Below are 70671 nucleotides of genomic sequence, written 5' to 3' on the forward strand. Positions count from 1 at the left end.
TTTCTAAAAAAAGGAGTAATATATAGAGATAGTTTCAATGATTCATTTTTCAATTTTAAATGCAAAATGATTAATTCATATTTTCACAGAATTAAATGTATCAGTTTCAAATTCGTAATTGTGTATCAGTTTCAAATTCGTTATTGTTTGTGTTGTCTCTATGCTGAATTAATTGCTTAGTTTTGCTTGTGTTGTGTGCATTCATTTTGGTGATAATTAAATTTGTGATTTACTAATTAATTTGAATCTTTTACAAGAAAATAATAAATGTACACATCCATTTAGAATTCTTTTACTACAATTGATTGCATATTAATTAGAGAAAATAAGTTTTCATCATTATGGTGCAATTGTACACAAACCGGCAGCAGCAATACAAAATCCATTGATTCAAATTCTTTTTTATTACTAATAGGTTATAACGTGAAAGGTCAAACAATTTGTAACTCATTTATAATCAATTTAATTTATAACAAATAATATTGGATTAAATTCACTAAGAACACGAAAAGCTACCCGTTTTCTATAAATTTGACATGTACAAGGATGATTTACTGAAACGGAAATACGAAATTTGATTCTACTTTGTTCTACAAAATGATTGAGTTCTACCAAACAAAGAAACTTGAAGAATTGATGGAAATTCATTCTTGCTAGGGGCAACTTCAACAATACTTCAACTCATTGTTGAGAATGAATTAGCTCCAACCATTCTGCAAAAGGTATCCTATTTCATTTTTTTTGCTATTTTTGTACAATATCTATGTTTATTATGTTGAACTATAGCACTAATGTTGAGTATGTTTTTTTTTCTTCTAATGTTGATTATGTTTTTTTTCTAATGTTGAGTATGTTTTTTTTTCTAATGTTGCAAATTTCATTTACCCTATTGCTTCTTTGTTTGTTGAATAAAGAAAGGGAGAAAAGTACCTGATTGAGCTGGCCAACGAGTAAAGCTTGGGTAGGAAGATGTTTGTTGTCCAGAAAAAAAAACCATATAAAATATTTGGCGAAGAAGATGAGAATGGAAGCTTTTTTTGCTAGGTTATATCGGCTAATAAAGTTATCAAAAGTTAAACTCTAAAAAATTACATGAAAATTATTTGTGAATCAAATAATAAATCAATTGATGATATACTTTGCATTATACAAAGTAATAAAACATCTAATAATAAGTTAATTGAAGATATATCATGCAAAATACAGTCAAATGATTTAAACATTTACATGAAAAATATTTGTGCTATCAAATAATAAATCAACTGATGATATACATTTCAAAATTAATCTTATCACAATTTAAATATTAAGATTCTAAGAGGACTCGTCTCATCTCATCACATCCCATCCTTTATGTTTTGTTCTAATAGTATTAGTAAATAAGGAGTATAAAATTAATTAAAATACATATTCAGAATGTAATCAAATAAAATATATATAATTAAATAAATATATAAGAAAAATATTCCTAAAGTCTGCCAACCTTACAATTTTCTATGTAATCATTCAATTCCAAAATTTAACAGATTGAGAGTATAATTAATGTTTTTAAATTTATGACTGTTTTAATTAGTTTTGTAATGTCAGTACGTGTGTGTGTTTACATACAAAGTATATTATTCAATATTTAATAATTTTCATTATAAGTTTTTAATTGGAATTAATTATAATAAATGATATTTCATTTAATATTTGTGCTACATAATTATTTGGAATTATATAAATTTTGGATGAAAATATAATGTGCCGTGCATAGCACGGGTAAGATACTAGTGAACTTAAAATTTAAGTAGTGAACCCTAAACAAGAAATAGTGAATACACCTTTGTTGGTGGGCCTTAAAAGGTGATGCCATGTATGAACAATGGGGATGGGCCACCAATATGGACTTTGTTTGTCAATTAAATTCAGCCCAGAGATATAGGTATTCTAATTATCCACCGTGTGTTTCTATTCTTTTCACTTTTGTTTATTATTTTAATTAAACAATATCGTTTTGAACATCATCAATGACATTGTTTTATAGACTGAGAAATGTTCGTGATTTGATATTTTTTGCCAAATTTTATGAAATTAGTGATAATTTGATCAAAATTCGTGATTCAAATGACTAAAAGAGTACTAGTATGAAAAAATAATTTGAAACATACTACTCCACTTTAGTTGTTCTTTTTAAACGGAGGAGATTTTGGGTTCAAGCTCATTCTCTTCTCTACAAACTTATTATAAATGACATAAGGAAAAGAGCAAAGAAAGCGGAGAAAGCTAATAAATATGGCATAAATTTTACGTCGGAGCTTAGTCTTCACATTAATTATCATTTATGTAGAAAATTTAGTATATGGAAAATAGACCCTTGAATCAAAACAACACAACACCAAGTCTTAAAGAAATAAATGAAGTGTAATTTCCTTCACGTTCTTCAAGTATGAACAAATGTTTTGGTTTTGGAAAACTTAGTAGATGATCTCTATTTAAGCAAGCCACCAGAGCTATTCTACTACTCCAAATCCAATACATCAAAAAACCATGGCAAAACATTTTATCTCTACTCCCTTCATTATTGTATTCCCCCTCTTCATTTTCTTGACCACCACTCCTTCACATTCCGACAACCATACCGATTTCCAAGCTCTTCTAGCATTCAAGAAATCCATACAAGACGATCCATTGCATGCTTTGAGCTCATGGAACGAAACAACGCATTTCTGCAGATGGAAAGGCGTCTCGTGCAGTAGAAGGCATCCAAGCAGAGTTGTCTCTCTGTCTCTGCGGTCTCAAGGCCTAGTGGGATCGATCTCGCCTCACATAGGTAACCTCTCTTTTCTAAGATTCATCAACTTGAAAAACAACACCTTCAGCGGCCCAATCCCTCAGGAGATTGGTCGCCTCAGAAGGGTTGAAATGATCGAGTTTAGTAACAATTCTTTGGGAGGTGGGATTCCGACAAATATATCACGATGCATAAATCTTAAAGCCCTGAATTTGATTGACAATGAGCTCAGGGGAGCCATAGTCCCCGAGATAGCTTCTCTCGTCAACCTCCAAGCTTTAGGGTTGTCAGACAACACGCTTTCAGGGACTATCCCGCCATTCCTAGGAAACCTCACGAATCTATTACAACTTTCGTTAAATGAATGCCGCTTCCATGGAGAGATTCCAGAGTCACTCACGCAGCTTAGAAGATTGCAGCTGATAGCTGTGGGTTATAATGACCTAACTGGTACTATTCCATCAGGCCTTTATAATATTTCAAGTATCATGATTTTTATAGTTGCTTTCAATCGACTCCATGGAAACATACCTTCCCACATAGGCAACACACTTCCCAACTTGATGATCCTTTATTTGCAATCCAATCATTTAAGTGGAGCGCTTCCAGCTTCGCTATCAAACTCTTCCCTGATTAAACACATACAATTAACTGCGAACTATTTCACCGGAAAAATGATTGACTCATCGAAGCTATCATCTCTTGAGTGGCTTACAGCTGAATATAACCATTTCCTTGGAGATATAGGTCCTGTTTTATCATCCCTCACAAACTGCACTAAACTTGCATCTTTGGCGTTGTCTGCAAACCAATTCAGTGGTTCGTTGCCAGATTCCATTGGCAATCTTTCTAATCACTTGTGGTTCCTAAGACTTTACCAAAATCAGTTAAGTGGAAGCATTCCATCTAGTATTGGAAACCTTGTTGGTCTCACCACTTTATCAGCTTTTAGCAATGATCTACAAGGTCCAATTCCTTCCTCCATTGGATTACTTCATAAGTTGCAAGTAATTTATCTCTATGAAAATAGCCTGACAAACGAGATGCCATTTTCATTAGGCAACTTGACCTTGTTGAACAATCTGGACTTGAGACTAAACAATCTTTCTGGGAGTATACCTCATAGTCTTGGCAATTGTAGCAACTTGTTATCATTAGATCTTTCAGATAACAATCTCAGTGGTTCAATACCTCGCCAAATTGTTAACCTTTCCTCCATTGCTGTTGTACTCAACGTATCTCACAATGGCTTGACGGGTAATATTCCATCAGAAGTTGGCACATTGACAAATCTTGCGGCAATGGACTTGTCCCACAATAGATTATCCGGAACCATCCCAAGTTCATTGGGCAGTTGTGTGATGCTCAGCACGCTTCACCTAGAGGGAAATTCTCTTCAGGGTGAGATACCTGAGAGTCTCAAGTATTTGAGAGGTTTAGAAATTTTGGATATTTCGATGAATAATCTCTCAGGGATGATTCCAAGTTTTCTTGTTGAGTTTCGCTTGTTGTATCTCAACATTTCTTTCAATGAGTTGCAAGGTGAAGTCCCGACTCTCGGGGTTTTCCAAAATAAAAGTGCAATCTCACTTGAAGGAAACCAAGGCTTGTGTGGAGGCATTGCAAGCCTAAACCTTCCTTCTTGTCCATCATCACGAAACTCCAAGAAGAAAGGTTTAGGAAAAATTTTGATCCCAACTATTGTTGGGGCCATATGCCTTGCCATTGCAGCGTGCTTCTGTGTGATCATTATATACAAGCGACGTACACATCTAAATGTTGGAACCCCCACATTCAAACTGCCAGAATTTTTGAGGCTATCTTATACAGATCTCTTGAGTGCCACGGAAGGATTCTCGGAGACAAATCTACTTGGTATAGGGAGATTTGGGTCTGTATACAAAGGGACTATCAATGATGATGATGGGCAGACAGATTTAGCAGTGAAGGTGCTTGATCTTAGAGTAAGAGGAGCATGTAAGAGTTTGGTATCAGAATGCAATGCATTGAGAGGCATACGACACAGAAACTTGCTCAAGATTGTGAGTGTATGTGACAGCACTGATTTTCAAGGAAATGATTTTAAGGCATTAGTGTATGAATTTATGGCCAACGGAAATCTCGATAATTGGCTGCATTCAGAGAATGAAGGCAGGGGAGCTCTTAGTGCTATTCAGAGATTGAATATTGCTATTGATATTGCATCTGCAGTAGAGTACTTGCATTGTGGTACTGACTCCATAGTTATTCATGGAGATTTGAAGCCGAGTAACATTCTCTTGGATGAAGACATGGTCGCCAAAGTTGGTGATTTTGGTTTAGCCAAAATCGTTTCAAGCATTTCACAGGGCTTTCCATCCACGGAAGGAAGCAGTTCATCTGCAATAAAGGGTACCATAGGCTACATTGCTCCAGGTTTAGTTCAAACTTTAAACTTTTTAACTGACAATTTTTTTGTATGCATATAACTAAGTCCATCGTCTATATATGTATTTTGATTAGAGTATGGCATGAGCTACGTTGCATCAACTGAAGGGGATGTATACAGTTACGGAGTTCTTGTGCTTGAGATGTTCACAAACAGTAGGCCAACAAGTGATGCATTAGAAGGGTGTCTAAATCTCCAAGACTTCGTTAGCAAAGCCTTAGCCGACCGTGTAACAGAAGTAGTGGATCCATTTCTGAATCAACAACTTAATGTGGATGAAAAGTATTGGGATTGCATTGTTTCAATTCTAAGGATTGGAGTGAGATGCTCGAAGCAGCTTCCAAGAGATCGCATGTCGATGACAGAGGTTGTCAATGACTTGAAAAAGATTGAAAAAGTGTTTCCAGTTTATAAAAATGATAGAAATGCTGCTTCGTGCTAACATTGAGATAGATGTTCCTTTCTATCTATTAGCAACATTTTCAGTTGTAATTGCCTGGTAGATGCTCCTTGTTTGTTGTAAAGGCAGTTTCTTCAAGATTTGCAGTTTCTTTATGTCAAGTCCCAATCTTGAATTCTTCAAGATTTACAGTTTCTTGATGTTATGTCCCATTTTTATATTCTTCAAGATTTGATTACTCCTATCAAACAATAAACAATAAATTTGGTAGCGAAATCTTTCTAAGAACGAAGGAAGGGAATGCAAAACATCAAAGGTTCAACAAATCAAATACCACAAAACAGAGGAAGGGAAATTCCAAGCAAACAAAAAAAGAGTCATATCCGAAAAAGAAGATTCCAAACGGCTGTGCCGCCGCAGAGGGTGAGCTAAATAAGTTAATTATGATATGATAAACTAAATCAAGCCTATTTGGTATTAGTTGGTCTTTAGCACTTTTCCATGCACGCATTTTATTATACTTTCTTTGTAAACAATTTTTACCAAAAGGTAGTTATTAATAAAATTTTCCCTTTTTCCCTCTTTTCTCTTTGGTCGACAGTTTTTCTTATCTCATCACAATTTTCGCCATCTTCTTCAATGGCGTTTCTCCACCATTTTCGTTCACCATTTCTAACAATTTTCAAATAGAGTAGGGCCAACACTAAATTCTTTAAAAAACACGAGGACATGATTGCAGTTACAGAATATTGGCGGACCTGATTGTAAATTCAATGGAGCCTAGGAATAATCCCAAAAAGTGGAAGGACCAAATCGTATTTATCAAAATTTCTCTGCTACTCAGAGACAAACCTACTTGGTATAGGGAGATTTGGATCCGTATACAAAGGAACTATCAATGGTGATGATGAGCAGACAGATTTAGCACTGAGGGTGATAGATCTTAGAGTAAGAGGAGCTTGTAAGAGTTTGGCATCAGAATGCAATGCATTGAAAGGCATACGACACAGAAACTTGCTCAAGATTGCGAGTGTATGTGACAGCACTGATTTTCAAGAGAATGATTTCAAGGCATTGGTGTACGAATTAGTTGCCAACGGAAGCCTCGAGAACTGGCTGCATTCTGCAGTCGAGTACTTGCATTGTGGTACTGACTCCATAGTTATTCATGGAGATTTAAAGCCGACTAACATTCTCTTGGATCAGGACATGGTCGCCAAAGTTGGTGATTTTGGTTTAGCCAAAATTGTTTCACAGAGCTTGCCATCCACATAAGGAAGCAGTTCATCAGCAATAAAGGGTACCATAGGCTACATTGCTCCAGGTTTACTTCAAGCTTTAAACTTTTAAATTGTCATATTTCTTATGTGGATATAGCTAAGTCCGTTGTCTATGTATGTATTTTTATGCAGAGTATGGCATGAGCGTCGTTGCATCAACGCAAGGGGATGTATATGTTGGAGATCCAGAACATTTTGCAAATAAAGAAGATAGGCACAAAATCATGAAAAGATTGGAGGAAGATTATATAGCCGATTAAGTAGAAAGATTTGATTGAGAATGTCTTACCGTGCATAGCTCCCTTTAGCCTATATATGATGTACAATTTCACTGTGAATAATATATCAAATAATTATACTACATGGCATCCGAGCAGGTTAGGCTCAGAAAAATATCATCAAAGCCCAATATATACCTTTCTCGGCCAAAACAGCGAGAAATCAGTCCAACCAAAATGACATAAAACAAACCAGAAATTGAACATATTGCCGAGAAAATCAGATCAAGCAAGAGTGTTACCGTAGCCTTCAAATTGAATGGCTCAAATTATTCACTATGGGCACGAAGGTATCCATCGGCGGTCGAGGGGTCTACCGCCAATATATCTGGAATTCCGTCTCCACCACAGCTGGGCGAGAACGGATATACCAATTGGGAAGAGATAGACTTGATAGTCTTCTCTTGGATCATTGATAACATGAAAACCAATCTCATAGCCGACTTCGCACATCACCAAACGGCGAAGTCACTATCGGATACACTCGACGTGACTTTTACAAGTTCAGCGGACTCGTACCTCATATACGACCTGGGAGATAAAGCCAGCATAATTTTACAAGGAGAATCAACTTTGGAAGCCTACTGGAGCAGGCTTCACGGGTTATGGATCGACATCGACCGATGCCCACATAAGATGGTCGATTGTTGTGACAAAGGAGTAGTACAATACTGAGAAATCAAATCGGAACTACAATTATTCAAATTTCTCACCGGATTAAACGAGAAGTATGACTGGGTCCGACGCGAGACCCTCAAGGAGGATCCATACCCCTCAGCCGACGTGGCGTATGGATGGGTGAAACGGGAGACGGCTCGACTCAAGATCATGGCGCCGACATCCGATTCGACCTCCACTGCCGTCGGTAATGACACTTCATCGAGGTCGGATTTGGATTTGGAGCTCGAGAGTACCGCCCATTGCAGCCGCAGAACAGGAATCAGCCACCAATGCCACGCACCGCCGCCAACCGCCGGGGAAACGCTAAGCCGGACAAGTCCAAACTCTGGTGCTCCCACTGTGGAATGCACAAACACACAAAGGAAACGTGCTTCCAATTGGTCAGATACCTAGAATGGTGGGAAGAAGAGAAAGCCGAGAAGGCAAAAATCGCCATCGGAGCAGATGGCGGAGGGAAGAACCAGAGGGGAACCAAGAGGCGACGATGTTCCAGGAGAAGAGAACGAACACCGGAGGTCTACAAACCTGCAGTGGCAGGCGCGACGACAACGGCGGTGGGGGAAGATGGCAGAGGCCATGGTAGCCTCTCTCCGATTGGACGGCGGCGGCGAGGATGGAGGTAACGGGTTGGGGACTGAAAGCCCTGACCCTAATAAAAATCCATTTACTCTTAAGTCCTCATCTGTTAGATATTATGAAAAATTACCCCACTTGGATAATATTTGTGAAACTCGCTTTCAGCTTAGGAATAATTGCGAAACTGACCCCATTATATGCAAAAACTCCTTTGCACCCGTGGAAAATTTATCTTATGCGTTTGAGGCCCGGGATTACGATACATTGATGATACATGATGGATTTTTGATTATGGGGCCACCGATACTATGACGTATGATTAAAGTGATTTTGTAGAATTTCATAAAACCCCCAAGTCACATATCTAAACTGCAAATGAAGGGGTAACACCAGTTGAAGGGGCATAAACTATAGAGATTTTTCCCAAAGTGCAAATTTCTAATTGCCTCTATGTTCCTAAATTATCTCAGAAGTTGATGTGGATTAGTCATGTGACTAAGGATTTAAATTGTACTATGCTAATGCATCCAAACTTTTGTATGTTACAGGATATCCTGACGGGAAAGATTATTGGACGAGGAACTGAACGTTGTGGGCTTTATTTTTTGGACGAGATTGCTCGACAAGATGGTGCGGCGATGCATGCTCACGGATCCACTAATCAAGATACTTGGCTCTGACACCGAAGAATGGGCCATACATCTCCGAGTTATTTGAAATCTTTATTTCCTAAATTTTTTGTTCCTAGAAATTTCACATGTAAAGTTTGTGTTTTGGCCAAGAGCCACCGAAACTCTTTTAAACCAAATGATACTCATGTTGAAACTGCTTTTTCCTTAGTACATTCTGATGTGTGGGCCCACGCCTATTGGGACTAGTCTTGGTTTTAAATACTTCGTGATATTGGTTGATGACTGCAGTAGAACTACTTGGGTATATTTCATGAAACATAAATATGAAGTATGTGACAAATTCATGTTGTTTTACAAAATGATTCAAACCCAATTTCAAACATCCGTTAAGATCCTACGGTCTAATAGGTGGGGGGAATTTTTGAATAGTTCTATGACTAAGTTTTTTTTGGAGATAATGGGTTCCTTAAAGTAATCATATTTAAAAGAACTATAGAGAAATTACCCTAATATCTACTAGTTTAGTCAACTTTGGAGTTAGAAGTGGACCTAGTGGTTATAATGGAAGTTAATGGGTTAATGGCAGACTGGTAGTGCTGTTAAAATTGGTTATATTAAGAGTAGAACTTATACTCTATAGAGTCATAAAGTGGATAAAGTCAAGTAATTTACATATTGATCTTTATCACTCTAAAAATAAACATTTCCTTAAGTAAGTGCATATGAACCTAAAAAGGTGCAACAACCCAACGTAAAGGGTTGTTCATTTGATTTAGCTAGAGAAAAGTATAGTCTCATCATTGATTATGTGGAAGGGGCCAGAAAGAATAAACTAAAGATGGAATGACCAAGTCCAAAGTTGACCATACTTGAAGAAAATTAAGCTAATTTCCATTAAGTTCCTTCAAGAAAATAACTTCTGGCTTTGGAAAATTGAGCAGATCGATGATTATAATGGCGACGATAATGGGATAGTGGTAGACTGGTAGTGCTGTTAAAATTGGTGATATTAAGACTAGAACAAATATATACTTAATACTCTTGAGTCATAAAGTGGATAAAGACAAGTAAATTATATGTCGAGATCGGTTCAACCGACCTAGACTTTAAATGTAATTTTTTATAAATGTAATGGATCAATTTTAGACATTAAAACACCATTGTACAAGTACAAATATAGACCAAAACAATGGTTTAGAACCACACCAGAAGTTGACAAACATAATACTCCCTCCATTTAAAAAAAAAAGACAAAGTTGTAAACTACACATATTTTAACATACAATTGTTAAAATAAAAGAGATAGAGAAAAAGTGATAAAAATAGTGTTAGTGGATTGTGAGGTCCATATTACTTATTGGTTATTAGTAATTTTAAATATTTCACTTTTTATAATTGATCTAATTTCGGTTGACTTTCAAAAATGATAAAATTAATATATTTTTTATTAAAGGAGGGAGTATTAAGGCCAAAAGTTTTTTTTTTTTGGGCAAATGTAAAAGATTCATTTTGACTGTAATCTTATGTCTATGTTTGGTATCGTTAACTTTTTTATTGTAAAAGCATTTTTAATAAAAAAGAGAAAGAGTCCATGTGGTTATGAGGAAAGTCTAGTAGTAACTTCTTTAAGTTGAAAATATTGTAAAAGCCAACAAATACGATCCTTATATTAATCCAAGCTAGCAAAAGTGTTGTACCAATTGAAACACCAAGAAAAACATGGCAAAACCTTTCATCTCTACTCCCTTCATTACTGTCACTCTATTTCTCTTTACCCTCCTCCTCACCACCTCTACTTCATATTCCAATAACCATACTGATCTTGAAGCTCTTCTTGCATTCAAGAAATCCATACATGATGATCCACTGCATGCTTTGAGCTCATGGAATGAAACAGCACATTTCTGCAGATGGAATGGCGTCACATGTAGCAAAAGGCACCCCAACAGAGTTGTCTCGGTTATCCTGTCGTCTCAAGGCCTTGTGGGATCGCTCTCGCCTCACATAGGTAACCTCTCTTTCCTCAGAAACATCAACTTGCAAAACAACACCTTCAACGGCCCAATCCCTCAGGAGATGGGTCGCCTCAGAAAGCTTGAAATGATCGAGTTTAGTAATAATTCTTTCGGAGGTGGGATTCCAACAAACCTTTCACAATGCAAAAATCTTAATTACCTGAATTTGATTGACAATGAGCTCACCGGAGGCATAATCCCCGAGATAGATTCTCTTGCCAACCTCCGAGCTTTAGGCTTGTCAAATAACATGCTTTTGGGGACTATCTCACCGTTCCTAGGAAACCTTACAGATCTAACCCTACTGTCATTAATGGAATGCGGCTTCAAAGGAGAGATTCCGGAGTCACTAACTAAGCTTAGTAGATTACGGATGCTAGGTATGAGTTCCAATGATCTAACTGGTTCTATTCCATTAGGCCTCTACAATTTTTCAAGTGTCGAGGTTTTCGCATTTGATTTCAATCGACTCCATGGAAACATACCTGTCGACATAGGCTCCACACTTCCCAAGTTGAGGCGCCTTTATTTGAATTCTAATAATTTCAGCGGACCGCTCCCTTATTCGCTATCTAACTCTTCCCTGATTGAACGCATACAATTAACTGGTAACAGTTTCACCGGAAATATGATAAATTTAACTAGGTTTTCAGCTCTTCAATATCTTTCAGTTGGAAATAACCGTTTAAATGGAGATATAGGTAATATTTTATCATCTCTGACAAACTGCACCAACCTTAAAAGTTTGTCGTTGAATCAAAACCATTTCACTGGTTCGTTGCCAGATTCCATTGGCAATCTTTCTAATCACTTGTCGTACTTAACCCTCCAAACAAATCAGTTAAGTGGAAGCATTCCCTCTAGCATAGGAAACCTTGTTGGTCTCACTGCTTTATATGCTTATACCAATAATCTACAAGGTCCAATTCCTTCCTCCATTGGAAAACTTCATAAGTTGCAAGAAATCTATCTCGCTGAAAATAGACTGACAAATGAGATACCATTTTCAATAGGCAACTTGACTTTGTTGAACAATCTCTACTTGGAACAAAACAATCTTTCTGGGAGTATACCTCATAGTCTTGGCAACTGTACCAACTTGTTAGCGTTAGAACTTTCAGAAAACAATCTCAGTGGCTCAATACCTCCCAAACTCATTAAGCTTTCATCCATTGCCATTGCACTTGACCTATCTAGCAACGTCTTGACGGGTACTATTCCATCAGAAGTTGGGGCTTTGAGAAATCTTGGGATCATGGACTTTTCCAACAATAGATTATCTGGAACCATTCCAACTACAATGGGCAGTTGTGTGACACTTAGCAGCCTTTATTTGATGAGAAATTCTCTTCAGGGTGAGATACCTGACAGTCTTAATGCTCTGAGAGGTTTACAATATTTGGATATTTCCCAGAACAATCTCTCAGGGATGATTCCAAGATTTCTTGTTGAGTTTCGCCTGTTGTATCTCAACATTTCTTACAATGAGTTGCAAGGTGAAGTCCCAACTCTTGGAGTTTTCCAGAATGAAAGTGCAATTTCACTTGAAGGAAACCAAGGCTTGTGTGGAGGTATTGCGACTCTATACCTTCCTACTTGTCCATCCTCACAAAAATCCAACAAGAAAGGTTTAGGGAAAATCTTGATCCCAACTATTGTCGGGACCATATGCCTAGCGCTTGCATTCTGCTTACGTGTCATCATTATGTACAAGCAACGTACATTGCAAAATGTTGGAACTCCAATATTCCAAGGGCCAGACTTTTTGAGGCTATCTTACGCAGATCTCGTTAGTGCCACGGAAGGATTCTCGGAGACACACCTACTTGGTATAGGGAGATTTGGATCAGTATACAAAGGAACTATCAATGCTGATGATGGGCGGACAGATTTAGCAGTGAAGGTGCTTGATCTTAGTGTAAGAGGAGCTTGTAAGAGCTTGGCAACAGAATGCAATTCATTGAGAGGCATACGACACAGAAACTTGCTCAAGATTGTGAGTGTATGTGACAGCACTGATTTTCAAGGGAATGATTTTAAGGCATTGGTGTATGAATTTGTGGCCAACGGAAGCCTCGAGAACTGGCTGCATTCTGAGAATGAAGGTAGAGGAAATCTCAGTGCTATTCAGAGACTGAATATTGCCATTGATATTGCATCTGCAGTAGAGTACTTGCATTGTGGTACTGAGTCCATAGTTATTCATGGAGATTTGAAGCCGAGTAACATTCTCTTGGATAAAGACATGGTCGCCAAAGTTGGTGATTTTGGTTTAGCCAAAATTGTGTCAAGCATTTCACAGAACTTGTCATCCACAGAAGGTAGCAGTTCATCTGCAATCAAGGGTACCATAGGCTACATTGCTCCAGGTTTACTTCTAGCTTTAAACTTTTTTGACAGACAAGTTTTTTTTATATGCATATAGCTAAGCCCGTTGTCAGTGTATGTATTCTGTTCAGAGTATGGCATGAGCTACGTTGCATCAACACAAGGGGATGTGTACAGTTACGGAGTTCTTGTGCTTGAGATGTTCACAAACAAAAGACCAACAAGTGATGCATTCGAAGGGTATCTAAATCTCCAAGACTTCGTTTGCACAGCCTTAACCGACCGTGTAATGGAAGTAGTGGATCCATTTCTGCATCAAGAAGTTAATGTGGATGAAAAGTATTGGGATTGTATTGTTTCAATTCTGAGGATTGGAGTGAGATGCTCGAAGCAGCTTCCAAGAGATCGCATGTCGATGGCAGATGTTGTTAATGACTTGAAAAAGATAAGAAATGTGTTTCCAGTTTATAGAAATGGGATAAATGTTGCTTCCTACCAACATTGAAATAGATGTTCGTTTCAATCAATGGCAATATTTTCAGTTGTAATTGTTGGTAAGACAGTTTCTTTATGTTTTTTCTCAATATGTATAGTTTCTGTTATTTCTCTCTCTTTTTTTTTCATCTCTGCTATGTCTCATTTCTATATTCTTCAAGATTTGCTTATTATACAAGTGTGGATTCATTGAGATTTATCGGATGCCATTATTACTTGCGAGTAAAGGCTATGATTAATTTTATCTATTCGATTGTGTTTTTTCAAAAGCTAATTCTGTAATAATGTATTTTGGTCTCTATTATGATTAGATTGTATCTTATGATTAACCACCTTACATTCATAGTTATGAATAGAATAGGCATGTATGTGAAGAAATGTGATGAAATATTATTAAAAAATAGTGAAATATGAGTCTTACTTTTATAAATTAGTTTTATGATAGACTGATAGTAATAAAACATGAGATAAAGTTAGAAAAATGTTTGATCTATTACTAAAAATAATAAAAAGGAAAATAAAACAGGTAACAGTGGATGAAAATAGCAAAGAGACGATTATTAGTGGATGAGGGACTAACTATTTTATTCAGTTGTTCTTTCTAGAATGCTTGAGATTTTGGGTTCAATTTTCACTAATCTATTATCTATCGTCTCCCAACTTATTGGAAAGACTAGAAAAGAAGAAAGAAATAATAATATGATATTGAGTTCGGAGGTTCATGAAATGTACGATGGCTTGTAATTTTATTTAACTACAAAAAGTCTATTCTTCTTATTAATTATGTTGAAAATTTTGTGTAAGGATAATTAATCGCAATATTAGTCAACGAAATATGCCATAGTTAGTCAATTTAAATAAACAAAAGTCTGGCTTTCCTCATTAATTATGAAGAAAATATTGTAAAAGGATAATAGACATATAACCAAATCCACTTGACTAATTCCACAGTAGATTTCCCTTGTAAAAGCTAATTCCTCAAGAATAAAGTCTAAGTTTTGGTTTTGAAAATTGAGAAAACGATCTTTCTATTAAAGGAAGCTACCAAAACTAATCTCCTACTTGAACACCAAAAAAAACATGGCAAAACATGTCATCTCTACTCCCTCCCTTATTCTCTTCATCTTCTTGACCACCATTCTATCTTTACATTCAAACAACCATACTGATCTCGAAGCTCTTCTGACCTTCAAGAATTCCATACACGACGATCCAATGCATGCTTTGAGATCATGGAACAAAACGACACATTTTTGCTGGTGGAATGGAGCAAAAGGCATCCAAACAGAGTTGTCTTTATTTCTTTGCAGTCTCAAGGCCTTGTGGGATCGTTCTCGCCTCACATTGGTAACCTCTCTTTTCTCTGAACCATCAACTTGCAAAACAACACCTTCAACGGCCCAATCCCTCAGGAGATTGGTCGCCTCGAAAGGCTTCAAATGATCGAGTTTAGAGGCGGGATTCCAACAAACCTATCACAATGCACAAATCTTTATTATCTAATTTTGATTGACAATGAGCTCACCGGAGGCATAGTCCTCGAGATAGCTCCTCTTGTCAACCTCCAACATGTAGGCTTGTCGATAAACCTGCTTTCGGGGACTATCCCACCATTCCTAGGAAACCTCACAGATCTATCCCAACTTTCGTTAAGCGAATGCGGCTTGCAAGGAGAGATTCCCGAGTCCCTAGCTCAGCTTAGAAGATTGCAGCTGCTAAATGTGGGTGACAATAATTTAACTGGTACTATTCCATTAGGCCTTTATAATGTTTCAAGTATGGAATATTTCATAGTTTCTAACGATCACCTCCAAGGAAACATACATTCCGACATAGGCTCTACACTTCCTAGGTTGAAGTTCCTTTGTTTGCATCACAATCATTTCAGTGGCACACTTCCACCTTCTCTGTCGAATTGTTCCGTGATTGAAAGCATAGAAGTATCTTCGAACAATTTCACTGGAAATATGATTGTAGATTTTACGAGGCTCTCAGTTCTCCAAAGGCTTTTGGCTGCATCTAACCCTTTCAATGGAGATATAGGTAGTACTTTGTTACGAACACACCATCACCGCCACCCACGGAAGACAAGGCAGCTGCCGAGGCAGAGGACGGAGTAGAAGCCGCCGAGGCAGAGGACGGAGTAGAAGAAACAGGGGTGGCCGATCAAACAGTTCAATCAGCAACTGGGATTGATGAAGAGGCGGAGGACGATCACGAAACGCCAACTGAGGATGATGAAGAAGCGGAGAGAGAACCGTCGCCAGCTCCGGCGACGGCTGGTTAGGGGGACGGCCGGCAGCTTCGCCCTCGGGATCGCTTGAAGCCCCCCAACCGATTCCTTAATGGGATTTGAGTCTTTTAGTTAGTTAGTTAGTTAGATATTTTTGGTAATAATTTAGTCATTATGGGAATTATTTATTTTTTATTATTTCCGTCGGGTTTTCTTTGTTGGTTCTTTCCCGATATTATTAGGATAGGTCGAACCAACCCTAGGGTCCATAGATTATAAATAGGGCTATTCGTGTTCCATCTTCATTATCAATACAGAATTATTTGCCCAACTATCTTGCGTAATACTCGCGAAATCTTAATCTCTCTGCCGACGAAGAGCGTTCTTCGCGCCAGAACGGGAATCATCCGCCGACCTTCTCGTTGAAGGCGCCGGAAGGCTTGTGTTACTTGGAGAATTGGACGGAATATTCACGTTAGGAGTAGGTGACTCTTAACATACTTTATCATCCCTCACAAACTGCACCAACCTTCAAATGTTGAAGTTGTCTAAAAATAATTTCAGTGGTTCGTTGCCAGATTCCATTGGGAATCTTTCTAATCACTTGTTGCACATGATCATTCGTGATAATCAGTTAAGTGGAAGAATTCCATCTAGTATTGGAAATCTTGTTGGTCTCACTGCTTTTATAGCGCATACCAATAATCTAATAGGTCCAATTCCTTCCTCCATTGGAAAACTTCATAAGTTGCAACTAATCAGGACTGACAAACGAGATGCCATTTTCATTAGGCAACTTGACTTTGTTGAACTCTCTCTACTTGGGATCAAACAATCTTTCTGGGAGTATACCTCAAAGTCTAGGCAACTGTACCAACTATTATTGTTAAATCTTTCAAATAACAATCTCAGTGGCTCAAATACCTCCCGAAATATTTAAGCTTTCCTCCATTTCCATTGAACTTGACCTATCCCACAACATCTTGACGGGTATCATTCCATCAGAAGTAGGGGCTTTGAGAAATATTGGATTATCCGGAACAATTCACACTTCTTTGGGGAGTTGCGTGATGCTCAGCTCGCTTTACCTAGGGGAAAATTCTCTTCAGGGTGAGATACCTGACAGTCTTAATTCTCTGAGAGGTTTACAATATTTGGATATTTTGCAGAATAATCTCTCAGGGATGATTCCAAGATTTATGGTAGAGTTTCCGTCTCTTGTATCTCAACATTTCTTACAATGAGTTGCAAGGTGAAGTCCCAACTCTCGGAGTTTTCCAAAATGAAAGTGCAATTTCACTTGAAGGAAACCAAGGCTTGTGTGGAGGTATTGCAATCCTAAACCTTCCATCTTGTCCAACATCACCAAAATCCAACAAGAAAGGTACAGGTAAAATCTTGATCCCAACTATTGTCGGGACCATATGCCTAGCACTTGCATTCTGCTTACGTGTCATCATTATGTACAAGCAACGTACATTGCAAAATGTTGGAACTCCAATATTCCAAGGGTCAGACTTTTTGAGGCTATCTTACGCAGATCTCGTTAGTGCCACGGAAGGATTCTCGGAGACACACCTACTTGGTATAGGGAGATTTGGATCAGTATACAAAGGAACTATCAATGATGATGATGAGCAGATAGAATTAGCAGTGAAGGTGCTAGATCTTAGAGTAAGAGGAGCTTGCAAGAGTTTGGCATCAGAATGCAACGCATTGAGAGGCATACGACACAGAAACTTGCTCAAGATTGTGAGTGTGTGTGACAGCACTTCGTTAGCACAGCCTTAACCGACCATGTAACAGAAGTAGTGGATCCATTTATGCATCAACAACTTAATGTGGATGAAAAGTATTGGGATTGCATTGTTTCAATTCTGAGGATTGGAATGAGATGCTCGAAGCTACTTCCAAGAGATCGCATGTCAATGGCAGAAGTTGCTAATGACTTGAAAAAGATTAGAAATATGTTTCCAGTTTATAAAAATGCCACAAATGTTGCTGTGATCTTTACTGTAAATGGGTTTCAATAAGGGCCAGGCTCACGGTCTATCATGATGTAGCCCAAATCAATGCTAAATATAAAAATAATTAATTTAAAATTTACGAAAATATTCTAGATACTCTTAAAAGTTAAAATTTTTTTGTTTGTTCCTAGAGTTGTCAACTGGGCCGGGCTGGCCCAGCCCAGCTCGGCCCATGCCCGGTATGGGCCGGCCCAGGCCCGGCTCGTTAGAGAAATGGAACGGGCTCGGGCTGGGCTTGTTGAGTGTAACGGGCTCTATTTGGGCCTATTTGTAAACCCAGAACCGGTCCGGGACCAGGCCCGCTAGAAGCCCAAGCCCAGCCCAAGCCCAGTTCAGGCCCAACCCAGGCCCAGCTCAGCCCAGCACAGCTTCAACCCACTCACTTAACTTAATTAAATATGGTTAGGTTTAGTGATATGGAAGCTAAACCTTATTCTTCAATAATAATACGCTAAACCTTATTCTTCAATAATAAAAACGAGGTGGTCTTCAACTTATAGAATGTTAATGGAAGCTAAACCTTATTTTGCATGCTTTTGAAGAATTGGATGGATGAAGAATTTCGATTGAACAAGTTGAAGAGACTCGAAAGATATAGAATGTCAGAAATGAAAGAAGAAGATCAAGAAGATGAAGACGGCGAACCGGATTTGGTAATTAATGCACAAGAAGATCAAGAGCCGGATATCGAGAGATTTTATTTTCCAATAACGGATTATTACTATTCAAGTACTAATGATCCAAACTTTACTTTTGATTGGCAAAATTACCCGGATTAACTCTTCGAACATGTAATATTTTTTGTAATTTTACAATTGAAGTCTTTACATTTAAGAAATTTTTGTTTATGTTGATTATTATTAAATTGTCAAAGCCCGGCCCAGTTCAGCCCGGCCCGGCCCAGCTCTGCCCACTGACCAAGTGGGTCTGGGCTGGGCTGGGCTGGGTTGAGATATATGAAAATAAGCCCGGCCCGGCACAGCTCATTTCAAACCCTGGTACTGGGCCGAGCTGGGCCTTAACACCCTCGGGCCTCACATAGGTAACCTTTCTTTTCTCCGAACCATCAACATGCGAAACAACACCTTCACCGGCCCAATCCCTCAAGAGATTGGTCGCCTCATAAGGCTTCAACTGATCGAGTTTAGTAATAATTCTTTTGGAGGTGGGATTCCAACAAACCTATCACAATGCCCAAATCTTTATTACCTGAATTTGATTGACAATGATCTCACCGGGGGCATAGTCCCCGAGATAGCTTCTCTTGTCAACCTCCAAGCTTTAGGCTTGTCGATAAACATGCTTGCAGGGACTATCCCGCCATTCATAGGAAACCTCACAGATCTATCCCGACTGTCGTTAGGTTCTTGCCACTTCAAGGGAAAGATTCCAGAGTCGCTCGCTAAACTTGGAAGATTGCAGCTGCTAGTTTTGAGTGAGAATGATCTAACTGGTTCTATTCCATCAGGCCTCTACAATCTTTCAAGTGTTGAGATTTTCGAATTAAATTCCAATCGGCTCCATGGAGACATACCTTCCAATATAGGCTATACACTTCCCAAGTTGAGGCACCTTTATTTGAGTTTTAATAATTTCAGTGGAGCGCTTCCAGCTTCGCTATCTAACTCTTCCCTCATTGAACACATAGAAATAGATGCTAACAGTTTCACCGGAAATATGATAGATTTAACTAGGTGTTCAGCTCTTAAAATGCTTATGGTTGAAGATAACCGTTTCAATGGAGATATAGGTACTATTATGTCATCCCTCACAAACTGCACCAACCTTGCAGCTTTGATGTTGAATGAAAACCATTTCACTGGTTCGTTACCAGATTCCATGGGCAATCTTTCTAATCACTTGTGGTACTTACGCCTCGATAATAATCAGTTAAGTGGAAGCATTCCATCCAGTATAGGAAACCTTGTTGGTCTCACTACTTTAGTAGCTGATACCAATAATCTAAAAGGCCAAATTCCTTCCTCCATTGGAAAACTCCATTTCATTGGGCAACTTGACTTTGTTGAACATTCTTTCCTTAGCATTAAATAATCTTTCTGGGAGTATACCTCAAAGTCTTTCCAACTGTACCAACTTGTTAGAATTAGATCTTTCATACAATAACCTCAGTGGCTTAATACCTCCTGAAATCATGAAGCTTTCCTCCATTTCCATTGCGCTTGACCTATCTGGCAACATCTTGACTGGTACTATTCCATCAGAAGTTGGGGCTTTGAGAAATCTTGGATACATGGACTTGTCACGCAATAGATTATCCGGAACCATTCCTCCTTCTTTGGAGAGTTGTGTGATGCTCAGCTTGCTTCACCTAGAGAGAAATTCATTTCAAGGTGAAATACCTGATAGTTTGAGGGCTTTAAGAGGTTTAGAATATTTGGATCTTTCACAGAATAACCTTTCAGGAGTGATTCCAAGATTTCTGGTTGGGTTTCACCTTTTATATCTCAACATTTCTTTCAATAATCTGCAAGGTGAAGTCCCAACTCTTGGAGTATTCCAAAATGAGAGTGCAATCTCACTTGAAGGAAACCAAGATTTGTGCGGAGGCATTGCAACTCTGAACCTTCCTTCTTGTCCATTCTCACAAAAATCCAACAGGAAAGGTTTAGGGAAAATCTTGATCCCAACTATTGTCGGAGCCATATGCCTAGCGCTTGGAGTCTGCTTATGTATGATCATTATCTACAAGCAACGTACATTACAAAATATCAGAACCCCAATATTCCAACTGCCAGACATTTTGAGGCTATCTTACGGAGATCTCTTGAATGCCACAAATGGATTCTCGGAGATGAATCAAGTTGGTGCAGGTAGATTTGGATCTGTGTATAAAGGAACTATCAATGATGATGATGAGCAGACAGATGTGGCGGTGAAGGTTCTTAATCTTAAAGTAAGAGGAGCTTGCAAGAGTTTGGCATCAGAATGCAATACATTGAGAGGCATACGACACAGAAACTTGCTCAAGATTGTGAGTGTTTGTGACAGCATTGATTTTCAAGGGAATGATTTTAAGGCTTTGGTGTATGAATTTGTGGCCAACGGAAGCCTCGAGAACTGGTTGCATTCTGAGATTGAAGGCAGGGGAGCTCTCACTGCTATTCAGAGACTCGATATTGCAATTGATATTGCATCTGCAGTTGAGTACTTGCATTGTGGCACTGAGTCCATAGTTATTCATGGAGATTTGAAGCCGAGTAACATTCTCTTGGATCAAGACATGGTCGCCAAAGTTGGTGATTTTGGTTTAGCCAAAATTGTTTCAAGCATTTCACAGAACTTGTCATCCACGGAAAGAAGCAGTTCATCAGCAATCAAGGGTACCATAGGCTACATTGCTCCAGGTTTACTTCAAACTTTAAACTTTTTAATTGACTAGTTTTTTTATATGCATATAGCTAAGTCCGCCGTCTACGTATCTATTTTGATCAGAGTATGGAATGAGCTACGTTGCATCAACTGAAGGGGATGTATACAGTTACGGAATTCTTGTCCTAGAGATGTTCACGAACAAAAGACCAACAAGTGATGCATTCGAAGGGTGTCTAAATCTCCAAGACTTCGTTAGCACTGCCTTGACGGACCGTGTAACAGAAGTAGTGGATCCAGTTCTGCATCAAGAACATAATGTGGATGAAAAGTATTGGGAGTGCATTGTTTCAATTCTGAGGATTGGAGTGAGATGCTCGAAGCAGCTTCCAAGAGATCGCATGTCGATGGCAGATGTTGTTAACGACTTGAAGAAGGTTAGAAATGTGTTTCCAGTTTATAGGAATGGCAGAAATTTTGCTTCGTACCAACATTGAAATGGATGTTAGTTTATATCTATTGGCAACATTTTCAGTTGTGATTGATGGACAGCTGCTCCTTGTTTGTTGGAAAGGCAGTTTCTGTTAACTCTCAATTTTATTCTTATGTTATGTCTCATTTCTATATTCTTCAAGATTTGTTGTTTTTTTTATATGTTAAGTCTCAATCTATTGATGTTTTGTCTCATTTCTATATTCTTCAAGATTTGATTAGTATACAAGTGTGAATTCATTTAGGTAAATGAGATAAGTAGCACATGAAATGCAGATAATAAAAACAAAACGGAAATTCAACATGGTATTCACTGTTATACAAATCATGAAAAATAACCAAAACAGAGGCAGGGAATTACCAAGCAAACAAAAAAATCAGTCAAACCAGGAAAAGAAGATTCCAAAACAGATACCACCACAATCGGTGGCGCCGCCGCAGATCCACCGAGAGGCCTCACGGTTGTTGTTCGGTAAACACAAGAATTCGTAAATCCACGCAGCAGAGAAGAAAAAGAAACTCAATAGTGAGGGTGTCCACTATAAGGTGGACACGCCCAATAGCCCCGCCCCAGTTTTTTGTCCATACCCCCAAAATTCTATTTCCGCCACTATAGTGGACAACTCCAATAGCCCCCAAATTTTATAATCAACTTTCATTTTATAATATATCAAGTAATTATTAACAAATTTATCGGGCTCTTAGTGGATTAGAAAAGGCCGACTATACGAATTAAAAATAAAAATAAAAATAAAAATAAAAATACAAATACAAATAAAATACAAATTAAAATTAGAATTACACACTAAATTTAAATTAAAATTAAAATCACACACTACATTGAATTTAATACAAATCACTACCAAGTTTACACAACGCCACCACCTCCCCTACGTGCCCACACTTCTTCAATCAAATCGGCCTGCAGTGTGTTATGTGATGTGGTCCTGCGCATATCAGCGAAGCGTTGGATCAAATATTCATTGCTTCGTGGTACGCCCATCTGGATCGGCGCGGAGGCGACACCGTGACTTGTACTTGCACCCTCTTCCGGCGCCCATCGCTCTGCCGCAAATCCTTCATCTTCTATTATCATATTATGCAATATGATACAGGCTAACATAATATTCGCGACATCATCTTCGTGCCAAACTCGTGTCGGACACCGTATAATAGCCCACCGCGATTGGAGGACACCAAAAGCCCGCTCAACGTCCTTCCTAGCACTCTCTTGTTTGCGCGCAAAATATTGTTTCTTCGGTCCTACCGGTTGGCGGACAGTCTTCACGAATACGGGCCACCGCGGATATATTCCATCTGCCAAATAGTAGCCCCTACTGTACTGCGTACCGTTGGCTACGAAGCTGATTTCTGGCCCCTCCCCCCGGCACTCCTCGTTGAAGAGAGGCGACGACTGAATAACATTGATGTCGTTGTTCGAATCTGCCACGCCGAAATACGCATGCCAGATCTTCAGACGGTAGTCCGCCACGGCTTCCAGTATCATCGTTGGATGTTTGCTTTTGAATCCAGTAGTGAACTGGCCTTTCCATGCCACGGGGCAGTTCCTCCACTCCCAATGCATGCAATCGATGCTTCCTAACATTCCGGGGAAGCCGTGCACCGACCCGTGCATATCAAGTAGGCGCTGACACTCATCCGGGTTGGGCTTCCGTAGAAACTGCCCACCGAAAATTTCCCGGATCCCCTTACAGAACTGCCTAAGCACCGTGAGGCTAGTCGTCTCACCCATCTGTAGGTATTCATCGAACATGTCCGCTGGTCCAGCGTAGGCAAGCTGTCGGATTGCAGCGGTGCACTTCTGTTGTGTGGACAGCCCGATCCGGCCTGACGCATCACGCCGGAGGGTGAAGCACCGGTAACGCTCCGCCAAATTCGTCGCTATATAGTTGAACAGCCGCTGCGACATCCTGAATCTCCGGCGGAATATCTCGGGTGGATAATGGGGTTATCCACTAAGTAATCATCCATTAAACGTTGGTGAGCACCGACGTGGTCTCGTGGGATTGTCCGCCGATGAGTAATGGTGCGAGGGATCGGAGCCTCCGCATCCTCCGCCTCCTCCGCCAAACGGGCCGCTACCTCCTGGGCGGCCTGGTGTTGCACCTGTTGAATCAGAGCATTCCAGTTGTCTCTCCACAAATTGTTCATTTCCGACCCCAAATTGTTGTGAGAGAAATTTGTATGGATGTTGTGTTTGAATGGTGTGAAAATAATGAATGGAGTGGGGTGTATTTATAGGTGAATTGAAATGTAAAAAAAAAAAAAAAAATTCGCATGCAATAACCGCGGCTTCATCTTCGTGCCACTATAGGCGCCGCGCCTATAGGCGCGGCTATAGCCCCCTCGCCGCGTCCTCGCCCCGCACGCGGCGATTCCGCGTCCGCCGTCCCTCCCCTCACCTGTCGCGTCCACCCTCGCGGCGGACACCCCATCCACTATAATCGCCGCGCCTTCCGCCCCGCCATCGCCCCGCTCGCGGCGACCGCCGCGTCCACCTTATAGTGGACGCTCTGAGGGTAACTTCAAACATATGCCAAAAGATCCTTCAAATATGGAGTAGCAAACATTTTGAAAAAGGGGAAATCACCATTTGATTCCCTTCAAAAGATTCTTCAAAAGATCCTCCGTCCCAACTAAGTTGAGACATAACTTTTAGGTATGAAGATTAAGAAATTATGTTAAAAAGTAGGAGAGATGAATAAAGTAGGTGATAGAATAAAGTAAGAGTGATAGAATATTTTGTTTTTAGTTAAAAACAGAAATGACTCAACTTAGTTGGGACTGTTAGAATATGAAATAGAATATGAGAATAGAATAACTGTAATTAGGGATTAAATCATGGGATTAGTATGTAATTGATACAATCATAATTAAGGAGATCTCCTTCCATATGTAAATTAGGGCAACTCTCTATATTAAGAGAGTTGCTCCATTCGATCAATAAGACACACAGAAATTCCTCCAACCATGTCTTCTAGCGTTTCTTCCCTCTTTCGGTTATCATAATTCAATATGGTACCAGAGCAGGTTGAACAATAGGGACTCAGATTTATATATCATCATCGTCCAAACATACCAATCTCAAACCTTCTGACCAAGAGGCAGAAAACCTGCATCAAAACAAACACCATGATTATGTCAGATCCAGAGGAACCAAAGGAGACCCCAAAATCAATCATGAACTTCTCAGACGATTTTGCAACAAAATTTGCAGAATTCATCCGGCAGAGCATACAAAGCTCCCCAACTCCACCTCCAAAACCGGCAGCCAACTCGGACAACCTAGGGGAAATTGTTATCTCAACCAAATTATCGGGAGATAACTATCCTCTCTGGGCGAACCTCATCAAACGAGCGATTGGTGGGAAGGGATTATCCTCCCATATATCACGGGATTTAGAGCCACCTCCGACCACCGATCCCAACCACACAACAAGCCAAAAGTTGGATCATTGTGTGTTCGGGTGGATAATCAACAATATGGAACCCGAACTCGTAAACGAGGTGTCGCAATATCCAACGGCAAAGGAGCTATGGGAGGGATTGGCGGTGACATATGGTAGCGTAAGAGACTCGTTACAGGTCTACGACCTGCAACGAAAGGCGAGCAATATGAAACAGGGGGAGATGACGCTTGAACAACTGTGGAACAAACTCCAAAACATCTGGATGTCAATCGACCGGAAAAAGCCCAACCCGATGAAGTGCGCGGAGGACATCGCAACACACAACAAAGAGACACAAGAAATCCGGCTATTCCAATTCTTGATGGCACTCAATGACAGCCATGAATCCACCAGAAGGGAGATCCTCAAAAGGGACCCTCTACCCACTGTAAGGGACGCCTACGCCACCGTCCGCCGCGAAGCCACCAATGACGGAGTACTCAAGCCCGCAACCGCCGATGTACGAGAAACCCAAGTGAACAGAGGCATCGGAGTGGGGCTGGCAGCACGTAGCGGCGGACGGCCCGGGCAGAACCCGAGTCATGGGGAGGACTGCCGAATTGAAGATGACCGGAACAAATTGGTGTGCAGTCACTGCGGAGGAAGAAAACGCACCCGAGATGGGTGTTTCCACCTAGTTGGGTATCCCGATTGGTGGGGATGAAATGAAGAAGAAGAGGGTTGCTCGCAACAGACAGAACCAAGGGAATCGAGGGACCCCAGCCACCGGCGACCGGACTACCGGCGCTGCAAACGCAGTGGGCAGACCCGGCGCGTCGACGACTGGAATAGAGGATAGAGAAGAACCGAGCACAGTGGCGGCAGAAGGTTTTGTGGCCGCGGCTAGGATTTGCAAAGGTATAGAGGGGTTTAATTTTGAATTAAACCCCTCAACTTCGACACCCTTACATTTTTCACCCCTGAATTTCAATAAAATACACTCAGAACCCCACCCTTTGCCAAACCAGTCACCCAAGTCTCTAAATTGTGAAAACATACCCCATCATTCGCATATTATAGGAAAAGGCCCTCTAGTAGCGAGAAATTTGAAATACAGCCCCAAATACATTGCACAAATCAATTTGTTGCCCTTGAAACTTTATCTATTGCATGTAGTGTCTCCGAAAAACCATACAGGGACAAAGACTGGATTTTTTTATTGTGGAGCAACAGATACTATGTCATTTGACGTTTCTGATTTTACTGGGATTGCTGGATCTAAGAAAAGATATGTCCAGACTGCCAATGGAGAGCTACTCTCAGTTCGAGGAGCAGGCACAATTAAAATTTCGCCTACTCTGAAAATCTCGAACTGCTTATATGTCCCAACACTGTCTCATAAACTGTTATCAATCAGTCATGTCACGAAAGAACTAAATTGCACCTTACAAATGCAACCATCTTTTTGCATGCTGCAGGATATCAGGACGGAGACGATTGTTGGGCGTGACACTGAGCGAGATGGACTCTACTATGTGGATGAGATAGCTCAACAGAGTAGTGCGATGCTGACTCATGGATCCACGGATCAACAGGCCTGGCTATGGCACCGCCGATTAGGGCATCCGTCATTAGGGTATCTTAAAACATTATTTCCTAGATTTGATAACATTGCTAGTATGGATTGTGATACCTGTTTTTTGTCCAAGAGCCACAGACACTCCTTTAAGATTAATAACACTCGTATGGATCATGTTTTTTCTCTTATACACTTTGATGTCTGGGGGCCTGCACCAGTTACGGGTAGCCAGGGATTTAAGTATTTTCTGTTTTTTATTGATGATTGCTCTCGTATGACATGGGTGTATTTCCTAAATTCTAAATCTGAAGTCTTTGAGAAATTCGAATTGTTTTACACCTATGTTCAAACCCAATATAAGAAGAAAATTCAAATCCTTAGGTCCGATAATGGAGGGGGAATATGTCAATACCCAGATGCAACAATTTTTTGCAAAACACGGCCTTGTACACCAAACCACTTGTCCTCACACACCCGAACAAAATGGGGTAGCAGAAAGGAAAAATAGGAAGTTACTTGAAATGACACGAGCCCTCCTTATAGACTCTAAAGTCCCAAAATCTTTTGGCCTGAAGCCTTAGCCACATCTGTCTATACACTAAAATGACTCCCTACAAAAGGCCTTGACCGAAAATCACCCATCCAAGTCCTATCAAGTCACACAAAACTACCATTACCCCTAACCCTTGACCCTCGAGTATTTGGGTGCTCTGTCTTCATTCATATACCAAAACATGAAAGAACCAAGCTTTCTCCGTGTGCTGTGAAAGGGGTTTTTGTGGGATATGGGAAAAACCAAAAGGGGTACCGTTGCTATGACCCAAAATCAAAACGCATGTTTATTACAATGAACTGTGACTTTGTCGAAAATGAGTACTTCTACAACCAACTTAGCAGTCAGGGGGAGAAAAACCAACATATACCTTGAATGACCCGCTAAGTTTGTTGCCTAACCCCATTCCTACTCCTAGTCCTACTTCTAGTCCTGTGCTAAGTCCTGTTCTTGAAGTGGATCCAACAGAGGAGGTTAGCTCTACCACCGAGCAAGTTTCAAACACACCACTTGGGTGCATCGAGCCTGGTAACATATCACCAATCGTCTCATCTGATAATCCTGAGGTAAGGGAATCTTTTCAGCCTAGTGAATTTTTATCAATTGAGGCTAATCATGATCATAGAGAAGGATCAACTGGTGAGGAAGACGAAGGATCTAGCACAAAACAACCAAAATTGCCTCCAAGGACTAACAGAGGAGTTCCACCGAAGAGGTACTCCCCGGATTGGACGGGACGAAAGACACAATACTCCATTGTGAATTCCGTGAAAGCTCATATGACCGAAATGGCAAAGGTTTTTGAAGCAACGCTGTATGAGGAGGAGATTCCACATTCTGTGGAAGAAGCAATGAAGCATAAGCATTGGATGGATGCCATGAAACGAGAGATGGATGCACTGCTAAAGAACAACACTTGGGAGAAGTGTGCATTGCCAGAAGGGAAGAGACCCGTTGGATGTAGGTGGATCTTCACGATCGAAAGGCGAACTGATGGATCCATTGAGAGGTACAAGGCTGACTAGTCGCAAAGGGATACACCCAGACCTATGGGGTAGACTATGCTGAGACTTTCTCACCTGTGGCGAAAATGAGTACAGTTCGAGTTCTACTAACTGTTGCCGCAAATCAGAATTGGCCACTTCACCAGTTTGACGTAACTAATGCTTTCCTCCACGGAGAATTGAAGAAGGAAGAAGAAGTGTACATGGAGGTTTCTCCTGGATACTCAGACGAGTTTGCACCAGGGCAAGTCTGTCGCCTGAAGAAGACCTTATATGGAATAAAGCAGTCCCCAAGGGTATGGTTCGGAAGGTTGTGTCAAGCAATGGAGAAGTATGGCTACCAACAGAGTAACTCAGACCACACTCTATTCCTTAAAAGGGAACGTAACAAAATGACGTGTCTCCTTATATATGTGGATGACATGATTATTACAGGAAATGATACATAAGAAATCAAGGAGCTAAGAACAAACTTGTTTAAAGAATTTGAGATGAAGGATCTGGGAGCGCTGAAATACTTCCTCGGAATTGAAGTACTAAGATCTAAAAGTGGCATATTCTTACGACAAAAGAAAAATGTGCTTGATCTTCTGACAGAAACCGGCTTAGTTGACTGCAAGCCCGCCTAGGCGCCTATGGTACAGAATCACGGCCTGAAGATAGAAGAAGGAGCACGGGCCACAGACAAAGAACGTTATCAACGCTTAGTCGGAAAGCTAATCTACCTAGCCCATACCAGACCAGATATAGCCTATGCGGTTGGGGTGATAAGCCAGTTTATGCACAATCCACAAGAGGAACACATGAATGCATCAATGAGGGTGGTAAGATACCTGAAGGGCACAGTAGGGTATGGAATTTTACTGAAGAATGAAGGGCACCTATAAGTCTCAGGATACACTTATGCTGACTGGGCGAGTAATCCGATCGACCGAAAGTCAACTGCCGGATACTTCACATTCATAGGCGATAACCTCGTCACTTGGCGAAGCAAAAAACAGAAAGTAGTGGCACTTTCTAGCGCTGAAAAAGAATTCCGAGGGGTAAAGAGCGGGATCACTGAAATCCTATGGATACAGAGACTGTTGACCGAGATTGGCTTTCCGCCCACCCAGAAGAGCAAACTATTATGTGACAACAAAGCAGCAATCAGTATAGCCGAGAACCCAATCCAACATGATCGAACAAAACATGTGGAGATCGACCGCCACTTCATCAAGGAGAAGATAGAAAAAGGAATCATTGAGCTACCCTTCGTTCGCTCAGAAGACCAACTGTCAGACATTCTAACCAAAGCAGTCAACTCAAGGATGTTTGAAGAAGTACTAGACAAGCTAAGTATCGAAGATGCCGTTACTTAGTTTGAGGGGGAGTGTTAGAATATGGAATAGAATATGAGAATAGAATAACTGTAATTAGGGAATAAATCATGGGATTAGTATGTAATTGATACAATCATAATTAAGGAGATCTCCTTCCATATGTAAATTAGGGCAACTCTCTATATTAAGAGAGTTGCTCCATTCGATCAATAAGACACACATAAATTCCTCCAACCATGTCTTCTAGCGTTTCTTCCCTCTCTCGGTTATCACAATTCAATAGGGACATCCGAAAAAGGAATACGACTCAACTTAGATGAGACGGCTAAAACGGAGGGAGTAAGTATAAGCTTTGGAAGATGTATTCTGAAACTTTGCAAGTCACAAACAAGTCATGTTATTACTGCAAGTAGAGAGCTAGCTCCATCAAAGGAGTGGATACTGTTGAAAATTACACACTTTGAGAATCTATAATTGCTTTTATGTTCCCTCGTTGCCATATAAACTGATGTGTATTAATCACTTGACAAAGGAGTTCAATTGTACTATACTATGCATACGACTGAAAAAATATCACATTTTCATTTTAAAAAAAAATAATTTCATATTAATATAAAAATTACTCCCTCCGTCGCACTTTAAAAGTCTTAGTTGAGTTCGGCACGGGTTTTAAGAAATGTAAAGGAAAATTGGGAAAAAAAAGTAGTTGAATGTGAGGCCTAATACTATTTATGGAATATTCCAACCGAGACTCCTAAAGTGGGACACCAAAAAATGGTAAACCGTGACTCCTAAAGTGGGACGGAGGAAGTATATTTTCTCTCTTTGAGTCATAGATTAGATTATTTTATTATTTTATCCTTGGATTTTCTTGTTGGTCCTTTTCGAGATGAACTAGGAAAGTCAAATCATATAGAGTTGTGAATTCTATAAATGCTAGAATTCCATAGACAAAAATCATTGAGAAATATGATGAATAATCTTATCTCATTTTCATGGAACCCTAGCACCTAAACTAGAGTTGAGCTCTTCAATTTACGTCCAGCTAATCTCTTCAATCGTTGGTACTTTAATCCGCTTATCAGTTTGTATTTCTATAGTTCCAGTTATTTTTATCTACATTGTGATGGTTTTTTGGAGGAATAAATACTATGGGAAAACCTAATTTATGATATATATGGGGTGTTCGGTTTGCAAGATTGTATCTCGGGATTTAATATGTAGTGTGCTTGATTCATGAGATTCAATCTCACAACACAATCCTAGATGGATAATCATGAGATAATTAGTCATAGCTAGCCCCTATGATTAAAAATAATCTCGCAACTCAATCATAGATTATATCTTGAAATTATTTTATTTAGAAAACCGAACACCATCATTATGTATTATGTATGTGTCCAGTTGTATAAATAACATATGTAACGTTTTGCACGTTCTCAACCTTGTTGGAGTCCGGAGAAGTGGTCGAAACGATAATGAAGAAGATAATAGAATAATTAACGGGGTGGAGTTGGAAGGTATCGTTTCTTCCATTAGGCCATTAGCAATGGGGCGCGCCACGTCATCAGTTTTATCCTCCTACCCCCACCTGCAATGTGGCGCCCTAAGGAGCGCCCTATGAATTTTTATTTTATTTAAATATTTAAATAACAACAAAAATTGGGAAAATTTTCATTTAATTTATAGAAATTAATACATTACAATACGAATTAAAAAAATACGCAAACTCAGCAACGGCGGTTACGGGCCCACATTTCTTCAATCATGTCGTTTATGAGCTAAGCATGGTCTTGTTGGTTGCGCATTGAGGTCTGTCTAGCTAGAACCTCATTGATGCCCGGCGGTAATCCCGCAATGAGAAACGAGGTTTAAATAGCCATCGAAAACGCATGCCATCGTTCGCCGATCCGGCAATGGGGCGCCGATGGCGCGGACGATGACCTATCGTCCGCGCCATCGTCCGCCGATCCCACAATGGCGCGGACGATAGGCCATCGTCTGCGACGTAGGGCGCGCCCTATGCATCAGCTGCGGACGATGGCGGCCACCCACAATGTGGGCATCGTCCGCGCCCGAGGACGATGGACGCCATCGGGTGTGCCATCGGGCGCCCCATTGCGGGTGGCCTTAGTAATCCACTTTGTCCCTTAAAAGTATTCATATTTGAAAGTACTATAGTGAAATTACACTAATTTCTACTCCCTCCGTTCAAAATTGTCATATTTCCTTTTTTGTTTGTCCCAATAAGATGTTCACTTTCCAATTTTGGAAATAACCTCTTCTCTCCTCTTTCCTAGCTAAAATATTCAACTACCTTTTTCTTTTTTACTTTATTCCACCTAACAATACTTTCTAAAATCCCGTGTCATTCAAGAAAGTGGTCATCTTGAGTGGGACGGAGGGAGTACAAGTCTAGTCAACTTTGGAGTTAGTGGTGGACATATATAGTGGTTATAATGGCGAAGATAATGGGATAGTGGCCTACTTTAAAATTGGTTGTATTAAGAGTAAAATCTAGAGTCATAATAAAGTGGATTACCACTCAAAAAATATACTCCATCCGTCCCATAAAAATTGTCTCACTTTCCTTTTTAGTTTGTCACATTTCCATTTTTAGAAAATATTCTCCCTCACAAAAGTATAAATATTATATTTTCTCTTTCAACCTAATACACAAAACAAAACCTCCTAAAATCCTGTGTCGTTCTACAAGTGTGACATTTTTTATGGGACGGAGGGAGTACATTTCTTTAACTTTGGTGCATATGAGCCTATAAAGTTGCAACAACCAACTTAATGGCTTATCCATCTGATTTACAAGAGGAAAGTATATCTTGTCAATGATTATTTTGATGGGGCTAGAAAGAATATGTTTGGTAAGATAGAATGGAACACAAGTACTATTTTGGATTCTCTTTACATTTTTCATTCAATTTACCCCCCTCATTCCATCATAACAAGCAAATTAATAGAATAGAAATAGGAATCACATTCTTTTCTATCATTTCATAGTATCATATCAAGCATGCCCTAAACCAAAGATAGAATAATTAACCTAGTTCAAAGTAGACCATACTTAGACAATTAAGCTAATTTTCATCAAGTTGCTTCAAGTATGAACACAACTTTTGGCTTTGGAAAATTGAGCAGATTATCTTCTATTAAACATGCAAAACGATTCTACTACCAAAATACCATGGCAATACCTTTCATCTCTACTCCCTTCGTTATTCTATCCACCCTTTTTCATTCTTTTCACCACCACTCTTTCTTCACATCTCAACAACCAGAAAGATATTGAAGCTCTTTTAGCATTCAAGAAATACATACACGACGATCCGTTGCATGCTTTGAGCTCATGGAACGAAACAACGCATTTTTGCGGGTGGAATGGTGTTTCTTGCAGCAAAAGGCATCCAAACCGAGTCGTCTCTATTTCTCTGGAGTCTCAAAGCCTTGTGGGATCGTTCTCGCCTCACATTGGTAACCTTTCTTTCCTAAGAATAATCAACTTGCAAAACAACAGCTTCAGCGGCCCTATCCCTCAGGAGATTGGTCGCCTTTATTTGAATGATAATAATTTCAGTGGAGCGCTTCCAGCTTCGCTTTCTAACTCTTCCCTAATTGAATACATAGAAGTGAGTACTAACAGTGTCAGAGGAAATATGATCGATTTAACGAAGCTTTCATATCTTGAAAAACTTTAGGTTGGCTAAAACCATTTGAATGGAGATATAGGTAGTATTATATCATCCCTCACAAACTGCACCAACCTTGCAGCTTTGACGTTGAATGAATTCCATTGGCAATCTTTCTGATCACTTGTGGTTCTTAGGCCTCGATAACAATCAGTCAAGTGGAAGCATTCCATCCAGTATAGGAAACCTTGTTGGTCTCACTACTTTAGTAGCTGATACCAATAATCTAAAAGGCCCAATTCCTTCCTCCATTGGAAAACTCCATAAGCTACAATATATCAATATCCTAAAAAATAGACTGACACATGAGATGCCATTTTCATTGGCCAACTTGACTTTGTTGAACATTCTTTCCTTAGCCTTAAATAATCTTTCTGAGAGTATACCTCAGAGTCTTTCCAACTGTACCTACTTGTTAGAATTAGATCTTTCATACAATAACCTCAGTGGCTTAATACCTCCAGAAATCATGAAGCTATCCTCCATTTCCATTGCGCTTGACCTATCTGGCAACGTCTTGACACAAATGGATTCTCGGAGATGAATCAAGTTGGTGCAGGTAGATTTGGATCTGTGTATAAAGGAACTATCAATGATGATGATGAGCAGACAGATGTGGCGGTGAAGGTTCTTAATCTTAACGGTAAGAGGAGCTTGCAAGAGTTTGGCATCAGAATGCAATACATTGAGAGGCATACGACACAGAAACTTGCTCAAGATTGTGAGTGTTTGTGACAGCATTGATTTTCAAGGGAATGATTTTAAGGCTTTGGTGTATGAATTTGTGGCCAACGGAAGCCTCGAGAACTGGTTGCATTCTGAGATTGAAGGCAGGGGAGCTCTCACTGCTATTCAGAGACTCGATATTGCAATTGATATTGCATCTGCAGTTGAGTACTTGCATTGTGGTACTGAGTCCATAGTTATTCATGGAGATTTGAAGCCGAGTAACATTCTCTTGGATGAAGACATGGTCGCCAAAGTTGGTGATTTTGGTTTAGCCAAAATTGTTTCAAGCATTTCACAGAACTTGTCATCCACGGATAGAAGCAGTTCATCAGCAATCAAGGGTACCGTAGGCTACATTGCTCCAGGTTTAGTTCCAAGTTTCTAACCTTTTTAACTAACAAGTTTTTCTTTATATGTATATAGCTAATTTGTTTGTATTTGGCTTGGAGTATGGCATGAACTACATTTCATCAACGCAAGGAGATGTACACAGTTACGGAGTGCTTTTGCCTGAGATGTTCACAAACAGAAAACCAACAAGTGATACATTCGAAGGGTGCCTAAATCTCCAAGACTTCATTAGCACAGCCTTGACAGGCCGTGTAATGGACGTAGTGGATCCATTTCTGCATCAAGAACTTAATGTGGATGAACAGTATTGGGATTGTATTGTTTCAATTCTGAAGATTGGAGTGAGATGCTCGAAGGAGCTTCCAAGAGATCGCATGTCGATGGCAGATGTTAATAACTTGAAGAAGATTAGAAATGTGTTTTCAGTTTATAGAAATGGCAGAAATGTTGCTTTGTACCAACATTGAAATAGATGTTCGTTTCTATCTATGGCAATATTTCAGTTGTAACTGTTGGGTAGTTTTTCCTTGTTTGTAGTTAAGCTGTGTCGAATGTTTATATTGTGATGTTCTGTCTCATTTATGTATTCTTCAAGATTTGGTTATGATACAAATGGGTATTCATTGAGGTAAATGAGATAAGTAGCAGACATGAACACAATAATCTATGAGATTTAGTATAACCCCTGAATAATGATGTATGGATCAAACACAAGAATAACTATTCTATAAGCTGACATTAGAAATCTGAGTTGAATAAATATATATACATACAGAAACATCATGTGTTGCTTCATGTCCCAATGTAAAATCTCACAATTTCTGCTGTGTTATCTTCAAACAAAAAATGAATAGCCTTCAATACTCACCCGGATGAAGGAATCCTTTTGTTCCCAGGACTCCTCTGAGACGGGAGGAAATACACGACCCGATCCATTCATACACTCGCTTTTCTCTTCCGGAGGGTTGGAAATAATAAAACAGACCCTATGAGGAAAAGTACTGCCAAGGTTTTGTAATCGTATAGATCTTTCACTGACTTCAGATCTCCAAGCGCAAGTCCAGCCTAAACAATGAAAATGAAGCATGCTTCTCCAATAAATGCCAATAGCCATAATATACTCAGAAAGAGATATGTATGATTGAGGAAAGTGAAAAGGCTTACACTGACAGTAATATAGGAGGCTGGTATGAGACCGATGACAGTTGCAAGAAAGAAGATATAAAATGGGATATCTACAATTGGTGAAGCCAAATTGATGAAAAGATTGGGCAATGTTGGGGTAACTCTCAGGAAGAGCATGTAGTTGAGCAACTTGTCTCTATGCCTCCCTATCTGATATCAATAAAAGACGAATATCAGCAGCATGTCAAAGTCAAAAGTTCTGGATAACGGGACTAGCTAACAAATCCAGAATCATTGATGCATATAACATAGTTAAAAAGTAAGCAAAATCCAAGGTGTCCGCATTTAACCTATACATAAGCCATTTTTATCTCACACACACACACATAGTAGACTAACTAGTTTTCTCTGCCGTTCATCCATTTTAACACGATAGCCAAACAACACAGCACCACACCACATTGATCAAATGAATCGTGGGGATATTACATAGGATACTTGCTACTTGAGATTAAAAGGGGAGAGAGAAGCACACCTCTGTCTGAAAGTATCGCAGCTTTTCAGGCCACAACCAGAGAACAATGGGTTTGCCAATTAGTTTAGACAGAAAATAGCAAGACGATGCACCAGCTGTGGCATTAAAGACAACCAAAAAGAGGCCTCGACCAACTCCAAATAGAGCTCCAGCTAGCAAGGACATGAAAATTGTCCCTGGTATCATAAATGTCTGCATGAATATGTATGTCGAACAGTAACCAAGAATGAACTTTGCTGGGTAGTGTCGGGCATAACTTCCAAGATGATCTCTGGAACACGATATAAATGTCACAATGCTATCATTACAAAAATCCAAACAGAATTGAGTAGACCTAATGATATCTACACAATATAGCTTATGCAAGTCGAGTTTCTTACATTTCTCATAAATGTTAATCTGTTTTTGGCAGGAGATGAACTTGAAATATCATTCTTTAACATGTTCTGATGTGAAACTCCGAAAATATCAACAATAAACAAAATATAAAGTATGCAACATGCAATTCTTCAAAACAAAATTAGGAAACGCGTTCCAATGCAAATTGAGCTAAAGCTATCAATCATCGATCTAATTTCTAATGCTAAAACAGATAGATAAACCCTATATACTAGACATTGTAATCTTAATTTCTCCTTTACTATTCTTGTCACCTCATTGCAAATTATGTTGTAGAACTCCGGAAAATGGTTTAAAACAGCACAATCAAGGTGCATTGCCATGATCAATCTCGGATTCTCAGCCACTGCTCCTACATTCTGCTAACTCTATCTCATCAATAAACCAAATTCCAATTCTGCAAAACAAAATTCTCAAAAATACAAATTGGCAACACATTTAAAAGCAAATTGAGCAGAGTCTCAGATTTTCGATCACATATAGTTGTTTCTTTCTCTTTTAGCTAACTCTCTAACTCTATCTCATGAATAGAAACACCCAATACTGCATAATACCATCCTCAGAATCCAAATCGAAACACATTCAAAAGCAAATTGAGCTAAAGCTACGGACCATCGATCAATATTCAGCCTAAAAATATCAATCGAGCAACAAAATTCATGAAATATAACTAATTTAAAACTAAAAACTAAAATAAGAAAAGCTCTTACTTGAGCAAGCGAAGATCTGCAAGAGTGCGAGGCAGCTTGAGGATATCGTAATCCGCTGCGGGCATCGTAAGGTAAATAAACAACAAAGCCGACGAAAATGACAGAAATACCCCCAACGCCGCCACGAATTCCCACCTCGAGGGCGGCGATTTCTCCGCCCTGTATTTCTTGTCCGTCGGCGAATCCGCATTCCTCTCCCTGTCCTCATCCAACGCCCTCACCCCGCCGCCGCTCTCCGCGTACACGCCCCGCGGCGCCGCCATGGAAATCGATGGCGCAGACGACGTTGAAAACGACTCAAACAGAGCGTTGGGAGCCGACGAACTGCGCAGGATTTCAGTAGCCCTCATTATGATCAAAACACGAATTCGAAAAATTGCTTTGGGAATCGATCATTCCTGCTGATCCTGCGATTAGCAGATCGAAACCGCCCCCGCACAGAAACGCGCTCAGAAATTGGGGGAGATTCGCTAATGCAATTGGAATTGGGGGAATTTCATCAAATTGAGCTGGAATTGAGGGGCGGATAACTGAATTGCGTGAATGTGTTTATATATCATCAAAATTGAAGCAACAAAAATGAGGGGTCGATATCGTGCATGCAAAAAACAAACCCTATGATCAAAATTGAGAGAGAGAAAGTGGAAGAGGAGTGAACGATTGTTCAATAATTGTTTGAATTTGAAAAAAACAAACGCAAATTTAGGGTGTTGGAGTTGGAGTTGGAGTTGCTGGATCATATCTCCAGCTATTTCAGCTAATCTAACACATGTAGCATATTCCTTTTGGATTCTATTATTCTTATTTATACATGCATTTATAAACATAAAATTTAATATTAATATGGTATTTTATTTGCTTTATTAAAATGTGCTTTTATATGACTCTTGACACAAAATTATGTAGTGTAGGTAAACCATGATAATCTGTTCAAATCATATCTAGGGTTGGGGAAAAATATCAAAATGCCGAAATACCGGTCTTATCGTACCGAAAAAATACCGAAAATATCGAATTTTCGGTATACCGTGATTTTCGGTACGCTATGATACCTTACTGAAATATTTCGGTAAGGTAAAGGTATGAATTTTTATATACCGCGGCATACCGAAATTCGGTATATACCGCGGCATACCGAAATTCGGTATATACTGTAATTTAAGGTATATACCGTAAAATATAAATATAATAATATATAAAGTATTTTATATATTTTTAAATTATAAAATTTATTGTGAAATATAATATAATATGAATAAAATATACTAGTATTTAATACCCGTATATTATTTAAATTACTATAAAATATATATAGTATTCTAAAAACTCAAATATTCAATTTTCATTGATATTGAAAGTAAGGTATACCGCAAAAGTATGGTATACCGAACTTTGGTACGGCATACCAAAAATGGGGTACGATATCGGTATGAAAATTCTCCATACCGAAAACAAGGTATACCGAAGTTCGGTATACCGAAAATTTTGGTAAGATAAAGGTATGATTTTTTCGCATACCGAATTTACGGTAAGGTATACGGTATGGTGGTTTCGGTAAGGTATACCGTACCTACCCACCCCTATTCATATCCACGTTTTGTATCTAGACTCATGCAATTTTATTACCTAAATTCGTAAAAATAGTTTAGTTTTCACTAATTATTGAAAAAAATAATAATATTTTCTATTTCATAATTAATAATTTTATTTTACTATTTTTGATATTCTACAAATTTAGTCCTTTTCTACTCCATTATTGATGAATTCGGTTAGTTCTTTATATTTTATCAATTTTGTATTACTAGACAATTTAAAATTTAGTAAAGGACTGTAAAATTAATACAGAAAAAATTTAATTTGACACATATGGTTTTTACCCTTGGACTAGATGGCCCAGCCCGAGTTGGCCCGACCCAGCCCAATTCATTTTCTACCTACTCGACCCTGTAAATGAAAGAAAAACTCTACAGATTTTTTTAGGTAAGATTGTGAAGTTCATAATTTCTTTTGAATGCATATAATCACTTGTTTGGTTGATGTACTTCATCAATTTTGATAGCCAAAGAGAAATATATCTCCATATATTGCTACTATAAAATAAAGTGCACACTTCTCTTTCATTTTTTTCAGTAGTAGAGCCGTGTTAGGAATGTGAAGGTCAAAAATAAAATATTTATTCAAATACAATCAAGCCAAATTAAATTTGGATGAAATAAAAATATTGGATAATATGAGCTTAAGTTGGATTAAAAACGATACAAAATTTAATTTATAAAAATAGTTCATAATACTATAGCACGTATTTATTTATGTTGATCTTTGTTTCCTTTCAAATATACTTTTAGAAGATTTTATTTAAATTTAATTTAATTTAATTTACTAAATAAGATTAGGAGTCTCGTTATTTCTCTATAATAAAACAAGTGAGGTCATTCCTTTCTAGGTTAGGGATTTTTTCCTTTCATTTTTTTTATTTCAATTTTTGGTCTTCCTTTTATTTTTCCTCCATAGCTATCTCATTTATATTTCTCTCTAGCAATTCACCAAATAAACTCAGCAAGATATATAGATCATCACGACCGTCACTGCAGAGCTGGTCGTCTCAAAGCTAGCCACCAGCAAACCTATAATGTTGTTAGAAATATCCATTTCACTAAGTATTCCCCATCTTCATCTCTAACAAGCAACATCTATGACAGCAGTCGTCGCCCTTGCCCCGTTGTAGGCCATCCCTGGCAAGTCTACAGGCACGGAGATAATCCCATTTGTGATCACCAGTCTCATGAGACTACTCAACTATTTATCAATTGGTTTAAAATAAAATCCATGGATTTCAATCATGATATACGAGCAAATCCCCGATTATAGGCTGAAACTTTAATTGTAACATTATGTCCCAAGATATGGTAGGAATTAAGGCTTTAAAGAATGATCAATTTGTTGAAACAATATTTTTTAAGGATATAGTGATTTTTAAAGATATTATGGGGTATGATATTATCTACTTATTAATAAGACCATTTTTTAAGGATGTAGTTTTTTTTATGCTTGTGATCTCTCTATATTATAGTAGAATGATACTGAAAAATAACCTGATGATCATCAAACAACAACCTTAAAAAGTGTTATTCCTCTAAATTATCATCAATTTTTGTAATACTCTTAAACACAGATTCTTGATCAAATAAAAAATAGAGATATGATCATAGTTTTCAATATTACATACTTCAAAAAAGGTACGAAAAGAAGACCAACAAAAACCATGAAAAAAAAAGATGCACTAATTTTTCACTATGAGGCAATCAATAACAACACATATATAATATTTATATTATAATAAAAATTCACAATTGCTTACAAACAAAAAAGCAGTCAAGAATCATCAAAATCAATAATAATCAGCCTACGTCGCAAGATCAAGGGCAGAGCTACCTTCGATCAAATTTCCCAACGAAAGTCTTGTTATTTTTTACAACTTCCTCCCTTTCCCTTTCCCTTTCCTCTAAATAAAAACCTAAATAAAATTGCAACCATCTATAAGTCAGGAAAGCATTCAAGTACATGGCTCAAATGGCTTTGATCATCCAGCTCATCACCATGTGGGACCAACGGCGCCATGTTCGCGTAGTCAAACGACGTCGTTCCCATCATTTGATGCTTATAGTCGAAGCTGCTAAAATGGCTTCCGAAGCTGCTCTTGACGTCTTCGTGAGCCTCCTCGTTGGCGAAGCTCGTGGACATGGAGGGGCTGTCGAGCTTCGGTATCTCCACGATCTGGCCGAGAGATTCGGCCGAGAAAGGTGGCTGGTGGTGGAGGTTTGGGTTCGGGTCGAAATTAGGCATGTTGGGATATGATGGAGGTATGTAGAAATAGTTGTTGTTGTTGTTGTTACTGCTGCTGGCGTTGCTCATGTTTGACCTCATGTAGCTCCAAGCGTCGTAGCCTTGCTTGTGGCTCGGGTTTGGCTTCTTGAACGCGCGGCAGACGACCCATCCTTCTTCCTGTAAAACGAGATACGAGATTTAACATGAAAATGTTGCAAGAATTGAATTCTCTATTTTAGGGTTTAGATGTTCGCTAGAAAATGAAGACAAAAAGATACTCCGTGTGTACCAGTAAAAATGAAACATTTTTCTTTTTTTTGGGTTGTCCCATTAAAAATGAAATGTTTACTAAAATGGAAATAATATCATTTCTCTTACTTTATTTTCTCCTTATAAACTTACAAAACAATCCTACATAAAATCTCGTGCCAAAAAGTAAATGTTTCATTTCTAATGGGACGGAGGGAGTAATAAATAGATTTTTTTTTATTAGCGTTGCAAAGACGCGAGGTGTAACATGAAAATGTAGCAAAAGTAGAGAATGTGAAATAATAAAGAGAAATTGAGTTTTTTTTTTGGCATTAGTTTTTGAACCTTGGAAAGTGCTCTAAGAAAGAAAGAATGGGAGACTTGAAATCATTACACACCAAAAGAAAGTGGCTCTTCACATGAAATTCAAGTAACATAGCATGCCACTATATTCAAAAGGAGCATTTTCAAACTAAAGAAATTTACAAAAACTACCAAATTTTGAAATTGATCCTATTATATAGGATTAAGTACATGATTACGAACCCAAATTTAGATCATTTCAAAAAATGATTTGATTTTTTTTTGTTAATTTTTAACCATCAAGAAGTTTTAATTACCTGAGGAGGTCCGTGCTCGGAGGTTTGAAGGCGATACTCGTGCATTATCCAATCCGTTTTCCGGCCATTTGGCGCGCGCCCTTTGTAGAACACAAGCGTCTTCCTCATGCCGATGATCTTGTCCTTAGACAGCACCGCCTTATCCCTTCCGGTCGCCTTCCAGAATCCAGCTGTCGTCGCCCTATTGGTCCGCGTCCCGGTTGGATACTTCCTATCCTTATGGCTGAAGAAGTACCACTCATTTTGCTCTTCATATCCAAATCTGCACCTATCTATTAATCACACACAATAACATCATGTAATGAGGCAATGAACAATATATGTATATATAATTTGGAAATCTATTTTTTTTTCTTAGGTATAAAACTGCGCCACAGTGAACTCGAACCTGAAATTAAATTGTTGCTTACCATGAATGTCCCATGGCTCAATATTATAGAGATCGACCTCGATGATAACATCAAGGTCGATTTTGAGGTCATCGATCTTCCTCTTGAGGTAGTAGCCAACGAGTTCTTCCTCGGTGGGGTGGAATCGGAAGCCGGGAGGGACGCAAGACTCCATGTCCATCTTCTTCTTCGATCTAGAGAGAGAGAGAGAAATGTTTTTAGATAAATGTTTGAAGGGTTTCCATTGATTTAGAGATCATGAAAAGCACTAGAATGGTGTGGGGGCGATATATTTGTCAATGTGTGCAAAGGCACTTTAGTGAAATTCACACAACTCTTTGATCCAAGAAATGAAATGATTCATTGCATATCCATTCGTGAGCCAGATGGAATGATGGTCCCAGCAATGTTTGATAACATGTGTTGACACAGTGGTTTATAAGGGAATTTTAGAGGTGAGGGGTGGGTGGTGGGGTGGGGTAACCCACCCCCACCTATCTAGTAACATAGGCCAATCACTTAGTTGCATGTATAGTGATTAAGAGAAAGTATATTGAACACAAAAGTATAGATGGCATTGGCCGAAAACATTGACTTTTAGAGAGAGAGAGAGACATAAGCATGTTGTTTTCTTTGAGTACATTCCACTCCATGCTTCCTGGTGTAGAAGGTGTTTTCAGTACCCACCCCCCTCCCCCTATACTCTTTGTTAAATAATTTATGACAATATACATATAATTAGTAAGCTAACATATTTATTTTTATAATATGTATTTCCTCTGTTTCATTGCAGTTGAGGGGTTTCTTTTGGACACCAAAATTAAAAAAATGTGTATTTAATGAGTTAAATGAAAGGATGATAAAATAGATTAGAGAATAAGTAGTAAAAAATATTTAATGTGTTGATTTTTTCCATGAAGTGAAATGATTCAGATACAGTGAGACTGTTGAAAAATGAGTGTGACTCAACTATTGTAAAACAAAAGTAGGAGTATTTTCTATGTTTTCTTCAAACACATATAGTGAAGATAAGTATGTGCAGAATTTAATCTGAAGAACCCTAGTCAAGATGAAATTTCCACATTGATCATATAGTGTGTTTTTGCCCTTTTTTCTCGAAACGAGCAAATTGGTTGCTCGTTTCGAGCAAATACGAGCATGAGAAAGAAAATTGTACTAACCAGGATGCTCGGGTCTTGAGATCGTTCCGTTCTTGAGAGAGAGAGGGAGGGAAACTAAGAGAGAGAATGGTATGTCGATATATATATTGGCGTATATATAGAGAGAGAAGGTGATGAGTATGCAATGCTAATGAATGATAACAAGTTGTCAAATGTTGGTTAATTTGGTGGGGAGAGTGATATGTATGCATATTTATATGATCAGAAATTGAAGAGGAGAAGCAAAACCGCACTAACACATTAATATTTAAATTTAATTAACACATTCCCTCAAAAACAAAATAGTTATAGTATTGTGTAAAAATAGTTATAGTATTGTGTAAAAATAGTTATTGATTGCGCGTGGGGTGGCTGATATTGGCTCAAAGGTTTGTTTGGACGGCGTGACAACAAGCATTCACGCCCACGCCGCCACCACCACCCCACCATCCGCCGGACCCCACCACCCCACGGTTTATTTTCTTCATTAACCGATGCTGTCAATATCCTATCACAATCCCAAGACAATTATATTATTTAACCACTAATTAAATATTTGCTATAAATTATTATGGTATAATTGTCACTGAAATTTTAAATTTTGGATTAAATTTCGTTTGTCATATTATAGTTTACTAAATTTGAATGAGAATTCATTAAAGTTTCAAATTTTCTAATTTTTTCAATGACAAACAACTTGTTAGTATGACTTGAATTTATCTCCTAATTGGGATAGAATTATGTTTCCTAATTTAGAAAACATATAGAAAACATACAGTGAAATCGAAGCCTAAAATGCTAAAATGGACGAAATGTTCGACGCCCGCAGGGGCGTAGCGCAGTTGGCAACGGAGGGGCAGATCTTGTTGCAATGAGCCTAGGTTCGAATCCCACTGCTGTCGTGTAGTTGCTTCCATCTCTCAGACACAAGTGTGAGGCCTTGGGAGATTGGCTTCTGGCAGCCAGTGGGTTAAGACCTCCCCCTTAACGGGCTACTGCGTACCCTGATTGAACCCCCTGACATGATGTCGGGCCGGAGTGTAGGGGCCGCTAAGGCAATGGAATCGCCTTTTCTGCTGTATCGCCTTTTCTGCTGCAATGGACGAAATGTTCGAGAAACTAAATTAAACGACATCGTGGCGTGTGCATTTGGCACCAGAGTTTGTACCTCCAGGGCACTTAATTACACGTTGGAACCGCCCATCCGATTTTTACACGTCGACAACTCATTCATTATGTCATCAATATTAACACATGTAAGAGTTACCTCAACTTCGATTTAACTAACCGAATCTACGTATCTGTGGTGGAACTGGAACTCGAATTTGGGCACCTACACACATCAAACTGATACTTGGATATGTGCATTTGATTTTAACACAATTTTTAACATGCTAGCAACTCTTTCATACTCCCTCCATCCTATTCTACATGTTTCATTTTATCTCAAGCTACTTGCATCATTTCTTTTTTTTTTGCAAAAACGTTATCCTCCTCTCACATTATATTCTTTTTTTTACTTCTCTCACCTCCTACTTTATTTAAATATCAATTTTCTTAAACCACTACATGCCTAAAATACATGCATCAACTAAAATGGGGCAAAAGGAGTATTAATTATCCACATCGTTAATATTGATACTTGTAAAAGTAACTTGATCTTTGATTTACCTGGAAATCTTTAATATAGAAAAATCAACATAATAAAACAAATCATATGCCAAATTATTCACTAACATTTTTTTTGGTCCAGCAATGTTATGTCTGTTTGGTGCGCCGCCCTTGGACATTTGGCACCAATGGATGCCTGACACGTGGATAGGGCAGAGCTGTCTACTTTGGGAAGGTCATCATTTCTATGGGGTTTAAGCATATGTTCTTATAGGGGATGAGTCTGAGGAAAGATAACTGCGTATATAGAAACCTTTTTTATCTACATTTTTCTTCTATTATTTCTTTTGTATTTACTCCATTTTCGTATGTTATTTCACAATACTTGTGTAGGATTACATTCACAATATATGTTATGACTATGTAGAAAAATAGACTGCAAAACCAAATGTTATTGTTTTTGCAATGAAGGTTTTAACTATGGAAGTTGATAATTTGTTGTCTAATAAGCAGTGGAGAGAAATAATTCGGTTGCAAATAAGTTCGGTGGAAGAACACTGTCGAAAATCTAGTGTCGAGGCCTTTGGGGAACAATGTATTGAAAAAAAATCATCATCCATCGATTAAAGATTGGATCGTAGATTTAGATGCTACTTCTCCTTTGTATTTTGTGATGCTTGTTGTGTTTGTTCTTTTGACAGACTTCCAGCTCGCTAGCGATCTGATTTGAGCATTTTCTTATTATAAAAAAAAGGATTGGATCGATATTTTTACTTTTTATTTGTTTAGAGACATTTGAATTCTTCCCTTACCCTTGCAATTCAAGAATGTGTAAGATCAAAACTTGGTTATACCACGATTATATCAATTTTATTATGTAAAATGTCAAGTAATTTATGGTTTGGTATAAATAGAGTTCCATCTGTTCTAGATAGGGCAGACAAAATATACCGAAATACCGCACTTACCGTACCGAAAAAATACCGAAAATACCGCATTTTCGGTATACCGTATTTTTCGGTACGGTATGATACCTTACCGTTAGATTAAGGTACGACAAATGTATGAATTTTGCATATACCGCGGTATACCGCATTATACCGCAATTACGGTATATACCGCAAAATTGCGGTATATACAGTTAATAATTATATATATTTAATATATTTATTATTTATAATATTATAATATTTAATATATTTATTATTTATAAATCAAACAATTATGATTTGCGGTATACCGCAATGTTGGTAAGGTAAAGGTTTTCAAATATTGACATACCGCAATGCGGTATACCGAAAAATTCGGTAAGGTATAGGTATGACATTTTCTCATACCGCAATTTGCGGTACGGTATGCGGTATGACATTTTCGGTGCGGTATACCGTACCGTGCCACCCCTAGTTCTAGATGAGTTCTTTTCATCTTTTGTGATTAGAAATAGAAAGATCCCAAATCATTCTTAAATTCTTTTAAGAAAAAAACAAAATAGAAAAGTAAGTTTTGTACATATATTCTAAGTCCAACCAGACAATATAAAGCCAAAAATACATTTTGGGTTTCAACATTTATACATAATTTTCATCAGGTTGGGCTTTTGGTCACAAACTTCAAGAACTTTCATATCATCATAAGATAGAAAGAAATATATAAAATTTGCACTTTTTTGCGTAAGGGAGTACTTTTCGATTATAAAAATGAATTATCCGATTTTTTTAATTGAACTTTGAGTATTTTGCAAGAGTAGAGCTAAAAAGGAATAATATTTAAATCCATCCTGTCAGTAGAAATTAATTGAAAATTTTGGACCATACACGAAAGACTAAAGACAAAAAGAACATCAATTTAAATATTATCTAAGCTAAACCCCATCCACAACTTTTTTCTCAGGGAAGTAATATCTTAGAAGCCTTACGTTTCTTGTACATCTTTTGATTTGTCACAACACCTAATCAATCGAATATAGTAATGTGCTTGCTTATTAGATATTTTTGGGGTTGAATCCCTTGTTCTAATTCTAGTATTTTTTGTGTCATATATTATGCCACGTTAATATTTACATTATTTTAATAAAATTGAATACAACCAATTCTAACTATTAACGACAAAATTAAACTCAAAACCAAGGCCTCGACTCTCGAGGGTATCTAGATTAAAAATAAAATTATTGAAATTTATTTATAAATTAACTCAATAAACTATTTTTCATGTATTACAAAAAAAAATCTGTTAAGGACATCTTTTAATGCAGCATTAAGAACGCTTATTTGTGTTTTAGAATATATCACCAATGCTTCAAAAAGCGTCTTTATTGTTGGTGTGCCAACTAAAATTAGAGGATACAAAAGGAAGCGTCCTAAAAAACAAAAAATTAAGTTAATTTGTCCTTAATTTAGGAACACTTTCTTTTGCATCCTAAATCGTTGTTATTTTAAAAAATTTTCTAACACAAGTTATTGCATATTGATTTTTATGTTTTTAAAAATTAAGTTTTGTGGTGATAACAAGAATTTACAGTCGTGCTACCTTCAGTATGCACCGGGTAAATCGTCGCTCTTATTCAATAATTTGCAAACCACATAAAAGATGTAAATAAAATATGCAAAAAACTAAAAATTAAAAAAAAATGTGACCAACCCATAGATTAGACAAAGACTATTTCTTTGATAATGAATATCTCTAGTATGACATTAATACAATATTATTCCAACATATATTTAATTAAATCGAAACCTTTAATGAAGAGTACTAGTTTTTAAGGGATTTAATGGAATAGTAAGAGATTGTATTAGTAGATATGACTACACAAATTCTACTTTGATAATGAATATCTATTAGGAAATTGGTAAAAATTTTCAACAAGTTGGTAATAGTTGAGTGTATAACTACACAAATTCTACTTGAAGTTTGGACCTTCTCATATATGAACTTAAGCTATACTTAATGTTCGTCAGAACACTATTAAGATTATGTCATAGTATTTCTAAAGTGATCTAATTAATATGCTTAAAATTGCATAAATTTACACCCCTAATATATAAAGGAAAAACGTAACGCGCGTGGAGAAGCACTTTGCGGCTCCTTATATGACAAGGTTGAAGGATTGGAGACATAAAATCCAATGAGGGCTCTGATTATTGATTAGGGCTACATTTGTAATTCTTAACACAAAATATTGTACACAATTGGTGTAATATATTATGATAAAATGGACTATGATAAAATGGACTATGATAATGGTCAATGATTCAATATTGTTGAACGTCTAAATTAGGAAGAGACCAATTAAGTACTACTCTATTCATCTCAAGTTATTTTAGATGTTTTTTTACACTGAATTTAAAGAATACTCTCTCCATTCCTCGGCAGTGGAGGTGTTTCTTTTCGACATACAATTTAAGAAAAATTGTGTTAAGTGAGTTATGTAAAGGAAAAATAAAGTAGGAAATGAAAAAAATATAGAGATGAAGAGAAAATAATTAAAGTAAGCGAGAAGAAGTGTGTTGACTTTTACTAAAAAGAGAAATGACTCCACTGCTACGGAACATACCAACATACCAAAATGGAAAAATGACCATACAGCTATGGAACGGAGGGAGTAGTATTTAGTGGATTGGAGTTTAAAGGGTTGATTTTTGCTAAAAAGATTAAATTATTCATTTAATTTAGACAATTTAAAAGAAATATGAATCAATTATTTTGGAACGGAATATTTTTCTATAGAATAGAGATCAGTTGATCTTTGTATATATCTATGATTATTATAAAAAATATTTATATATAAATCAACAGTATTATAAAAGTTAATTTGTTGTACATATAAACGAGTAATACAATGTTCACATTTTATAATTAAGGTTATTTTATTTACTACATCGCACCAAGTATATAAAAAATCATATACTCCATAACCATGTGTTGTGAAAAATATACTAAAAAATTACAAAAGGATTTCATGATTGAAATGATTCATGCTACATATTGATATAGAAAGAGTATTTTTCATAATTATCACTAGTAATTGGGGCCGATTCCTCAAGGTTAATTATGTCACACTAATTGTCAAAATGACAATGTGGATATTTTCTTCCTATTTGTTTTATTTTATTATTTGGCCAATGTTTGTTGATGTGGAGTTTTGAGATGGTCGGAAAGTTGCTTTTACTTTAATAATATCTATACCTATGTGGGAAAATTTTAGCTATCACTAACAACATCGATAAATCTAAGAATCTGTACGGATCTTTCCATTCTATTACAAATAAATATTGTTCGAAATATTGGTGGAAATTGTTTGTTTTATAAAGTTGGATATTATGTATAGTTTGGATCTGTAATCAAATTTTACAAAGCTCCATAGGTCCTAAGTGGATTAATTTGCGTATGCTGTTTTGGAATGCTTCAAGTCCCAAGTGAATGAGATGTTGTAATATAAGATTTATTACCAAAAATAGTTTTAAAAAAATGAATGTGATATGTAATGTGGAACGTCTAAAAATGAAAAGATAAGATATATAAGAAAAAAATTAAGTAAATTAAAAAAAAATGAGAATAAAAAATTAGTCCAATGTCAGTTACATATTTATATTAAAATATGAGTATTCTAATTTAGTGGAGTCAGTGTATTTTTTAAAATGAAAAAAAAGTAAATAAGTTTTTTAATTGTGGATGTATGGCAAATTGAGAAATTTTATCGTGTACAGATGGGGTAAAAATTGACATGCTAACGGTTGTTTCATTTTATTCTTGAACTTAATGAACTCATAATTCACTTAATCCATACAAAAAAATCATCATTTGTACTTAAAATTACAATTTGATAATTCACTAATATTCACTAAAAAATATTTTGTTGTGGACCTATACCATGACTCCAACAGATGAATGCTTTCCCAATCTGAGAAAATGATAACAAATCTTGAGTGAGCTACCGACCTCTCCTTTTCAAATCACTAGATTTGATTAGTTAAATTAATTAATTGAGATGGATTAGATATATTAATCATTCCATCTGGAATACGACATTTTAACAATAAAGGAAGCCAATTCTGAATACCTGTAATTATTGCTTTGCAAGACAAAGAATTAAAAAATACATAAATTACACTCACAAACACCAACATAATTTCATGCGTGTCGATGGAAGATTCATCGGATCTAGGGCAATTAAATTATAAAAGCATGAGCGAAATAGAGTCTCAAACCTAGCTTAAAATAATAGTAAAAAAATAATAAAAAAAGAGTTCCTAACTAAAATGTTGGAATAATTTCCTAGAAATAAACATTGGATAATTTTTATTTTTATTTTTATTTTTCCATAAAACTTTAAAATATGATGAAATAACTAGAAACTGATTCTAAAATTTTTCATACTCCCTCCATCTACAAAAAATTGGTTCATTGTTAACGATACAAGTTTCAATGAGAAATTGGTAAAATAGGAGAAAAAAGAAGAAAAATTGGATAAAGTATAAATAGAAAGAGATATTAATAAATGTAAAGAGATTTTAATATGAAAAAATGATTGTATTTTTATTAAAATATAGTAGAAAATATTCTTTTATGGTCTGTATAGTTTTATTCTTTAGTTTTCTATAAAGTGTAGTAATTTTTCCACTCTTGAATTATAATTTGAATCTGCTTTAGTTCAAAAGCATTTAAACTTTTTAGAACAACTTTCAAAAGGTTTGGAATTTAAATTTCACCTCGGCATTCGAGATTCAAAAGGTTAAAGAGTTGCATAACTAAAAGATGATATTTTTGGGGTGACATTTCACCAATTGCGCATGGCGTCCATGTTCTCTTAGTTACAATTTCTAATGTCAAAGACACCAAAAATAGTTTATAAAAGTATAATTTATATTATTATTTTCACACTTTCTTTGCAATTGTAAAAATATTAGAGCATGTGAAACTAGCCAAACTAGCTACATATTAATATACATAGTAATAGTGTTGATAATTGTACAATATTATTCGATTCCCATCGCCTGATGTTCCCAACAGGAAACTCAGTGCGTCGCAAATGGAATGGTATGATAGATTCTTTTTACCAAAGTCATGTATTAGTATTGATAAAATGCAAACTCATATATTGCATACAAATTCCAAATTATGATCTGGACCGTTAAAAAATATTAACAGATGATAAAATAGTAGCAACAGAAAATGTCAACACAGTGCCAACACAATATCAACACAGTATCAACTGTTGACACTGTGTTGACATTTTCTATTGCTACTATTTTGTCATCTGTTGACATTTTCTAACGGTTCAGATCATAGTTTGGAGTTTGTACAATATTTAGAGTTTGCATTTGATTGCATTCCAATATTGATAATAATAATGATAATATATGTTTTAAATTTATAATTTTAAATATGTCAACTACATGCATTCATTGCTAAAAAGAATGAGTTATTGTTATATAAAATGAATGCTGCCTAATGAAAAATATTTTGGACACATAAATTAAGGATCTCCAACCTTTGTCAAGAATTCACCCCCACCATGAATAACCTTAAAACCTGCTACCTATAATAATCTGACTCACAAAAATAAATTAAATAAGACATTAAGAAAAACAAATTAAATCTGTGGGCCTGTTAGTTAATTTATTGTTCAGCAATCTCCATATTGTGTAAGTTTGTTTAGCATCTTTTGGCCTTCTCATTTCCAAAGGCTCTCTTAAACAACACTTCCCTTGCTTCACTAACATTAAAATTTCAAATCTTTCGCAGAAAATATGGATCTTGCACCTTAAGATTTTCAACATTATACCTTTTCTTTCTATCTTTTAAAATTATTTAAAAAAAATTATAAAATTATTGATATTCCATTTGAAATATTGAGCAAAAACCCCCATCCCCAAATTTGAATTATACTACAAAATTTTGCTTGATAAAGTCTCTAACTCGAAATTTAGTAAATCAAGCCCTAATCACCATATTTTTTGCCTTGAGCTATTAAGTAATCAACAAAGATAAATATGAGATCTTGTAAAAGATTAGTTTGTTATCCCTAAAGTAAGTTTTATCCGTTCAGTGGTTTCCCTTCCATGGTACCATTGGATCACTAAGGCCGACTTTACTCAAAATATAAATATGGATCTTGCAATCAAGCTCCCTCATGTTTTCGCACTTGAGCACATGCTATATATAGCATTTGTAATATTTTTAGATTCAAACTAAAATATTCTATTAATTAATATCAAATTCGAATTAAAATTTAGGAATAATTAATTACAACATTAGACATAAAAATTCTTGGAAGCTCGTGATGTCTGAATTAGTGCATGAAGCATGCAAAGTTTTGTATGTTTTGGCCAAATGTGTTTAACATGTCAAAAAATTCAATCATTTTTCTTGGGAATTGAAATAGATAGAGATCTTTCATGCGACACTGTAGCCCCAACAACTTAACACAGCGTGACGAAATTCGAGTATGACCAAAGACAACATTCATACCTGTAATGTGAACACAGCCGCCAAAACAAAACAAAACAAAACAAAATCTATGACATGAGTGCAAGTATCATATTTGGTGTAACAATGTTTACCACACTTCACAAGCCTAGGATAGCTACTACTCGAGTCCGTCTCGACTCGAGCTAGTTGAATCATTAAAAGATGTTGAATCGAATCAAGTCGAATCGGGCTGAATTGATTTGAGTCGAGTCGAGTCTAGTCTCTAATAAATCAACATTTGAGTATAATCCATGTGAGATTCTAAGCATTTGGCCAAATTTCACTTTTGCAAAGTTCAAAATTTAAAATATTTACAAATCTTGAATCATAAACTATTAAACTTAACTCATATAGTGATAAATTTACAACCCCATTAGCATTTAAGTAAGAGTAACACTTGATATATATATATATATACATTGTAAACCAAGCAAAAGTGGCTGGTTGTATTTTGGGCGGTTTGTGGGACAAAAGGAATGTTGTGCTAAGACAACATTTTCAAATATGTCATCCACATATCAACATTAAAATAAGTCATGCTGTTGTTGGATAGGAGGGTGTTTTTAACTAAACTTGAAAATGACTTAACAAAGCTTCTAGAGAAGGGGTGGAGACTATAGGGGCCCTTAACTAAGGATGATAATGACACGTCTCCACACAAAAACAAAAATATCTCTCCCTTTTCCATTTTTCCTTGGATATCAGACAGAGGGTGGCTTTATTGATTACTTCATCACAATCTTAATTTATTCTACTTGTGTTTCTTAATGTTCTGTTTTAAACATTATCTTCATTAATTTTTTTTTTCTTGTTAGTGTAGCTTTAATCCTTCAAATACATTCATTGCTATTATTTTTTTTTCTAATTATTATTGTTTTTAGTAGGAGTATTATTTTTGCAACCCATGTTAGCAACTTGAAGTCCAGTCCAATTTTGTGGTTCCCCAGTTACTTTGTCAGTGCAAACATACAACATAATATCAGAATTTCAATGTGTATGACATGATTTTAATTTTTTTTCAAGATTTTGAAAATCAATGGTCTCTCTCTCGTCCTTTACTATTACAGATGTAGGACGAACCGAGGCGATGAGATAAAAATTCACCCGGGGCGACGGGGCACGCAGCCCGGGAATTGGGGCACTCTAACGTTAGTGCATAGCTATAAATGAGAGAGACGAGGAATAAAAGAAACTAAATTGGTAAATAAGCCTAAGTGCAAGGATATAAATGAGCAAAGAGTGTCCCTATGACATATTAATGGCAAAAATGAAACAATATACTCCATTCATCCATGAAAAATAATCTCATTTTTTTCATTTTGCAGTTGATAGAAATCCATGGGTTCTATCCTAAAATCAATTGGTGATAAGAGGAGAGACCCATGAGACTTATATAGTGGATTAAGCTCTTGATGTACGCCGATGTGGAATATTATTATATTCATTTTTATGTTTCAATTGCCAACATCAGTGTTTACGAAAAATAGTCTCATTTTAAAAAATACTATAGTAGAAAGTTTCTTTCTCATACTTCACTCACTTTTTCTCCTTTTCAGTCTTATTTTACCAATTTCTCATTAAACCTCATATCGTCCCCAAATGAGTCTATTTTTCGTAGACGGAGAGAGTAACATCTTTAATGAACCTAAATGTGCCCTCTAAGCCCTCCCCCTGCTCGACCTAAACACCTCGGCCGATGGCAATCGTGCTAAGGTGCAACTTTAACAACAAAATGGGACATGTAACTTAATTAAACAAAATGTTAAATGTTTTCAAGACAATTTTTTTAGCCGATTCGTAACACATACTCCCTCCGTTCCATTAAAGTTTGAGCATTTCTTTTGGGCAAAAAAAAATTAAGGAATACATATTTAAAAAGTTAAGTGGAGTGGGATTGAAAATAACTTTATAAGAGAGTAAAGTAAGAGAGATAATAAGTGCGTTGACTTTTATCAACAGAGCAAATGTGCCAACTCTAATGGAACACCCAAAAAAAAAATATGCTCAAACACTAATGAAACAAAGGGAGTAACAATTTCGCTTATTTTCGTTTTATTTTGTTACTTTTGTCTTCTTTTGCTTTATCTTTCTTTTAGAAAATATTATACTCCATTTAAATAATTATTAGCGTATGAATTTGAAAATACTATCTGTATACTTTGGAAAGTAATGCTCTCTTATAATACACACACACACACACACAGAGTATTGGCCATTGCTTGGATTGCAAGTGGGACAATGAAGGCCACTATAATAATATAGCCGAAAAGTTAAATCAATGGATGATTGCTTCACTTCAAGCCCTAATCAATTTGGTTTTGTTTCGGCAATCATTTCTCGAATCTGCAATGGATTAGCTCATAGATTCCCACTCTTTCCACTGGACTGCTTCTCTTACATCACTTCACAAATTTCCTCAAAAATCAACTACATTTACCAGTTCAACACCCATTTAACTTCACTGAATCTTTCTTTTTTATCGTTTCTAATCTTTACCTTGTGTTCTCTTTTATTAGTGCATGTCGGTTTTCATCATCACTTTTTTTGCTAAACATGTACTGGTGGGAGACATGATAAGGATCCTGTGTTTGGGCAGGCCAACCAGCGTTGTCTCGGCAGAAAGGAGTAATAGAATAAATTTGTCCCATCATTTTTGCGTATATCGATTTTAGGATAGTTTGAAAAAATGGCCAATATTTCAATTTACGAAAAAAAAAATTCTGCGAAAAATTGGAGATAACGGAAGAGCATGGATCCAATGAGACAATGATCATGCGATGTAAAATTAGAGAGTATAATTATAATTATAACAATATCATGATAGAGAAAGCAACAGATGACAAATCCAGATTCACACGAAACACAGCATAACGATGCAAGCAAGTGGTTTAAAGAAAGTTTCTTTGGAAGGATCCAGAAGAAAACCTGGAAGTTAGACCCTTAGCCATGTTATCCGCATCCAAGTTTACGCTCTGCCTTCCAGCAGTCAGATCTTTCTCCCGGTCCCAAGGTTTCCATGGGTGATTCCCTTCCCATTCTTCATTTCTTGGCTCCTGCTTGCCCTGCTTGGTCTTTTTCTTTGAACGACTCTTGGCCGACTCCATGTGCTTTTCTACCAAGGATTTGGATCGTTTGGCTTTGTTGTACTGATCTACCAGTTCTGCATCAGCACTATTTCTTGCGTTTTCTTGTTCATTTGAAGCAAGTGCTGCAGCTTCATTGTAAGCTTCCAGATAACTGATCATCGGAATCTCATGTCAGAAGGCCAAACATTAAAACTTTTTGGGTGTCTTAAACCTATTAAAAATAAGAGTGACTTACTTCATTTTTGCCTTTTGAGCTCGTTCTGAAGGTGTATCTGTCCAAACACTTGTATCGCCACGTCCTTCTTTGCCGGTCTTGCTGAACCTTGTTGAATGCATGCTCGCTCCGGTGGCAGGCTGAATAAGAGAACCAAGTTAAAAACTAATGAATTGAACATCGAACATCATGAGGACACTCTGTCATCGAACAATGTGCATTTTAGTTCGCTTTGATTTTAGTAATATAAGACCTAAAAGGAATTACAAATGTAATCATTATTGACAGTTATTGGTTTTAACTGAGTTACCATAATTACGTTCTGCATATTGTGTTTACTTAGATAACCAAAAACTTCGTGTATGTTAATAGGCCTTAAACTACTACTGCAGATGCTTGTGTAATGATGCCATTTTTAATTTACAGCTCACGATTCATGAAGATAAGCATTCAGACAATCAGGTTCTTTTGCATAGAAAGAAGGCAAGCTAGAAACAAGAAGATTATTTACCTTTCTTTCTGGAGGTAATGTAGTCATCCATTCATCTCTCTTTGGGGGAGCTTTTGCATCCATCTCTGCCAGAAGTAGGTCATCACCCTCCATCGCTATACCTGCCAGCACATACATACATTCAACTTTTTCATATCAAGTATGAAGTAAAATGGATGTGCCGCCTAAGAAGCTTTTGATGCAGACCCTGACCCTCCTTCCCTACTCCTGCTCTTTGTTCCCTTCTAATGGAGTTCTGATATTATAAATGACTTCGAGTTCTTAAGGGAGTGGCAATGACCATGTACAAAAGAGGACAGAGGGAGCTGATGCATTTATAAACTATTGGGCTAAAACGATGAGAACACAGACCAATGGAACAAATTGCTAAGGAAAAAGAAGTTATCAAAGTCGCATTAAGTCTGCAGTAGTAAAATACCTGCCTATAGGTGGTTGCAGTTATTAATTGTTATCTAGAAGCCCGCATTACATAGATTAGGCAATTATGTTGACTTTAAGAATGACGAAAAAAGTTTGACTGAGAGAGAATGAAACACATTGAATGCTTTCTAGCCTTTTGGTTCAAATCTAATACTACTACTACCCATTGATGCAATTTTAAGTTTCAATTTCCCGCATGAGAATTGCAAAGAATTTAGCAGAACATGTCATACCTTGAAGACGTCTCCATTGAGCAGCTTCACGCATCGCTTTCAGCTCTATCTGCAAATATAGAGCATTTTCTGTACGTAAATCTACTACATGGTGTCTAACAGACTATATTATCATGGAGATAATGGTACCTGAAATGCTTCTCGTTCCTCCTTTTCCTTTAACTTGTCATCTAGTACTTTTCGCTACAAGAAATGTTAATACATTATTAAATAAATAATAGTAATATACTTCAAAATATCAAGAAACATGCAAAGATACATAAACTTCCACTTTCTACAGAGGTTTAGGCATGTAATAAAGAATAAGAAGCATTTCATTTCCGAATCAATTTCAACAAATTTCCAGCAGATCAATACATGTTCCAAACTATTGATAAGCACAGAAAAGGAGCGTGATAAAATATTTCAAATTTTACAAAGCTATAACGTTTAACAATCCTCACCTTTGCAGGATCCTGTAAATCCTTAAATGCCTTATTCAACTTAACAAACGCTTGGTGAGCTTGGGGATGAGAAGATTTGTCAGGATGAACCATCAGTGACAACTTCCAATACCTAAACAATAAAATATCAGCAAACAGCTTCATCCAGGAAAAAAATAATGTATACAAGTCAATAGAATGAGAAAAAGATGCAAGAATGGCCAAAGTGAAGAGAAAGCTGTAATTAAGCAGTTCCGCCTTTAGTACCCAGCATAAGAGTTTAAGCCATTCCCAAAACATAAATGCATGCATACCTTTTCTTTATGTTTTCAGCTGCCATATCTTTGTTGACCCCAACAATATCATATGGACTATCTGCATCGGCAGCAATTATTCTTGTGATCTAAGCATATAACAAAGCTGTCAGACTATGCAATAATTTACAATAACTTATAACTACATAAAAGACAGCTTAAAGGATAATAGAAAGTAACCTCCTCAAAACGCTCAGCTTCATTTGCAGACTCAGCCTCTTTAACAACAGCAGGAGGTGGAGGTCCTATAAATAGGTCATCGCCTCCATCCAACTCAGCCTCCCTGTTGATCATTCCCATATATTAATACAACATTACAATGGTGGGGGACTGATGATTAACCTCTTTTATATATAAACTAGTACGACAAAGAATCTATACATTGACATTCAACTATATAGCTATGAGCTAGACCTTAGTTCTGCTTCAGCTTCTGTTAGTTTGGCTGCTGCAGCAAGCAAGTCAGCGGATGGCATTTCAGGCCCAATGACCCTGCAGGAACCAGCAGCAAGGTCATTGATCAATACAGGTACCAGCAAGCTCGATGTAGAAGGTATAACAAATACACAAATGATCTTGTTCTGAGCACTTCTCCATTTGATTATTGAAGAAGCAAAAATATGATAACTAAACAGTTTCTACTAAATTTACATGGCTTTAATGTTTGTCTTTAAGACTCGAATCACATTCATAAGAAATTATACATACGAGGAAAATTAAATTTAAATGGAAAGCTGCATAATAGAGATCAGCTCAAATAACTTAACCAAATTAGATACCTCCTTCTTGGCCCAACATGATCTTCCTTCTTATCATCCACATTATTAGTCACAGGCTCCATTTCTGGTACTGGTGGCACTGATTTTGCCTCTTTATGTGACTCTAGATGTTCATCCACTTTACGAGGTTGATTATAAGATAGGATAAATGGACCAACAATATCTAGCGTAGGGCTCGCCTTATCTGGCAGTAGAAAAACTTTATCACCATTTTCTTTGAGGTTTAAGGAGATGAACAGCCTCCGAAGATGCTTGACCAATGACTTTTCTGATAATCCCCTTATATCAACGGCTTGTCCTTCGTCAATCATACGCAAAAGCTAGAAAAAATCACCATGTATAATAAGGAAACTTCACAGAATGCTTATTTAAACATTGTTAAAGAAAATATGATTGTGGATACAAAATGAAGTCAAAAGCAGCGAGAAAAGAAATCATAAAGCAAAAATTCAATCTAAGTGACTTTGGCACGAAATAGAATCATAAATTAAGGGTTTTTTCTTTAATTTTCAACTTCCCACAACAAGTTCATATAAGAGATTCCTGGAGTCATTTTAGTGGTACAGTATCGATAGAACCACCACCCACAATCATCTTGTAGCTTAATATTATCTCTAAGACTCGAACCAAAAGGAAAAAAAAAACTCATTCTAAAACCTCCTCAAACTAAAACTTCTAAAATCCAACAGTGTCGATATCAAAGAAAGTATCTTGATTAAGTTACAAGACTCAAGCTGGCAAAGATCATAAGGATGTAAACATCTAATACTTAACACAATTACAATCAAAGAGCACAACTGCCACATGCATACAGTCTAATACTAGTTCATAGAGAATTCAGCAAGCTAATGATCATTTTACCTCTGTCAATCCCAGTTTCTAGACAATTCACACTACTCTAAGAATGAAAGAAAACAGTCAAACTATTAATCATCACAAAATTAAACCTAAAATATCATGAAATCTACTTTGATCTAAATTCCTAACACTTGCTCACAACGAATTCAATCGATGCTGAAAACATTATTCAAAAAAACCGAATATATCAATCAACAAATCAAAAAACCTAATTAACAACACCGAAATGGTAAGTTCCTCGCATCAATTTCCAAAATTCGCTCAGAAATACCTGCTCCAAATCCCCAGCAACGCCAGGAAATTCCTTTAGTATAAACCTAACAACGCTCTCTGCACTTTCCACCTCGGAATCCGACTCGGAGCCGCTCTCATCCTCCGAATCATATCTCCGCTTTCTCCTATCCCTTCGTTTATGCCTCTCTCTATCTCTCCTGCTCTGTTTTGTCTTCTTCTTACTCCTCTCCTCATCTCTCCGCGATTTCTTACTCTTCCGCTTTTCCTCTCGGTGACGGTCCTTGTCACGACGTCGTTTGCGTGATTTCGACGAAGAATCAAGCTCCTCCGCGGAAGAAGATGCGGCAGATGAGGATGAAGTGTCGGCGGTGGACGTGGACAGCTCAGGGGACGAATTCCGGTGCCGTGATTTTCTCGAACGGCTTCCCATGGAAGGTTTTTTGTTGCGGAGATTTATGTTCTTCCCAATTTCGATTGATAACAGAATTTAGGGGTGGCAAATCGTGCGTGTCGGGTCGTTATCGTGTCGACACGATAACGACACGAACACGATAACAACAAACACGAACACGACCCGTTAAGAAAACCTCAAACACGAACACGAACACGACACGAAACCCTCAGACACGAACACGACACGAACACGACACGAACCCATTAACGACACGAACCAATTCGGGTCAACACGACACGATAACAACACGTACACGAGATGACACGATAACGACTCGATAACAACACGACCTGATAACGGTTAAACCTATTAAAAATGAAAATAATAAGAATTAATAATATTAAAATTATATTTGTTAACGGATAACACGGACACGACACGAACACGATACGGACACGTATTGTTAACGGATAACACGAACCTGACACGAACACGACACGAACACGACACGAAATTTTCGTGTCCTTAACGGGTCGACCCGATAAGGACACGAACCCAATAAGCTCTGACCCAAACCCATTATTTTCGTGCCGGTTCGTGTCGTGTTATCGTGTCGTGTCAAAAATTGCCAGCCCTATAACAGATTAACAGTAGCTGCATAATTTGTCGGGTTCGGGGTAGACCCGATACCAGCGGGTTTGCCCATGAAAGGATCCGGATTATTTTATGCTTTATTGCGTATTGGGCGGATCTGCAAAGTACTGGGCCGACCTATTTATTGCAGCTCAATTTGTTTTGGTATAATTTTAGTTTTCGGTTATTCTTCTTCCCGTCCTTTAAAAATAGATCAATTTACCATTTTGGAATGTCTTTTAAAAATAAACCAATTTATAATTTTGTAATGTCCCTTAAAAATAGAAAATTTCGATTCAATTTGTTTTCGGATGAGACCCTGAACACTATAATTTGATTTTCCGATTCTAAATATGACAGAATTGGAAGAGATTGAAGCATATCAAGTTATACTAGTGAACCGATGTTTAGGTATATTAATATATTATTAAATTTAGAAATTTGTCATATTTATCTCTAGCCTTTAATAAATATATTAAACTTTATCTCATTTTAAACCATATTACTTCCATCGTCCCTAAAAATTTTTCACATATTTTTATTTTCGTCCGTTTCAAAAAAATTTATCGCATTTTAACTTTTATAAATATCAAATTGATACTTGGTAAAACTATTAAATGAAGGTCGAATAGATTCCACCATTAACCTTAAAAATAAATAATACTCCACATATTGATTTAGTGAAACCTAATTAACCCTCTCCGCACTTTCCCTCCCATCTCAATTGCTCTCACCACTTATAACCATTAACCCAATTTCATCAAAAATCAACAATGAAAAAACTCACAAGAATCGATTCCATCTCAACAACGACGTCGTAACAGAAATCCTCTTTCGCATCCCTCTCGCGACTGAGAAGTGTATGCAAATCATGGCGCGATCTGATCGACTCTCAACCCTTCAGAAAATCACACATCCACCACCATGCCAGGCGTTTCCAAACTCTCCATGTTTTCCCAATAATACGGCATTGTGTACAACAACTTCGCCCCATCTTCCCAGGAAAAGTTAGACAACCACCTCAAGCTCGGCCGGGTAGAGAAGTCCCGCGTCGCCCTTACATCGCGGGGCCCACCAACGGCCTCGTCTGCATCAGACGCTGTGTCGCGACGTCGAGATTTGGTTTGACAGGGCCGCACAGGACTACGTGGTGGTGCAGTTTTTGTCGTGCTCCTATGAAAGAAGCCCTGATAACGTGCATCACTTGCTTGCGTCGGTATACTCCAACGCGACGAGTTCGTGGAGGGCGCTTGCCTGCGGTGGTCAGGAAAGGCGGTGATCTTGTCGTTCGACTTCAGGAACGAGGGTCCGTGTCTTGGAGATGGCGGATTCGGGGATTTTGAGGGGTCGTAGATTAGATATGGAGATTTTTGAAGAGGGAGATGACTCTTTTCTTGTGTTTTTTCGGGATGCTAAGGGGAAAGGGTCTAGGCGGTTCGACTTATGTTGGATGAGAGTTGAAGAGAATAGGTTGGAATGGGGTTTTTTGGTGAGTTTTGGACCATTTGATTGTTTCACACCCATGGCTTTGTGTGGGAGGGGTTGTGTTGTTTTGAAGTCTAGAAATGGGTATTTGATTGTTTATGATTATCGTTGTAATGAAGATTATATGGAATATTTCGAGATGGGGAGGAATGTGGTCGAGATTGTTGAGTATAGAGGAAGCTTTGTTTTGCCTTAAGAATAGAGTTCTATAGTGTTTGATTTTATTTCTTTACTTATGTCAACATTGGATTAGTGCATGTCATGTTAATTACTTATACTCCCTCCATCCCACAAGAATATGCACTCTTTCTTTTATGGTCCGTCCCACAAGAATATGCACTTTCTAATTTTGGAAACTATTTTCTCTCTAATAATGTGAGACTCATTCTCCACTAACAATACTTTATTTACTTTTTCTCTCTGCATCTCTTTTACTTTACTAATTTTACATTAAAATCCATGCCGAACCCAAAGTGCATATTCTTTGGGGACGGACCTCTCTCGTACTTTACTAATTTTACATTAAAACCCGTATCAAATCCAAAGTGCATATTCTTTGGAAACGGAGGGAGTATATCTTTTGGTTTATGTAATGACCGATGAGATTTTGCCAACTTATGTCATAAGCTGATTTCACGTTCAAAAAAAGAGTATAGAATTACTACACATGTTCCACATTAGGAGTCACATTTGACGTGGATACGAGTTTTAAGAAATGTAAAGAATAGTGGGTTGAAAAAGTTAGTTGAATACATGATTCACTTTTTATATTAATTTGATAATAAAATGTGAATGAAGTGAGTTTAATGGAATGTGAGACCTACTTATGTAAAAGTGAAATGTGACTCTTATTGTGGAACGAATCGAATTGACAAAATATGACTCTTATTATGGGACGGAGGTTAGTATTTCTCAAGTGGTTCAAAAGTTTAAATTCCGGAATAATTATATTTCCAATCTATCGAGATGCATCAATATGAAAGAAACACAAGTTGGTACTAAAAAACACGATTGGCATGTGTTTACGCAGCAATTGTTGCCGATTGCACTCTCAAGCACTTGGTGTCGGTGGTAGACTTCAACTGCGGCGTGCTATCATAGGAGGAATCTCTCACACATAAACAACTATATTTTCTATTAAATGAGTATTCAATTATATGAATCCCAACTGGCTGGCTTGTAATATGCATCATAGTTATAAAAATTTACCATGATAGCTGTACTTTCTTGAAAACAAACATGGAGATTTGGGAAATTGTAGCATATTTTCTCCCTCTTTTCCTTCTTCTCTCTATCATCTGGAGAAACGCCTCCGATGATAGAAAAAAACTCCCTCCCGGCTCCCAGGGCTGGCCGGTTCTGGGGGAGAACCTCAGGTTCGCCCCCAACCCGGAGAAATTCGTCGCAGAAAGAATGTTGAAACACTCTCCCGAGATCTTCCAAACCTCGTTGCTCGGAGAGAAAATGGCAACTTTCTGCGGCGCAAAAGGCAACAAGTTCCTCTTCTCGAACGAGAACAAACTCGTAACCTCGTGGCTGCCTCAATCCTTGATGAAAGTGCTGACGTTCGCCGAGACGACCAAGAGCCATACAGACGGGCATTCCGCCTTCACGCGCATCCTCCACCGCGACGTCTTCTCGCCGGAAACCCTCAAGAAATACGTGCCCGTGATGCACGCGCTGGCGCGTGAGCACATGGCGCGTGACTGGAAGCCTAACTCGGTGGTGAAGGTTCTCCCGGCGTCGAAGAAGTACACCTTCGAGCTCGCGAGCCGGATATTCCTGGGCGAGGCCGACGCCGAGCGCGTGAGGAAGCTCTCGGAGCCGTTTGCTGTGGCCATGAAGGGGCTTTTCTCCGTGCCCGTGGATCTTCCCGGGACGGCCTACAGACGCGCTATCCGAGCGGGCGAGGCGTTGAGGGAGGAGCTGATGAGGATGGTCGGGGAGCGGAAGAAGGAGAGGGACGAGGGCAAGGGCGAGGGCGAGGCACGGGACATTCTGTCGAAGATGTTGATGGAGAGGAATGGAGATGGGGAGTTTTTGAGTGAGAAGGAGATTTGTAATAGGGTGGTTGGTCTGTTGGTGGCTAGCTATGACACAACAAGCTATGCGGTTACTAGTGTCATGGATCATCTTGCTCAATTTCCCCATATTTACAATGAGGTCTTTAAAGGTAATGTTCACTTTAATTTGTAGAGTAGTTGATAGACTGGTTTTTGTGGACGGACCAAAATGGTAATATCTGTTTCATTTGAAACAGAGCAAATGTCGATAGCAGAGTCGAAAGGCCCTGGTGAGCTGCTGATGTGGGACGATATTGAGAAGATGAAGTACTCATGGAACGTCGTCCGTGAATCCCTTAGGGTTACGCCTCCTGCAGCCGGAGCGTTCAGGGAAGCCGCAACTGAATTCACCTATGCAGGTTTCACCATTCCTAAAGGATGGAAGGTATTTACTCTCTCCCCTCGCCCCTTAAGTTTTGTTACATTTTTCCATTTTCGTCAGTCATACAAAATTTGTCACATTTCACTTTTTACCATTTTAAGTAGTGGACCCATATTCCACTAACTCATTCCAACTCACATTTTACAATAAAACTAATAGTATATAAAAGTGGGACCCACTCTCTACTAATTTTTTCAACTCACTTTCTATTACTCCCTCCGTCCCTTAAGATGACACGTTTTCATTTTTAGTTTGTCCCAACTAAGATGTCACATTTCCTTTTTTGGAAATTTTCTCTCTCCAATTAATAAACTCAACCACTTTTTTCCACTCCTATTAAAATATTCATCTCTCTCTATTTTAATACTTACACTCACCTTTTTTTCTCTCCGATTAAACATTTTAACCAATTACTCCTAAAATCCAATGCCGGCTAAGAAATGTGTCATCTTAGCAGGGACGGAGGGAGTACATTTTTTAAAACACTTGCTCGGTCAAAGTGTGACAAAATTTAAGGGACGGAAGGAGTACATATTTTATATTTTTCGTCATTAGTTTGTTTGTGTACTCAAAATTCAGTATGAGAAAAAATCATAAATTTGCAGACGTTCTGGACGGTATACTCGACCCACAAGAATCCCGACTTCTTCCCAGAGCCAGAGAGGTTTGATCCATCACGGTTTGAGGGGAGTGGACCGGCGCCTTACACGTTCGTTCCATTTGGAGGAGGGCCAAAGATGTGTCCCGGGAAAGAGTATGCAAGGCTTGAATTGTTGGTTATGATTCATAATGTGGTGACAAGGTTCAAACTTGAGAAGACCATCCCTGATGAGAAGATAGTTTACTATGCTACGCCTACACCGGTTCACGGCCTTCCACTTCGTCTTCATCCGCATCAATAATAGGTCTTTGTTGGAATGTAAAACACAAACCTAATGTTTAGACTTGTGCAAATAACTTACAAGACTAGTTATAAACTAATTAGAACTTATGTAATGAATTTCGATGGTAACCGGTGCTGTAATATATGCAGCAAATGTGTTGTGTGCGTGTATTATATATGTATGTCCGAGTTTACAATTATTTTGAATTACACATATTACTTTGGCAATACAATTTCAATTCTAAATCTAAATATTTTTTGGAGTACTAAATATAGTTGATTTAAAATTAAAGGCTCCAAATCTCCAATATCTAATCCGCGTTTCGAACCCCTTAGTTACATTTCGAAAATAGAAAGAGTGATTAATTTATGTGTCCTTTGTCTCTATCTGAAATTGTTTACTTTTACAGTTTTAATTAGCTTAATGCATCGAGTTCAGAAAAAAAAAATCTAGCAATCAATAATGCGATATATGTTAATACCACAAACCGAATATGATATTCTTATGTCAACTTCTTGTGAATATCAAGAGACACATAATGTAGTTTGATACATTGCATTATTTGTTATATTAAAGTTATTATATACTCCATATAAAAAATATATATTAAAGTTATAATATTACTATAGTTTGGCCGATGATCCGGATATACTTAGTATGTACCATCCGGCTAGAAATATGCAGCATTAAAAAAATACACCATGTTAAACAAATTAGTTATACGAATTACCTATTAAATGTCTTATATTATATTTGATCGATCCGAATTTTAAAAATTTGTTGAATTTTGTGATGAAAGTAAGTAGAAAATGTTAGTGTAGTATGTGTCATATTTTTATATATTAATTTTATAATAACTGTGAGTAATACTTTTAAATTATTAAATGGTACAGGCACTATATTCAGATAGGAAAGTAACAGAAGACAAGAGGTTATATTGAATTGAATGATTTGTGATACAATGTATATTCCTATTTATAGGAATAGAAAAGTAAATGCTCCTAGGAACTTAAACAATTGGAATTATAACACTATTGATGTTATATTCCTTGAAACTCTACATTGTCTATTCCAATATCTTGTCACTCTAATATTTCTAGGAACTCAAAGTTCTCTTCTCAACACTTCCCCTCAAATTGAGTGGTGGGGTCTCCAATACTCAATTTGGAAAGCACGTCTTCAAAGCTCTTTGAATTAACTGCCTTAGTCAGTATGTCGACAAGCTGATCCACTGAGCGAACAAAAGGAAGCTCAACAATCCCTTTCTCAATGTTTTCTTTGATGAACTGTCTGTCTACCTCCACATGTTTAGTTCGATCATGTTGAACTGAATTTTGTGAGATGCTTATAGCGGCTTTGTTAGCACAGTACAACTTGCACTTGCTAGGAGAGAAATTAATCTCTTTCATCAACCTCCTTAGCCACAATATCTCGGTCAACCCACTTTTGATCCCACGAAATTCTACTTCAGCACTCGAAAGAGCTACCACCTTCTGCTTCTTGCTTCTCCACGTTACCAAGTTACCTCCAACAAAGGTAAAGTAGCCTGCTGTAGACTTCCTATCATTCGAGTTTCCTGCCCAGTCAGCATTTGTATAACCGTGAATCTCAAGATGTCCGTTTTTGGCGAACAACACTCCATGTCCTGGAGTTCCCTTCAAATACCGACAAATCCTAAGTTCTGCCTCCATGTGATCCGTCTGCGGCTTATGCATGAACTGACTTACGACCCCAGCTGCATAAGCAATATCTGGCCTAGTGTGCGAGAGATATATGAGTTTTCCAACTAGTCGCTGATACCGACTACGATCAGTCAACTTGGCCCATTCTCTGATTTGTAATCCAAGATTAACTGCCATAAGAGTGTCTGCTGGTTTACTTTCCAGTAGGCCAGTCTCTGCTAGGATGTCCAAGATATACTTCATTTGTCGCAGAAAAATTCCTTTGTCTGACCTTATCACTTCAATCCCAAAAAAATACTTGAGATTCCCCAAGTCCTTCATCTCAAATTCCCGAAATAGATTCTTCTTTAAATCCTCAATCTCTTCTAGGTCGTTACCTGTAATAATCATATCATCAACATATATGATTAAACATGTGATCTTATCACCTCGCTTCTTCATAAATAGAGTATAGTCTGAATTGCTCTATGTATATCCATAGCTAATCATTGCCCTAGCAAACTTTCCAAACCATACTCTTGGAGATTGATTTAATCCATATAAGGTCTTCCTCAATCGGCACCCTTCACCTGCTTTAAAATCTGTTGCAAAACCCTGGAGGTGCCTCCATGTAAACTTCTTCTTCCTTCGTCAACTCACCATGCAAGAAGGCATTCGTCACATCAAACTGATGCAATGGCCAGTCCCTATTAGCAGCAACAGATGGCAATACTCGAACAGTATTCATCTTGGCTACTGGATAGAAGGTCTCAGAACAGTCTACTCCATATGTCTGAGTATAGCCCTTCGCGACAAGTCGTGCCTTGTACATTTCTATCGAGCCATCGGGTCTTCTTTTGATAGTGAAGACCCATCGACAACCAACTGGTAGTTTCCCTCCTGGTAGAGCACATTTCTCCCATATGTTGTTTCGAATTAGTGCATCAATCTCTTTCTTCATTGCTTCCCTCCAATGTTTGTGTTGCATGGCTTCTTCCCATGTCTGTGGTATTTCTTCTTCCTCATATAGTGCATTCTCAAAAGCCCGAGCCATCTCTAACAAATGGCCTTTGGCTAGGTTCACAATAGAGTAGCGCTTTTTCCTTTCAATCCTTTCTGGTGTATACCTTTTGGGTGGAACTCCCCTGTTTGGCCTTGGTGGAAGTATGTATCTCCTAGTGTAGGGTCGACTCCTTCGACCTCGACTTCCTCGATTTCCCTTTCTTCGGCCTCAATTGAATTTTCTTCTGCACTTACAGTGTTACCCAAACAATTATCTGTATCCACAAGAGTACTTACATTGGATAACCTTAACGGAGAAATATTTGAGGTGATGTCACCTTCCACAATAGACTCTACCACATCAGAGACTTGCTCAGTGAAATTGCTTATTGTTTTCTCTGTTAGGTCGCCGACAACCTCTCTTCGTCGGCTCGGAAATAGCGCAAAACGGGTTATTTTATCTATGAATTCTGTTGAAGAGTGACGAATTGTGAAGAATGGAAGGTTCTTGTTTATAATAATGAGATTGATTTTAGTTTTAAAGTTAATGTAGTGTATAAAAGAAGTTTTAAAAATGATGAGTAATTATCTATTGTGTTTAATTCTTTATTGTAATAGATTTTTATCTTCCTACTCCATGATTTAATGTTTAAACATTATATTATGTGATTTGTTTCAAATTTATTATGCTTCAATGTTGATTTATATAGATTTTTTACTCTCATATAACTAAAATTGTTACTCATATTGTTCATTGTTAATATTAATTCTATTTTGTTTAATTAATTAAAAATTAAAAATTAATGTATTAAAAATATATTAATATGTGCATATCACATGCATGATACTATTTAGAATTAAAACTTAAGTTTGATATATAATTCTATGTAAATTTCCAAACTCACTTTTAAGTCCAATTGAAAATAACTTTAAAAATTCAATCCCTTATGATTAAATTTAACTAAAAAAATAAAATATATCAAAATTAGAGATAATCGAAAGACACATCTCACCTTAACGTCTGCATCAGTTTGTAGTTAATTTGTATTGCCTTTCTATGATGTTGGTGGGGTTATATTCCTTCATATCCTATTATTTAGTTAAATAATGATTTATCATATCTTTCTGTAGGGCTGGCAAATCGTGCGGATTGGGTCGTTATCGGGTCAACCTGATAATGACCCAACCCAATAAGGCCTAACCTGAACCCGACCTGTTAAGGAAACTGTAAATCCGAACACGAACCCGACCTGCTACCTTCAAATCCGAACACGACCCGCAACCGACACGAACCCGTTATCGACACGATATAATATGGGTTGACACGACACGATAACAACCCGAACATGATATTACACGATTAAAACCTAATATTACACGATTAAACCTTAATTTTTAACCTAATTTACACAATTAAAATTCGTTTTATACTATTTAAACCTAATTTATAAGAAATTAAAACATTAAAGTAATATATATTTTTTTAAATAATAATAAAAATAATAATATTATTTCTTAATGGGTTACCTGTATCCGACCCGCATCCGACCCGAACCCAACCCGAAATTATCGGGTTCTTAATGGGTCAACCCGATAAGGACACGGATCCAATAAGACTTGACCCCAACCCAATAATTTCGTGCGGATTCATGTCGGATTATCGTGTCGTGTCGAAAATTGCCAGCCCTATCTTTCTGGTTAGGATAATTTTTTTATCCATTAAGTTAGATTATTAGTATTATAAATAAAAACCTTTATAATTTTTAAAATTATTCAATAAAGAAATATCAAAACTCTATTTTATCTTTTACGCTTTTCCTTTTCTTGTATTGCAATTTATTGGTTTATCGACGAGCAAGCTCCAGTGACTACTTTTATCCCTTCGCCGATCGCAATCGCAACGCCAGAATCTTGTTAAGGAAATTATCCCTCAACATACACCTTGTAGCAGTCTGCAGGAAATATGGTACATGTAGTGATGTCAATCAGGCCAGTCCACTAGTTTCGGGCCAACCCTATTCGGGTTGCGGGTCAATCGGTTGCAGGCTAATCGGGTTGTGATTTTTTCGGGTTATAAACGTTCAACCCTAACCCTAAAAGCTCGGGTTTCGGGCAAGCCCATCGGGTTAATCGGGCTAGCCCATCGGGTTAATCGGGTTGCTACCGATAAAATTAACATGCAATCAATCCAATAAATAATGGTGAAAATGAGTTATATTTATAAAATGTAAAATATTTAATTATGATAAATTTAAGATATATGCTTAAACTCAAACATAAACATGATCAATACTAATATTTGAGATTTATGCAAAATAAAACATAAACATCAAGAAATTTTAAAGCATGTTTAGAAATTTAAATATATTTTTTAGTGAATTTGAAGTTT

The 70671-nt window shown here is 37.5% G+C and overlaps 9 protein-coding genes and 1 pseudogene across 10 annotated transcripts; 7 read left to right on the top strand and 3 right to left on the bottom strand.

Annotated features, from left to right (window-relative positions):
• The first annotated feature begins 2526 nt into the window (after nt 1–2526).
• On the top strand, nt 2527–5757 carry LOC121780082 (receptor kinase-like protein Xa21). Its single transcript, XM_042177605.1, has 2 exons — nt 2527–5188; nt 5276–5757. Exons 1-2 carry the CDS (start codon nt 2530–2532, stop codon nt 5641–5643), a joined length of 3027 nt encoding a protein of 1008 aa, XP_042033539.1. The 5' UTR covers nt 2527–2529; the 3' UTR covers nt 5644–5757.
• Nucleotides 5758–10766: 5009 nt separating this feature from the next.
• LOC121778660 (receptor kinase-like protein Xa21) lies at nt 10767–14001 on the top strand. The gene is made up of 2 exons (XM_042176047.1): nt 10767–13432; nt 13523–14001. Exons 1-2 carry the CDS (start codon nt 10768–10770, stop codon nt 13894–13896), a joined length of 3039 nt encoding a protein of 1012 aa, XP_042031981.1. The 5' UTR covers nt 10767; the 3' UTR covers nt 13897–14001.
• Nucleotides 14002–15325: 1324 nt separating this feature from the next.
• LOC121780083 (receptor kinase-like protein Xa21) lies at nt 15326–18152 on the top strand. Its single transcript, XM_042177606.1, has 4 exons — nt 15326–15929; nt 17032–17262; nt 17372–17793; nt 17889–18152. The coding sequence occupies exons 1-4, from the start codon at nt 15326–15328 to the stop codon at nt 18150–18152; spliced, it is 1521 nt and encodes a 506-aa protein (XP_042033540.1).
• A 1065-nt stretch (nt 18153–19217) lies between these two features.
• On the top strand, nt 19218–20198 carry LOC121780084 (receptor kinase-like protein Xa21). Its single transcript, XM_042177607.1, has one exon. It carries the CDS (start codon nt 19218–19220, stop codon nt 20196–20198), a length of 981 nt encoding a protein of 326 aa, XP_042033541.1.
• Nucleotides 20199–20298: 100 nt separating this feature from the next.
• On the top strand, nt 20299–22017 carry LOC121780085 (probable LRR receptor-like serine/threonine-protein kinase At3g47570). Its single transcript, XM_042177608.1, has 3 exons — nt 20299–21436; nt 21594–21913; nt 22012–22017. Exons 1-3 carry the CDS (start codon nt 20299–20301, stop codon nt 22015–22017), a joined length of 1464 nt encoding a protein of 487 aa, XP_042033542.1.
• Nucleotides 22018–32700: 10683 nt separating this feature from the next.
• Nucleotides 32701–35195, top strand: LOC121778143 (annotated as a pseudogene).
• A 73-nt stretch (nt 35196–35268) lies between these two features.
• Nucleotides 35269–38143, bottom strand: LOC121778142 (uncharacterized membrane protein At4g09580-like). The gene is made up of 4 exons (XM_042175446.1): nt 37387–38143; nt 36278–36548; nt 35782–35952; nt 35269–35682 (listed from the first exon to the last, which is right to left on the bottom strand). The coding sequence occupies exons 1-4, from the start codon at nt 37734–37736 to the stop codon at nt 35554–35556; spliced, it is 921 nt and encodes a 306-aa protein (XP_042031380.1). The 5' UTR covers nt 37737–38143; the 3' UTR covers nt 35269–35553.
• Nucleotides 38144–40756: 2613 nt separating this feature from the next.
• Nucleotides 40757–43787, bottom strand: LOC121778692 (NAC domain-containing protein 30-like). 2 transcript variants are annotated; one of them, XM_042176088.1, is made up of 4 exons: nt 43651–43787; nt 42491–42663; nt 42081–42352; nt 40757–41388 (listed from the first exon to the last, which is right to left on the bottom strand). In XM_042176088.1, exons 2-4 carry the CDS (start codon nt 42648–42650, stop codon nt 40921–40923), a joined length of 900 nt encoding a protein of 299 aa, XP_042032022.1. In that variant the 5' UTR covers nt 42651–42663; nt 43651–43787; the 3' UTR covers nt 40757–40920. The 2 variants fall into 2 exon arrangements, with proteins under 2 accessions (XP_042032022.1, XP_042032021.1); XM_042176087.1 differs by lacking the exon at nt 43651–43787 and adding an exon at nt 42805–42849.
• An 11679-nt stretch (nt 43788–55466) lies between these two features.
• LOC121779929 (pre-mRNA-processing ATP-dependent RNA helicase PRP5-like) lies at nt 55467–60221 on the bottom strand. Its single transcript, XM_042177405.1, has 11 exons — nt 59816–60221; nt 58687–59006; nt 58322–58399; nt 58088–58190; nt 57908–57996; nt 57615–57726; nt 57301–57354; nt 57172–57220; nt 56519–56619; nt 56029–56147; nt 55467–55944 (listed from the first exon to the last, which is right to left on the bottom strand). Exons 1-11 carry the CDS (start codon nt 60206–60208, stop codon nt 55596–55598), a joined length of 1767 nt encoding a protein of 588 aa, XP_042033339.1. The 5' UTR covers nt 60209–60221; the 3' UTR covers nt 55467–55595.
• A 3263-nt stretch (nt 60222–63484) lies between these two features.
• LOC121778775 (beta-amyrin 6-beta-monooxygenase-like) lies at nt 63485–65818 on the top strand. Its single transcript, XM_042176178.1, has 3 exons — nt 63485–64463; nt 64551–64738; nt 65341–65818. The coding sequence occupies exons 1-3, from the start codon at nt 63530–63532 to the stop codon at nt 65635–65637; spliced, it is 1419 nt and encodes a 472-aa protein (XP_042032112.1). The 5' UTR covers nt 63485–63529; the 3' UTR covers nt 65638–65818.
• Nucleotides 65819–70671: the final 4853 nt, after the last annotated feature.

This window comes from Salvia splendens, chromosome 19 (genome assembly GCF_004379255.2).
Source record: "Salvia splendens isolate huo1 chromosome 19, SspV2, whole genome shotgun sequence".
NCBI classification, from domain to species: domain Eukaryota; kingdom Viridiplantae; phylum Streptophyta; class Magnoliopsida; order Lamiales; family Lamiaceae; genus Salvia; species Salvia splendens.

Bases quoted from the DNA above. Each gene is read 5' to 3' on its own strand.
- LOC121780082 (XM_042177605.1), top strand. From the start codon at position 2,530: ATGGCAAAACATTTTATCTCTACTCCCTTCATTATTGTATTCCCCCTC. The intron at 5,189-5,275 runs GTTTAGTTCAAA...TATTTTGATTAG, and splicing joins CATAGGCTACATTGCTCCAG to AGTATGGCATGAGCTACGTT.
- LOC121778660 (XM_042176047.1), top strand. From the start codon at position 10,768: ATGGCAAAACCTTTCATCTCTACTCCCTTCATTACTGTCACTCTATTT. The intron at 13,433-13,522 runs GTTTACTTCTAG...TATTCTGTTCAG, and splicing joins CATAGGCTACATTGCTCCAG to AGTATGGCATGAGCTACGTT.
- LOC121780083 (XM_042177606.1), top strand. From the start codon at position 15,326: ATGATCGAGTTTAGAGGCGGGATTCCAACAAACCTATCACAATGCACA. The intron at 17,263-17,371 runs GTTTACAATATT...ATGAGTTGCAAG, and splicing joins CAGTCTTAATTCTCTGAGAG to GTGAAGTCCCAACTCTCGGA. The intron at 17,794-17,888 runs GTAAGAGGAGCT...TGTGTGTGACAG, and splicing joins TGAAGGTGCTAGATCTTAGA to CACTTCGTTAGCACAGCCTT.
- LOC121780084 (XM_042177607.1), top strand. From the start codon at position 19,218: ATGCGAAACAACACCTTCACCGGCCCAATCCCTCAAGAGATTGGTCGC.
- LOC121780085 (XM_042177608.1), top strand. From the start codon at position 20,299: ATGAAGCTTTCCTCCATTTCCATTGCGCTTGACCTATCTGGCAACATC. The intron at 21,437-21,593 runs TTTCACAGAACT...CGTATCTATTTT, and splicing joins AGCCAAAATTGTTTCAAGCA to GATCAGAGTATGGAATGAGC.
- LOC121778142 (XM_042175446.1), bottom strand. From the start codon at position 37,736: ATGAGGGCTACTGAAATCCTGCGCAGTTCGTCGGCTCCCAACGCTCTG. The intron at 35,953-36,277 runs GTGTGCTTCTCT...TATTGATATCAG, and splicing joins TGCGATACTTTCAGACAGAG to ATAGGGAGGCATAGAGACAA. The intron at 35,683-35,781 runs GTAAGCCTTTTC...TTCATTGTTTAG, and splicing joins CCTCCTATATTACTGTCAGT to GCTGGACTTGCGCTTGGAGA.
- LOC121778692 (XM_042176087.1), bottom strand. From the start codon at position 42,833: ATGAATCATTTCATTTCTTGGATCAAAGA. The intron at 42,353-42,490 runs GTAAGCAACAAT...TGTGATTAATAG, and splicing joins TGAGCCATGGGACATTCATG to ATAGGTGCAGATTTGGATAT. The intron at 41,389-42,080 runs GTAATTAAAACT...CTCGTTTTACAG, and splicing joins CCGAGCACGGACCTCCTCAG to GAAGAAGGATGGGTCGTCTG.
- LOC121779929 (XM_042177405.1), bottom strand. From the start codon at position 60,208: ATGGGAAGCCGTTCGAGAAAATCACGGCACCGGAATTCGTCCCCTGAG. The intron at 57,221-57,300 runs GTACCATTATCT...CTATATTTGCAG, and splicing joins AGGAACGAGAAGCATTTCAG to ATAGAGCTGAAAGCGATGCG. The intron at 56,148-56,518 runs GTAAATAATCTT...TCTCTTATTCAG, and splicing joins CATTACCTCCAGAAAGAAAG to CCTGCCACCGGAGCGAGCAT.
- LOC121778775 (XM_042176178.1), top strand. From the start codon at position 63,530: ATGGAGATTTGGGAAATTGTAGCATATTTTCTCCCTCTTTTCCTTCTT. The intron at 64,464-64,550 runs GTAATGTTCACT...CATTTGAAACAG, and splicing joins TTACAATGAGGTCTTTAAAG to AGCAAATGTCGATAGCAGAG. The intron at 64,739-65,340 runs GTATTTACTCTC...ATAAATTTGCAG, and splicing joins CCATTCCTAAAGGATGGAAG to ACGTTCTGGACGGTATACTC.